Consider the following 72089-nt stretch of genomic DNA (forward strand, 5'->3'; position numbering starts at 1 on the left):
TCAAGAAGTGTCCTCATATACTCTAATAGGTCAAATATTGGCAGCTCTCTTGTATCTTTTGTTACAGCATTCAACGACTCTGCAATGTTTGATGTCATAGTCCAAGTTCTATTCACTATTGCATGTACTCTTGACCATCTATGATAGCCAATATCATAGAGGTATGATTTAACACGCGGGTCTATCTCATCAATCTTCGACATCCTTTAATTAAATTCATCCAGAGTGTATGACCGTGTTGTAGCAAAGTACAATTCATTTAATTGTAGATGACCCTTCTTGAACTCTGCCCTTATATTTGTCCAAATATGCCACATGCAAGAGTAGTGTGGCACGCCCGGATAGACAATTAATGTTGCCTTCAGGATACTCTCATTCCTATCTAAAATAATACACATTGAAGTTCTTTCACCATATGCTTGCTTAAATTGCTCAAAAAAATACTTCCACGATGCGTCGTTTTCCGAATCAACCACAGCATATGCCAAAGACAATATTTTACCTACATTATTAGTCAAAAAATAATTAACTGGTAGCTTTGAAAATGCATATAAAAACACAAATACATATAAACTATAATATATCTACAATGTATTTACAATTTATAAACTGCCTACAAAATAACTACAATTTTACCTGCTGCATCTATTGTGCTTGCTGTCAGCATAATCCCCCTGTAGGCTGACTTTAAGAATGTTCCATCAACTACTACTACTGGTGTACAATATTTCCAATTACTTATTGATGTACAAAGAGCAACAAATGCATATAAGAAGCATTCATCTGCTGTCTTCTTTAATTTAACAACTGAATCAGGATACGTCTTCTCAAGAATATAAAAATATTTTGGTAATTTGCTGTAGGAGTCAGCCGGATGACCTCTCAAAAACTGTAAAGCCTTTTCCTTTGCTCTCCATGCTTGCACGTAGCTTAGGTTCACTCCGTGTTGGGACAAAATGTCAGTTTGCATGTCCTTTGGTGTGTAAACTGTCTTAGGATCACAATACATTGGAATGATCATGCTACCAACTACAACTGCAATACATTTGCACTATATGAATGTATCGTCCATTAAGGTGCATATGTGTTGTCGGTTGAAACTCCTGACCTTGAACATTGCAGAATCATTAATTGATGTTTCCTTGAAGTGCCAATTACAGTTTTTTCCAATGCATATAAGCCAGTAGCTACAAAAAAATACATTTATAATACAGGTTATCAATGTAGATGTAACAAAAGGACTGTTTTAACATAAAGTAACACACTATACAATATAACTACTTTTCATCTACAATGTTTGAAAACACATATCACAAGGAAAATACTGTTTATAATGATCTTTTCACCATTAATATCTTCATACCTTTTGTGGCTAGATCTTTTAACCCTGAATTGGTACTTGTGCATGACAGAATAGTGTTTCATTGCGGTTGCAATTGGTTGCTTGTCTTGATACACTTGTCTTTCTTCGATAACACTTTGTGTACCTTCAGTTATTATTTCACTTTGATATTCCTCTATGACGGGAGAGGCTAGTAACTTTATTGTCCCAGACTAACCTGCATGAAAATAAAGATAAACAGTGTCATTACAATTTTGTAGAATCTTTATAGATAAATTGTAGATGAGAGAAAATTTTGTAGTCAATATTTTTTCCACATAGATTGTAGTATAAATGTAGTAATTATGTAGATACCCTTACAAATAATACTGCTTTATAAACTGATTTGTAGTATATTTGTAGAATTTTTGTAGAAAATTTGTAGACGAAGAGAAAAATTTTGTAGTCAACATTTTTTCAACATAGATTGTAGTTTAATTGTAGTAATTTTGTAGATAATCATGAAAACAATATTGCTTTATACATCCTAAACTGATGTGTAGTTTATTTGTGGATAAATGTAGGAATTTTATAGATATTACCGTAAAATCAGACTTCCATAGAATTTGAAACATAACAAACCTGCACTTGTGTTCTCATTGGTAATAGTCAATTCCATATTGAAATCTCGTACACTTATAAATAACGGATACGATCCTAAGTTTTTATTCTCCTTTTTTGTCTCCATATACACAGGAACTCCCATATCTTCCTAATCTCTATTGGAGGACAATTCTCATTCACAATGTATTTGATTTCTACAATATTTTCCGAAGTATCAATCATTAGTTGCTCTGCAATTGTAGAAATCAATATACTGTAACTTGCATCCTCATCGAGCACAATGCCATCAACTTGAAAATCTCTAAATCTGCCATAGCTATCCCAATTCCCATTTAATTGTAGCATGATTGGGATTTTGGACATGATTGCGTGTCGTTGCTGAGGTATAGTTCAATATTTTGTCGCTTTTTGATTTTTTGGATTAAGAAAAAAAGATGATGAACAGAGTATCGGCAGAATTGATTTCTACAATTTGACTTGAATTTGTTGAATATTTTGTCGCTTTTTTGATAAGTGAATTGAGGAAAAAAGTCGACGAACTGAGCTTTTGCAGAACTCTAGTATAAATATAATAATTTTGAACCGGTAATTGAAAAATAACCATGTTTTGGGATTTTGAGTGCTGGACTTCAAAAGTCCATGTTCAAGCTAAACCAGAGTTACATCGCGGAATTCTAAATGAGAAGTATCAGAACAAAGAATAGTTGCATACAATAGAGCTACCCGAGCAAAAGAGTAAACCGCTTTATTAGCATCCCGCCTTTTCCAAGTAAAGCTTATATATTAGAAACTTCATGGAAATTAATATTGCAATTTGTAATTTCTTGCTCAAGAAGCAGAATGAAGGCTAGAGTTTGTACGAGGGTCAAACCTTTTAGTTTTGTATATCATAATATAACCCTAAATCCTAATTAACCTTTTAAAGAAAATTGACATATATTTATGAATTTGAAAGTTTTTTAATCCAAACATCTTCATTTTTGGGTGATGTATAAGAAGTGGAGACCCTGCGTACGTAATATGAAGTCACATGTGATCCGTATAGGTACACAGTTAAACGTCAAACATAAAAGGGGGAAAAAACCAACCTACTCTATACTTTGGTAAATAATCTATACTCACATATTATATTTTTCGTCCAAATTGATCAAAATTGCCCCTAGCCCTAATGACTCTTCAGTGTGGCACCCGACCCTCAAAATTAGATATCTATGTGGAAATTTATTTGAGGGACTGGGTACCATGGTAGAGGTCCATTAGGACTGGGGCAGTTTTACTTGCTTTGCTATTGGTAGGAGTTATTTGGACAGAAGTATAACGAGGGATAAATATAAACTATTTATCAGAATACAGGAATAAATTCGGTTTTTTTTCCAGCATAAAATTAGACGAAGAGAGTAAAAAACAAAGAAACATATATATAACTACAAAAAGCGTGGTGTAATTGTTACCATCTTTAATTAGAAGTTTCAAATTCAAATCTTGATAATAAAAAAATTCATATTAGAAGCTTTCTCTTCGGTGAATCCTACACATTGCGAATCCAGATTAGTAATAACAAATTATAAATAAATATAAACCTATAATTTTAAAAATATAACGGATTTAAAGCTAAAAATATTAAAGATTTGAACTATAGGCGAGAGTGCACGTTCTTGCTTTTCGGCGCGCCAAGTCATATATTCGATTAGCATCAACGTTGTTGGACGTATCGCTATTTCCAACAGTACTATTTTTTTTTTCTGTTGTGGCTGAGATTTTTCCTTTACGTGGAAAGCCTAAAAAATATTTCTAAAAAAAATATTTTATTCCCACATGCAGTTGGTACCACTGCCCTCAGACTCAGTTTTCTACAGTCTTTGTCCCTTTACAAAATCATTTCCATTTCCGTCTTTTCTTCATTTTCAATATCTAAGCATATATAATTATTTGAGCAAAGATTGAAGTTCAATAATTTTGAAATGAGGTCTGAATATAGTTACGTATGAAGTGGCAGTATTAGGAGTTTACTTGCTGCTGTCTTTGGATCGATGGTCCCCATTTTTCTCAAATGAACACTTCTTCTGTCATTTTCAATGCCCGGCCCCCATTTAACGACGACCACAACAACATACCCATGCGTGGATTTATAGGATAGTGTATAGACCACATAAACACATGGTCTTTTTGCCAAACTAGTTTATGTATATATTTTCGAGAATTCATAGCTTGTTTGCCCATGCTTTTTTTTGACCCAAAAATATTTTTTGGCCAAAAGCACTTTTGGCCAAAACTTGAGGTGTTTGGCCAAGTTTTTGGAAGGAAAAAAGTGCTTTTGAGGAGAAACAGAAGCAGTTTTTGAAAAGTAGAAAAAAGTAGTTTCTCTCCAGAAGTACTTTTGAGAAAAATACACTTACAAGCAGTTTTCAAAAGCTTGGCCAAACACTAATTACTGCTCAAAAGTATTTTTTAAATTAATTAGCCAAACACAAACTATTTCTCACCAAAAATACTTTTTTTAAAAGTACTTTTGAGATAAGTGCTTCTCAAAATAAGCTAATTTTAGAAGCTTGGCCAACCAGACTCATATGTTGGCACCTATCACCCATTACCCCACAACTACTTAATGTTGCACTTGGTAGAATTCTGAGTTATTTAACTCAAAGAAACATAAATTAATTCTCACTTAATATATTTTTTTCCCTTTCTTTATTAGTGCACCCATATTTTAGAAATCCTAAGTTCGCCTATGAACATATCAAATATATTCTCACAGGTGTAAATTCATTGGACGACTCTTCCAAATAAATTCATTCGGTTACTACCAAAGGCACAACTTTGGGATAATAAAAATACAGGATACATACGATATTCATGCAACAATTAAGCTTCATTTGTATTTATTAAGATTAAGACGTTACACATATCTGAATATTTAAAAATGTGTATTAAGATTAAAATGTCTAAATTTACATCTGAACATTAAGATGTTATTAAGATCTGGATATACTAACTATTAAGATTATTTTCTCAACATCTGAATATGTAAAACTGTCTATATTTAAAACTAATAAATATAAAATTCAAATGCAAATACTAATTAGTTTGATACTGTATCACCAAAATATTTTTAAAATTTATATAGTGGTTGGTTGTGGTGCATGATTACTATAAGTGGTGGTTGTTGGTGTCGACTAGTGATGGTGCGCAGAGGTAGTATTGGCAGGGGCAAAGCTACTATATATTAAACCCAGTAGCTTAAGAAATTCATTAAATATATACAAATTATTAACTTTGGAACATGGACGGATCTATACTTATAAGTATGGTTCACACGACCCATGCTCTCTTCTCCAAAATATAAATTGTAGTGTGAATATGCTAAAAATCTGACTTAATGTCTACTTGGGAACCCATTAAAAGCGGTTTGGTGCACTTTGGTTAAAGAACAAAGTGATTGTTACATTCAAGATGGCCATTATGTGTTCACTAATCAATGTTCATTTTGTTTTAACTCTTTCTTTTCTTTCTTGGTTCTTTCAAATTTGATATTAATTCTTGTTCTTTTCTTTCTTTCATTTTTTCCCCTTGTTCCCCACCTATTATTCTTCTTTTTTTCTTTTCTTTTTGTCATTTTCTGAGTTACATATATTATTCCCTCTTATTTCTTTATTTTTTGGTTTTCTTTCATTTTTCAAATTTGCTATTTCCTATCATTATATATATATATATATATATATATATATATATATATATATATATATATATATATATATATATATATATTAAGTACAAAAACTTTTATCTATTATAATTTATCATTTATATTTTTTAGAGGTTGTAATTCAATCGCTTGTTATGCTACATGCAATTATCTGTAATTGACTTTTAAGCAGATAGAGAAAAATATTTTCACATTTGCTATATATTTAATCACTAAACTTGTTAAAAAAAATTGGTATCCTTCAATATCTCTTAGCAATTGCTGGAATTATATAATCAGCATCCTACATTCATGAGTTATCTTAAGCCACTTGTTGGTGGTGCACCCATCTTCTTGAAATCCTCGACCCGCCTCTGCTTTGGAACACTGTAAATTAAACGGACTATAACCTCGAACCCATAAATCTTAAATCTTGACTTCACCTTTAGTTAATGGGTGATGATGGTGGTTATAGTTAGTAGCTAGTAGCGATGGTGACATACAAATATGGGTTAATGGTGGTGGTTGATGGTTATAGTTGGTGTGGACGATTGATAATTATGGTGGATGCTAGTGAGCTATGATAATGGTGATTGTCAGTAGTAATTGATGGCAACTGTGATAACGGTAGTTGGTAGTGATGAATATATAAATGGTGGTTGGTAGTGGTGATGACTGAATGTGATGGCTGGCGATGGTGGATAATATGTGATGGTAGTTGATAATGGTGTATGGCAACAATGATATTTAGCGGTTAAAGGGGATGGAGAAGTAGTGAAAGGCTATGTTTGAAGAAATACATGAATGGAGCATCTTAATAATATTAAAGACTTCGGTATATGTTTTAATTATTTAGATATAATAAACATATAATAATATTTAGATAAACCTTACATGCTAATCTAGGTCAGGCTGCCACATAAAAGTAGAAGTTATAATCGATATCTACGCAAAACCCACATCTCGCCACTAGCGATAGGTTTAGCATAAGGTACACATGTACAAAGAGGATCATGGTCATCTGGCGTGACCACATCCCCATTTGACACATTCACCTTGCATATTAACCCGCGTTCCCACCCTTTATGAGAGGATGGCAGCTTGCTGCGCAGTCCTCTGAAAGAATGGGCACATCCTGCCCTACTTTCACATTCTCCCACACATCAGATGGTCCATTAACGAAGTATGACATGTCTCCTTTGTTGTGGGTACAAATCGAACGAGATCGGATCGGGACTCGATTTCAATACTGCAGCAAGTGAGGCAGGCCCAATCCGCGCAAAGCTTAGGCGTTGTTAAAAATGGAGCTGAACATGGCCGCCAAATCTAAAACCACCATTCCATCGACCATTCGACCACCATGAAGAACAAGTAACGCCACAACGCCGCCCCCTTTCGGCAACCCGCTGGATTGAGGTACATATTTCATTTTGGTTTACCCTCGGTTGTTGGTTTAAACAGGAACACAAGTTCCCTCATGGGTAAGCGAGCAAAGGAGCATTCCAACTAGAAACAATGGAAGGAAAACTACTACCAAATAATTGAAATGCCGCCCACCTCAAATACCTCAACTCCTGAAAAAGGACACCCCTCAAGTCGTACTCTCTTTCCCTCACTCGGGTTTCGCCCCAATCGGGTTCTCGGGGAAGTTTCTAATGGAGCAACGAAGGGGATGTCTCGAACTTCAAGTATGATTCATCACCCCGCCTGTTGATTACTTCCCTAGACCAGGCGATGAAGGGACTAGATACATGAAAACTTCTCCAATGTATGTATGAAACGAACATGTATATCATTCTCCAGTGTGCAGAATAGCAACATTTTATACTCCCTGTCATCGTATTCTCCAATGCAGGCAAAATTAAACAAATTGGGACTTACCTAGGAAACGCATCGTATTCTCCAATACAGGCAAAATAAACAAACTAGGACTTACCCAGGAAACACATCGTATTCTCCAATGCAAGCAAAACTAAGCAAACTGGGACTCAACCAGGAAACACAGAAGCTAAGCAAAACTGGGACTCCTCTAGGGAACACCCAAAATTCTCCAAGAAACAAAAAACAAAACCGAGTACGTTAGGATCCACTCCGACATATACACAGACAATACAGTGACCTGTGATTCCAAAATCTGACAATGACACAACGGGTTAATATTTCAACCTTAGCTCGAAATAACACCCCTACGGCCAAGGGCCATTGCCAAAAGAAGGAGTCGACCTCGCTCAAATCACAACGTGTTAATATTTCGACCTTAGCTCGAAATAACACCCATACAGCCAAGGGCCATCGCCAAAAGAAGAATTCGATCTCACTTGAATCACAATGGGTTAATATTTCAACCTTAGCTTGAAATAATACCCCTACAGCCAAGGGCCATCGCCAAAAGAAGAATTCGACCTCTCTCAAATCACAACGGGTTAATATTTCAGCCTTAGCTCGAAATAACACCCCCACGGCCAAGGGCCATCGCCAAAAGAAGAATTCGACCTCGCTCGAATCACAACGGGTTAATATTTCGACCTTAGCTCGAAATAACACCCCGACGGACAAGGGCCATTGCCAAAAGAAGAATTCGACCTCGCTCGAATAACAACGAGTTAATATTTCGACCTTAGATCGAGATAACACCCCTAGGGTCAAGGGCTATCACCAAAAGAAGAATTCGACCTTGCTCGAATCACAACGGGTTAATATTTCGACCTTAGCTCGAAATAACACCCCCACATCCAAAGGCTATCGCCAAAAGAAGAGCTCGACCTCGCTCGAATTACACGGATTAACATGTCGGTCTTACTCGACATAACGCCTTTGCGGCCATCGGCCATTGTCAAACAAACTTTTTTTGTGTTTCTCAAACTTGTCCAAATAAGTCAGAAATTGATTTCACTCCAAGTACCAAGGTCAACCTCGCTCGAATACATATGAAAAGGTCGACTTCGCCTAAATCAACAACTGAGTTTAATCCCCCTCGAATGATTCAAGTCGAAACTGACTTCGTCTGGAACGATGGATCCGAGTTTAACCTCGTTTGAATCAGAGATGATTCCGCCTAAAGCAACAAATCAAAAGTCAATCCCGCCTGAATATGCAAACTCGAAGAAACTCCATTCGGACTCACACGACGAGACCCAAATCAGTCTGGTTAAAATCGGATTCCCAAAATGAGAAATCAGGGATCCGCCATACCAAAATCCGAAGGTCTACACCAAAACAAAAAATGAAAAGCAAGGGGAAGGGAGAGAAATTCAAAGGATGTACAACGGCGAAACAACCCTTTTATTTATATACGTGCGCAACGGCCGCACCTTACACACGGCCAAAACAGGCCCAATACAATAAAAAAAAGAGAAAGAGGAAAAAAACAACATATACTAAGGCAAAAACTTTTCACTCGATGTCATCAACGCCGTTCTCCCCATCATCATATCCAAGAAATTGCTCCTCAGCATCAGCATCCTCTCCAGCCTCCGGTGTCGCAGGGTCGTAGCCGCAATTGACACGAGCCTCTCGTGCCTTTGTCCGGGCTCAGAAACATTATCCGCCTCCCACAAATCTTATATATGTCCCGTTGAGCTTCGACATGAACCCAAAGCTCGTGCAAATGGGGAGAAATAGCGGCAGAGGCAGATTCAACTTGGGACAACAATTGCGCCTTTTCAGCCTCAAGTACAACGACCCGATCTCCCAAGTTTGAAGCTTCCCAATCAATTTTGCCAACTCTTCAAGCCTTTCCTCCCTTAGCGTGGCTGTTGCCCTCTCGTATTCCTGCTCGGATTGAAGGACACAGATAGTGTCCTCCTCCGATGCCACTACCCTCGCTGAGGCTGAATCCCGAGCACTCTCGGCGCTCTCTAACTCAGATAGTTTCCTCTCCGGCTCGACTAACTTCCTCATCCATTCTGCACTCAAGGCCTCAACCCTGAAGACATTTTGATCTAGCTCGGACTACAACGACAACACCTTCGCCTGAAGATGCTCACACTCAGCAACGACCCCCTTTCCCAACTCAAGTTATTTGTCATTTGCACGAAGTAGCTCCTTGAGCTCACTATTCCTACGAATGGACTGCATTAGCTCTTGATCCCTTTTCTCCAGCTCTTCCCCAAGAGATTGGTTTCCAGCACTAGCCCTGAGCCACTCATGCATCTCACGGAATTTGTTGCGGTAGCGCCGATACTTTTCCAGCATCATCAGAAAAATCTTGGCCCGAGTGTCGGCCCTGCAAACACTTTCGATCTCCAGCATATAGGACTGAAAGCAAAAAAAAATGGGGGGGGGGGGGGTCGGTAGAAACCAAGGCTGCCAAAAACAAAAGGAACACAAAAAAGAACAAAGAGGAGAAACTTACCCTCAGGCCCATAACAACCACTTCACGCATTAATTCAACGTCACTGACGTCTCAGAGTGTCTCACACTCTGCGGCGGAGCATAGAAGGTCAAATTGTGGCCCTAAACCCTCCGTGTCCCGCAGGAGATTAAGCTCTGATGGAATCTCAAGTATACGGGAAGGACCTCTCGCTCTTACCACAGTACGGGTAAAGCCCTCCTCGAACATCCTGACATCATCAGGATCAAGGTCGGAGTCAGACTCGTAGTCATCGACCACGACACCCTTTCCCCTCTCTGCGGCTGAAGAAGAAGCTCGATTTTGAAACCCTTTCCCGATTGATCGTTCACAATGGTCGAAGCCTCTGCCATCGGGTCGGCCTCTACCACCTGGTTTACCTCTGCGGCCAAGTTAGCATCTCCACCAATTTCAGACACCACCAAAGGAAGGTCGCCCCCCGAAGATGCTTTGGCTAGAGGAGCCACTTCGGACTCCACTCGCCGTCTCTTCGACAGATCCTCTCCGCTATTAGCGCGGGAAGATTCACCCATGAGCGGACAACAGAAGCCGAAGTCTCGGGTTGAGGAATAATTTGCATGCACACGGCCTTAGCCATAGATACAGATTGAGTAGCTCTTGATGAAGGCCGGGCAGCAGACCTCGGTGCTGGCCAAACAGAAGGCGCCGATTGACGGAAAGCGAGTGGAGGAGCCCTCGCCATTCGCACTCTCCCTGATGACGGAGAAAAATTATCATGTAAACAACAAGATCAAATTACAAGGCAAATAATAAGGAAACAGTAACGAGTCGACTTACCAGTGAGAGGCTTACGCCCATATCTCTCAAAGAAGGACGCCCACTCACTGACCCCCGCCATATAGGGAAAATAGCATTGACCCGCTCACGGATGTCATCAACGGGCGGGGGAGGCAATCTATCAGCTGCGAACGCAGAATACAAATTAGCAATGCCACCTAGAGAGAAACGGTCGGCCACCGCCTCGAGAGGAGTCACAAACTAGACAAAGAAAAATTTATGGGCAAAGTTCCACTTCTCGGGAAGCCCTGCTGGCTCTGCCACAAGGTGCTCAGTCTGTACAAAGAAATAACTCTCCCAGAAACGACGATTAGCCTTGTCGTCCATCTTCACCACCAAACTCTTTGTCCCTCGGTGACGCATGTGGATCATTGAGCCTCGAATAAGTTGGGGGGGGGGGGAAATATTAAGCATGTACCTCTAAGTGACCTCTCGACCAGCGAGCTCTGCGTACTTGAGCAGCATGAGGAAGAGTTTGTACACGTACGGTGAAAGCTGAGGCGAACACACCTCGTAGAAGCGGCAGAAGTCTATCACTAGGGAGGGGAGAGGAAGCGTATACCCAACAACGAAAAGGTACGCGTAGAATGCGCAGTACCCCGGGCGGTGTAGATGCACAATGTCTGTTCCCGTCGCCGGTACCATTTCAATGTGATTTGGAATTCCCCGAGCGCCGCAATCGCCACTTCGTCCATGGTAGATGACGCAAGCTCCGGCTCTTCTCTGGCGGGGCTGTTAAAATCATTCTATATTTTCCCCGGATGGGGCAATATTTCAACCGCTGTTGGAACCCCCTCGTCTTCCGCCGCCTCCGCTCCTTCTTCGAGAATAGGTGCGTTATTTTTCGGTACCGGAGCTTCAACGGGCGTGTCAGTGTGGGAAGAAGTACCAGCCATTTGTCTCGATTAATCGAAGTAAATGAGTAAGAGAAAGGGAGAGAGAAGATGGAGGCATCAATTTCTGGCTAACGGGAGAATGAACTCAGAAGTTTGAAATATTAAAGAAGGTAAAGGTTTGCAAAGCTCTTCTGACAAGTCGAAAAGTGTAGCAATAGGATGGTGTTTCCTCTATTTATAGGAACATAAATGTCCTGAGCGGGAAATCGAAGAGGTGCCAATTAAAACTGATAGGGCACAAGAAACGATACGATTCCTGGGAAATGTGCGCCATAATGATAGTGGCTATTCATGATGCATCGAATCAATACAACGGTTCAACTCCGAACGGACGTAACGGTCCGATGGTATCATTGAAGCGTCACGCCGCCACCTCAACCTAAAGGCCTCGTTTAAGGTGTAAACATTCAGATTTCTCCTAACTTTCGAATCGACAGAGTCCGCCCGTCAAGCCCGCCAAGAGGCGACCTCGACGGGCGGAGGGACTAACTGTATGGGTCAAAATCTGACCATAGTGGTCGTCCTCAAGAGGAATAATAAAGGGTCGACCAAGCTGTAATCATGCCCATGGGCGAAATAGCGAAGAGCACCTCGACCATCGTCGGGGTCAAATCGTCAGAAAGCGTACATCATAAAACCAACGTTGTTTTCGAGAAAACAACGAAACGTACAGTCGTAAGAAAGTACATCGGTCAAAGATCATTGGATAAAAGGGAAAGGAACTGTATATATATGGGGACTTTGTGAAGAGACGCGGGGGGGGGGGGGAAGAGTGGGGGTTTGGAAGAGAGCAACCACAATAGAGGAATCTCTTGTTTATCAACAAGTTACCTCTCTTCCCTTTCTATGCTCCCATGATCATGATGCATCTCTGCTCTGAATGTAAGCTTATCTCTCATGTTTGATGTACGATTATCACATTAATAAATCTCATATGTTCCTATTCTTCTTTTATTTCACACTTTATATGCTTGGATCTGAAATTAATTATGTTTGGCTAAGATTTACCTTCTTTATTATCAATAATTAGTTCGACAAAGAGTTTAAAACTTTTTGCTCAAACACATATAATAAATGAAATATGAATGATTAAGATTCAAAAAATTTCATTAGTGCAAGCGAACGGGCCTTAGTCTTTCTTTCCTTTTCCTTTTCCTTTTCCGTTTCAGTCTTATCTTGAATATATCATTTTTTATTACCATTGCTTGACTTTCGTTGTTGTTCTTTTAATTTCGTTTAATACTAGTGCTCCTTGTTGTACGATAGAAATAGAAGAAGAGTGGAGCAAGTTTGCAATAAGCTCTCGCCATTATTAGATTCTCAAATTGGTGACAAATTAAATAGTCACAAGTGCCCATTCCATGCATGTGCCAACCCATTATTAAGTTAAATCATTGTTCTTGTGCAAAAGGAAACAAGAACAAAAGAGTACAAGAAGTTAGGAGGAAAATACTCGCATTATAGATGATTTTTTTCCCCATTATAGATGAATATTGAGTTCATCTTCATGCATCAAGTGCAAGAAACCATGTCGTCGAATTGAAGGGTTTAATTCTTAGCAATCCAAGAAATTAAAACCCGAAAAAATTAATTCCACCCCGCAGCTTGAAACTCATAAATTTAAGTTGGAGGTATTTTATTAATCCCTTGACGTTGTAATTCATTCAACACACTGTCGATTGAAGGAGGTTTGAGTCCGAGGGGTGGTGGTGGCAGACATGGCTTTGCTAAAACATCTCCAATGGCCGCATCTATGCTCTCCTTTGACTATCACAATATTCAAAAAAATATGTCAAGAAATAAAATCATCAAAATTTTTAAAGTTGTGTTAACTTATAGTTTTAGAAGAGAGCAAAGAACAAATTAAATGCATTATTTTTCCTCATTTATAACTTTTTTTTTTTGTAACGCCACAAATTATTTTCTGTAACAGTAAAATCACTAAATTATAAGTCACAAAATTAATATTCAAAAAAGAGAGAGCTTACAGGATGAAAATCAGAAGGAGGTTTAGGTAGATTTTGGCCTGCTCCGGTGGGGACAGCTTTGAGCATGGCAGGGGGTGGGATGCCCTGAACTGGAAATCTCTGCATGAAATTATAAGTCTGATTAAATAAGACAAAAATAAACTTATTGAATTTCGTATGCAATTTTTTTTTTTTTTGACATTAATTCTGTTTGAACAACCTAATGCACTAAGCTCCTATCTCACTATGTGCGTGGTTCAGAGAAAGGTCAAACTACAAAAATCTATTGTACGCAAGACTCTGTTTCCACAGCGAACCCTGACCTCCTAGTCATATTGCAGCAACTTTACCACCTACCAAACCTCCCTTTCTAAATATATCCAAAACCAAAAAGCATGCAACTGAAAAATAGACTTCATATAGCAAATAGTTGATTGATTGAATAGTTACCGTGGGCGCTATTGGTGAAGGAAAGCAAGGAGTGCCTGGTGCAAGAGAGTTTAGTACCTGCACCAAAAGAAAAGAGAATATTAGTTCACTCCCAAAATTATATGCACATTAATTCCAAAGATTCAAGTCATACTTGTTCATTCTCACTCAACAACTATAATATTTTCAAGTGAAAAAAATATACTACACCGCTAATGTTCTACTAGAAATATTCATGTTATCGCTTTAACTCAATGCATATAACTTAAACTCAGGGGTGAAGCTACACTCTTATAAGGGTGGTCAATTAACTATCCTCCGTCAAAAAAATTACACTGTATATATAGGTAAAATATTAGATTTTAGAGGTATATAATATATATGGAACACCATTTCTCGGGATTTTTTTTACTTTCTTCAAGTTTGAACAACTTTTGAGAAATTTCTGGCTTCGCCACTGCTTAAACTCATATATAATTGAGAGAAAAGCAATAGAGATTGAGATAAAAAAGACACTCACTCTTTGATGGTGTGAATGCCAAAAGGAAGGATCTATAGGTGGTGAAGAATGAGGAGGGACCGGTGCCCATCCTGGTGGAAGAGGCGTTATATGTTTCGGCCACATGTGCATCATAGATTGATCGGTGGGCGGATGGCCCCAGACGTGTAGAGGTCTAAAATGAGGCGGCACCATGGGTGGTGCCGTCATAGGTGGAAAACCCATGGTTGGTGATGCCGGCCATGGGTTTATGTCTCTCTTTCCGCCACCTCCAACCACGGCTGCACCGCCGTACATTTGTTTTCTTTGGCTCCAACTTGCCGCCTCTGCTTCTCTCGCAAGCAAATGTTTCCAATGGGCTCTATATTTCTGCACATATAACAATATCCCTTCTATCAGCTGGGTGTTATTTGTTGCAATATGTGTTCTGAAATAGTTAAAATATTGTCTTGCATTGAGGGTGTGACTTAGCCATTAATACATTAGGTTAAAACTTTGGAGATCAGGATTTAAATTACGACAAAGACAAAAAAATACGCTGTGAGATCTTTTTATTTACCTAAGCCTTGGTATCTGCATGCAACCTTTGATGAAAGGTAACACGTAGTTGATAGAATAATTGAGGTGCGCAAAAGTTAACCCCAACAATCCGTTATAAAAAAATATATTGTCTAATATATTTAATTAAACTAGTTGAACTAGAGTAAAACACAATATTGTAATCTAGCACAAAGGCAGACCTATTTATAGTGTTGAGGGGTCATCGAACTTCGTAATCTTTGGCAGAAATCTTGTATATGTATATGTGTATATCCTGAAAATGATTATATAAATAACTTGACATCCTCAACACTAAAAGCTTTTATGGGACACTGGTTGACTGAAACAGTAATGCCCGTTAAAATCCTGGGTCCGCCTTTGATCTAGCAAGTCTTAAACTCAGAGTTCTGCCTTTTATTAAAAGGTGGTCTGTAAGATAATTGAAGCCAAAAACAAGGGAATGCAGCCATAATAGCTCGTACAATTGATAGTGATCTAATCCTTTTACAAATTAATTTCCACTAAGCTCCTCTTGAGAAGGACTTTTAATTTTCCATTGATACTGGTACACTCAATCTACTGAAAAATGATTATATACTTTTTGTTCTTGAGCCGAGGAACCGGATTCATCTGAATTCGGTACTTTTAGTGGAATGCACAAATATTAGTGTAAAAAATATATTAAAATCACAAAAATACTAAATATAAACTCATAATCTTAAAAATATAATAAATTTAATACGAAAAAATCTTAAATATTAAATTGATAGAAGTTAAATCCTGAATCCATATAGGGAATAGAAGAATGCTTACTTGAAGATGGCTAGCAATGTTATGGCGAGTGAGACCTTCAACACCCATGAGTTCTAAAATCCTAGATGGGACTGCTTTATCTACACCTAATTGCTCTACTGCTTGTACAAATCTCCTGTGGAGCTCTGGCGTCCAATCCACCTTCACACAATTCAAGAAACTTTCCATTTTATCCAAAATAAAAAAACTCAAGCCGGAAAGAAAATAAATTAAAGGACAAACAAACAAAGAGAGAGAAAAACATTAACTTTTCTTGCCGTTGTTACTGTTGTTTTTGGCTTTTTTCATTACTGTATTTTTTTAATCACTGCTATGAATGTGTTTTGCTTGAGTCGAGAGTCTATTATAAACAATATCTCTACCTCGGCAAAGTAGGCTGTATACACACTATCCTCCTCAAATACCATTTGTGAGATTATACTGAATTTGTTGTTGTTGTTGTAGTCCTATATATAACAAGATACAATTAACCTATCTAGCATAGGTTTATGGAGTTATTTAAGTTATCTGCAATTATCTTTTCAATGATCTAATTGTGTAAATATTTTTATTATCATCGAACTTTAACTCCGAAAGAAAGGTTTTACTTCCTATGAATTACATGAAAACCCTAAAAATATACTACTAAAGTGAGGAGCATACTGAGAAGTTCATTCCTCATGTTATTTCATTGGAAAAAACTAAGACCAACAACAACAACAATTACAATAACAGACACATAATGTAATCCCATAAGTGATGTTTGGAAAGAGTAGTGTATACGCTACCTTATTCTTATTTTGTAAAGATAGAAAGGTTGTTTTTGATAGACTCTCGGCTAAAAAAAATAAATCTAAGACTAGAGACGATATTTTTTAATTATATTTTCCTCAAATCTTCTTCTTTTTTTTGGTTTACCTTCACTTTTCTCTTCCCTTCTGGATTTTTGGATTGCCCCGATGATTTCTTGCACTTATCATTTTCCTTTGACTTGGGTTTAGATTTTTCACTCTTCTGATTCAAATCTGATGGAACTTTTTCCACTTCTTCGTTTCTGGAAAAGTTGTGTTCTTCTACGTGGAGTGGTGGTGTAGTAGTATTATAACTATTCATACGATCAGATTCGTCGCCACTACTAACTGAGAATTCAGCAAGCATCTCTGAGTCCATCTCCAAATCTGGTAGCACATCATCGTCGACGTTGATCCCCAAGAAAATGTCATCAAAATCAATGCTTTCGAGCAAATTCCCATCACCAAACTCTGGAAAATCATCGACTCCTCCAATCGTGAAACTTTCCATGTGATTATCCCTGTCATTTTTGGTGGTTTTGTAGCTCAGAGGTGATACAGTTAGCATCCCTGTCAATTTTGTAATAATTAATGCCACGTGAAATGAATATAAGGATGCAGAAACTGGAAACACCAAAGGAGAAAGAATTTAAGTTTTGGAACTGAGGAGAGGACTGTTGTATAAGGGGAGAGGAGAGGGTGGAAAGATTTGATTTCCACCACAACATGTGTAGAACGTCTCTATTTTTTTCTCTTTGTTTTGGCTTGTTCTTGAATTAAAAATATATTATAGTATTTCCTTTTAATATTTAAAGGGTTTGTGGATGGCCTTTTTTCGAATATAGAAAAAATCTAGTATTACAAAAGCTCGTGAGCTGTTCTATTAGCTTTTGTTTCTTTTTACTATTTGATTGGGCAGTTCAGTACACAAGGTATTCCGTGTTTGTAGGATTTCCGGAAGGGCCATACCCAAGTGGTGATGTAGATAGCCTACTCTAGGAGTGGAGGCACAAGCCAGCCTACGGTTTCGATCGAGCCCAGTAATTTTTGTTCCAACAATGGATTTGATGATTTGAATTCATGAAAAATGTATAAATATTAAATCTAGAACCCTGTTATTAACACTTGCAGTTGTGATCCCAAATTTCAAAACCCATAAGGTTGAAATCCTGGCTCCACCTCTGGCCTACCCTAATGCAAGTATTTAGCATTAGCAATTGCTTCCACGACTCAAACACGTGAATGATAGATCACAACTTTCTACTATTTGATTGAGATGAGAAAAAACGGGGTGAAGTTCTCAAGTTGATCTCACAGCTGCCTCTAAGTTGTGATGGAATGATTTAGACTCCTTCAATATTCTTTAAAGATTTCGAGTTCGAGCCTTAGAAATAAAAACCTCACTAAAGAGTGGATTGATATGTACGAATTCATGTATATCCGTTTGAATAATGCAAAAAAAGAAAAGAAAAAGGAACATGATATATCATAGTTAATCCAAACATGCTTTGCTTATTTTCTCATGGTTGGTGTGTGGAATAGTGAACCTGTTTGCTTTAATTTCTAGCGAGAAAAATAATGATAGATTATTAGAGTGTATAATTTGTAGGTTGGAACTACATTCGATCGGGTTAAAATAGGTTGAATCAAAAAGAGAGTTGGGTTATCGGGCTAAATTGTGCGAGTTAATTTGAGTTAAATAATGGGTCATAATCAAACATTCTAACTAAAAAGTTTTTTTCTTTTTTTGTGTTTTGATAAATTCTTGTATGGATCAATTCTAGCTATATACATGCATTCAAAATTCCCAGACCAAGTCATCCAAATCTGAGCAGATTTAACATGATATATATATATATATATTGTATTGGGAAAAAACTGAATTTATATTAAAAATAATGTGGCATGACACGTGAATTAGCTGAATGGTCAAAGAACAGCAATTGACTAAGAGGCACGGTGAAAACACGGTGAAAACAGCCACGGGAAGAAGAATTTAAATAGGCACGAGACGATGTATAGATACGAGTCTCGTACCAATTTAAATTATTTACAGTCAACGGATTAGAAGGCATTAAAAGCAAGGATCAGATGACAGAAAGGAGTCCAAATTCATTATTAAATGTCTGATACGTTATAAAGTTGGTATTTAATAAGAATGATTGTATAACGGCTTATTTAATGTCATTTATTGCTCATGATTATGTCATTAAAACTGATGCTTTATTCCTTTACCTAGAATGATCTATAAAAGGAAGAAGTATCATCATTTGTGAGAACACGATATACTATTGAGAATACACTGAAATACTTATTTATTTACCCTCTACCATTGTTCTCAAAAGTATTTTATTTTTTGTCTCCTGATTATCAGTAACCCGAATTTTTCTTTTAGCTTTGACCAAGGACTCAGATTTTTGGTTAAACAAATTGGTTCCGTTACCGGGAATCTGATAATCTTTCCTTTTAAGCTATATCTTATCTATTATCGTCACCATGTCAAACAATAACGCCGACAACAACAGTAACAACACATTGGGAAACCATGAAAATCAAATACATCAAAATCAAGATACCGTGGTTCCCTCTCCTTTAAATTCACCACGTCAATCTCGTGAAGGCACTCCTGTTACTGAATCCCGTGCTGATCAACAAGAGCAATCTGAACATTTTGAAGGAGTTACAACTGAAGCTTTGCAAAAGCTAATCGATGCACAAGTCGGCAAAGCTCTTCAGGCACTTGTTAGTCGATTGCCTGCTGCGCCACCTACATCGACTCCTAATAATAATACATTGGAGAACCCCCGTTCTGGTCTTGATAATTCTGGAAACGGAGCAACCCCCAGTGAACCACAAGAAGGGGGACCAGGTAATTTAAATAATTCATATTTGCAAAATTTAGTACTAACCTTGCAGAAACAGCTGAAGGAACAAAATGAGCGAATAGAGCAAATCCCTGGAGTTCCACCTGTAATAAAAGGAGTAGACATGGACAAATACTCACAACAACCATGGAAGCCTAGTGCTGCTCCCCTTCCAATTCCGAAAAAATTCAAAATGCCTGACATCCCGAAATATGATGGTACTACAGACCCACGTGACCACGTGACTGCATTTACAACCGGCGTGAAAGGCAACGACTTGACCAAACAAGAAATTGAATTAGTATTGGTCAAGAAATTTGGAGAAACACTCACCAAGGGTGCATTAACCTGGTATTCTCTTTTATCTGAAAATTCTATTAATTCTTTTGCTGAGCATGCAGATTCTTTTATTAAAGCACATTCGGGAGCACAAAAAGTTGAGAAAAGGATGGAAGATATTTTCAAAATCAAACAAGGGGATTCAGAGTTGCTTAGAAACTTCGTTGATAGGTTCCAACGTGAAAGAATGACTCTACCTCGTGTGCATGACAATTAGGCTGCTATAGCTTTTGTAAGTAATTTAAATGACAAAAGTTCTGAAGCCACGAGACGACTCAAAGAAAGTCTTCGAGAATTTCCTGCAACCACATGGAATGATGTTTACAACAGGTATAACACGAAGCTGCGAATCGAAGAAGATACCATACCTAAGCTCCATCATGAAGAAAGGGGCGGTACCCGAAGGTCAGATTTCGAAAAAAGATCAGGTAAAAACAGGTACAATCCATATATGGGACCCGCAGGAAAGGACCCACGGTCGAAGCAAGATAACCAACAATATGATCAAAAGTCAAGGAACCGGGATTCTAGCTCTGCTTCAAAGTTCAGGAATGATCGGAATAGACAAGAATCACGTGATGATGACAGGAGTGTAAAGGCATGATTCGGTGGATATAATTTCAACGTCTCTACCTCCGAGCTCGTAGCTGTTTTAAGAAGCATGGGAGATAAGGTACGGTGGCCGAAAGAAATGCGGTCAAACCCAAGTAGACGCAATCCGGATCATTGGTGCTAATTTCACAATGATCACGGGCACAAAACTTCAGAATGCAGATTCCTGCAAAGTGAAGTAGATCATTTATTGAAGCAAGGATATCTCACTGAGTTATTTAGTGAGAAAGGAAAACAAGCTTATATGAAGAACAGACAAGAACCACCACAACCTCCTTCACCCAAGAGGACAGTGAATGTCATAAGCGGGGGAGAAGATATTCATGGCATAACTTACACAGCTTCAAACAAGGTTTCTAAGGTAACAATTACACACGGGAAACGGGTGCGGCAGGTCCTTGACAATGAAAGCATTTCGTTCGATGACGCAGATAACGAAGGAGTGACAACTCCACATAATGATGCACTGGTAATATCTTTACTTGTATATGATACTAATGTAAAGCGAGTTTTGATTGATCCAGGAAGTTCTGTAAATATTATATTACTAAGGGTACTGCGGGAAATGCAAGCTGAAGACATAATGTTACCCAAGGCGCACACCTTGTCAGGTTTCGACAACTCAAGTGTAGTAACAAAAGGTGAGGTAATACTAACAACTTTTGCTATGGGTGTTGTGAAGGAAACTAAATTTCAGGTAGTTGATATAGAAATGGCCTACAATATGATCATGGGAAGGCCATGGATACACGATATGGATGCTGTCCCATCAACCCTGCATCAAGTTATCAAATTCCCATCACCATGGGGAATTTGTCAAATTCGTGGGGATCAGCAGATGGCCAGAAATGTCAACGCTGTAACAAGTACGAGCGCCGTAAATAAAGCAAAATAGCAATTACAGGAAACAGTTGAAAGTAAAAAAGATCAAACTTCAACTGAACAAGAGAAAACAGATTTGGACTCAAGGCCTGACACAATTCAAGAACCTGAAGAGAATGAAAGTATCAAAACGACGATTGAAGAGCTTGATGCAGTGACGTTGTTTGATCAACAGCCTGAACGGAAGGTTTATATCGGGGCTAATTTAGACACGAACATGCGAGGTATGATAATCGAATTTTTAAAAGCTAACTTAGATTGCTTTGCTTGGTCCCACGCTGATATGACAGGGATACCTCCAAATGTGATGACTCACAAACTCAACGAGGACCCTTCTTTCACACCAGTAAAGCAAAAGAAACGGAAACAAGGTGCTTTCAAGAACCAGGTGATTCAGGATGAAGTCCAAAAACTATTAAAAATCGGATCAATCCGTGAGGTAAAATATCCAACTTGGTTAGCTAATACGGTGGTTGTACCCAAGAAAAATGGTAAGTGGCATGTTTGTGTAGATTATACTGATTTAAATAAAGCATGTCCAAAAGATTCCTTTCCCTTACCACATATAGATCAACTAATTGATGCGACCGCAGGTCATGAACTTTTAAGTTTTTTAGATGCATACTCAGGATATAATCAAATCAAAATGGATCCTGGTGATGAAGAAAAAACTTCTTTCATCACAGACAGGGGGACTTATTGTTATAAAGTAATGCCCTTTGGTCTCAAAAATGCTGGGGCAACCTATCAAAGGTTGGTCACCAAAATGTTCCAAGAACATTTAGGGAAAACAATGGAGGTATATATAGACGATATGCTCGTCAAAACCCAGCAATCTCATGATCATATTTCTCATCTATCTATTATTTTTGAAATTTTGCGAAAATTTAATATGAAACTCAACCCAGAAAAATGTGCATTTGGAGTTGCATCAGGTAAGTTTTTGGGTTTTCTTGTTTCTAACCGTGGTATTGAGGTGAATCCTTCTCAGATCAAAGCAATAGAAGAAATCCCGGATATCCTTACTAATAAAAAGGAAGTACAACGATTAACGGGAAGAATTGCAGCTTTGGGGAGATTTATTTCCAAATCCTCAGAAAGGTGTTTTAAGTTTTTCTCTGCACTTAAAAAGCAAGATCATTTTGAATGGAATGAAGATTGTCAGCAAGCCCTTAGAAATTTGAAAACTTATTTGTCAAAACCACCGTTGTTGGCAAAACCGAAGGTAGGGGAAAAACTTCTTATTTATCTGGCCGTATCTGAAGTCGCGGTAAGTGCTGTTTTAGTCCGCGAGGACCAAGGTAAACAATCTCTTATTTATTACGTAAGTAAGTCCTTATTGGAAGCTGAGACATGATACCCACAGCTAGAAAAATTAGCATTAGCTTTGGTCATGGCATCTAGAAAGGTAAGACCTTATTTTCAATGTCATCCCATTGTTGTAGTTACTGCTTTTCCGCTTCGAAATATTTTGCATAAACATGAACTTTCAGGAAGATTAGCAAAATGGGCTATAGAACTAAGTGAATATGAAGTTATTTATCAACCCAGGACCGCTATAAAGTCTCAAGTACTAGCTGATTTCGTGGCTGATTTTAGCCAGGGGATGCATTTAGAAGCAGAAAAAGAATTATTAGTTTTTAATGGTGCGAACCCGGGGACTTGGGTTTTATACACTGACGGTTCATCTAATGTAAAAGGGGCAGGCTTAGGAATAGTCCTCGTACCACCTGTGGGTGAGACCATTAGACAGACTATAAAATGTCATTCTATAACTAACAATGAAGCAGAATATGAAGCTGTAATTGCAGGTTTAGAATTGGCACGAGAACTCGGCATAACACAGATTATAATCAAGAGTGATTCTCAACTCGTGGTTAATCAGATGCTGGGGACTTACACAGCCAGAGAGTCACGAATGCAAGAATACCTCGCAAAGGTACGGGAGTTAGTAAAGCAATTCCAAACTTGGAAAGTAGTGCAAGTCCCAAGAGATGAGAATGCAGAGGCAGATGCTTTAGCAAACCTTGCATCCGCAGCAGACGTAGCAAACAATACAGATGCTTCAGTCATACATCTATTTCATTCCGTTCTCGAACCTGACAAAAACGAGGTAAATTTTAATCATCTAACATGGGATTGGAGAAATAAAATTGTTGCCTTTTTACAGCACGGAACCGTGCCTAATGACAAAGGAAAGGCTTTCGCGCTTCGCAAAAGAGCTGCACGATATTGTTTATATCAAGGTAATCTTTATTGAAAGATGTTCGGCGGACCACTAGCAAGGTGTCTCGGCCCTTCTCAAACCGAATATGTCATGAGAGAAGTACATGAAGGACATTGTGGGAATCACGCAGGAGGACGGTCACTGGTAAGAACGTTAATTCGCACAGGATATTATTGGCCTAAGATGGAAGAAGAGGCAACCATTTTCGTGTCCAAATGTGATAAATGTCAAAGGTACGGCAATAATATGCACAGACCAGCTGAGTTACTACATACTGTTTTAGCCCCTTGGCCCTTTATAAAATGGGGAATGGATATCGTAGGTCCACTTCCACAAGCGAAAGGTCAGGTAAAATTTCTACTCGTACTTACAGATTATTTCACTAAATGCGTAGAAGCAGGGGCATTTAAACAGGTACGAGAAAAAGAAGTTAAAGACTTCATATGGCGCAATATAATATGCCGCTTTGGAGTACCAAAGGAGATCGTATGTGACAATGGACCACAATTCATTGGAGCACAAGTTACAGAATTTTTTCAAAGTTGGCAGATCAAAAGAATAACATCTACGCCATACCATCCAGTGGGGAATGGACAAGCGGAATCAACTAACAAAGTTATTATCAATAACTTGAAAAAGAGGTTACAAGATTCAAAAGGTAATTGGCCTGAGGTGTTACCCGGAGTACTATGGGCTTATCGTACAACGACCAAAACAGGCACTGGAGAAACACCATTTTCGATGGTTTATGGTACGGAAGCCTTAATACCAGTTGAAATAGGTGAGCCAAGCATACAGTACGATCAGGAAACGGAGGAATCTAATAATGAAGAGATGCGGGTTAGCCTAGATTTACTTGAAGGAAGAAGAGAGGCTGCTTTGATAAGGATGGCAGCGCAAAAGCAAGTAATAGAACGATATTACAACAGGAAAGCACGCCTCAGATTTTTCAAAATTGGGGACTTCGTGCTTAAAAAGGTTTTCCAATCTACAAAAGCTGTTAACTCAGGAAAGCTAAGTCCAACATGGGAAGGACCATACAAAGTTCGTGGCATTGCGGGAAAAGGAGCATACCAGTTGGAAACAATGGATGGTAAAGTTTTACCCTCACATTGGAATGCTGTCCACTTAAAAAGATATTACTTTTAAGAAAGTACCTACGGTCAGGTATCATCATGTAAAAATTCTTCTCTTGATTTTTTAATATTTTACTAACGATTTTAGATGCTAGGCTAAATATCCTAACTCGTGCCAAATGATGAGTCACAACCTGCAAGGCAAAATGGAGTATGCATAAATTCCTAGCCCAGGGTTACAATTAATCTGATGGAAATACACACGAGTTAGGCAGTCTTCATCTATAATCACATAGTCGAGTCCCGTATATCTTTCTGTTTCAGGAAAAGGGCCAAAGTAAAAAGAAATAAACAAGTGTTCGAGGCTTCATACTTCACCGCTCAAACACTTGGGGGACTACATATTATACACAGATAGGTGCAAAGAAACAGATACGAGTATCGAATAAAAGTCGGCCAAACTGAAGCAAGTGTTGAGAAGAAGTTACGAAGTCTTCAGCATTCATGAGAACAACAGAGTCATCTCTCAAACTCATAAACAAAGTCACCTCTCAAACCCTTCTTAACATGTAAAGATAAGGTCATGACTATGTACTGAAACAGGTTATAAAAAAAACCTTGTTTAGTTTATGTTATTTACAAATCTGTTACAAGAAAAACAGTTACGAGAAAAGTTGTAGATGTATTGTAATACATGTAACAGTCAAACACTTGTTAAAAGTTTATGAATGAAAACTTGCCAAAGTTGTTTCATACAAAACGTGTGTTTTCCTATTACTTTCATCGTATTTTAACACCATTATGAAGTTGAGACGTCTTCTTCATTAAGTGTCGATAAAATAAAAGGGCCCTCTTTTATAAGCCTCATGTCAATAAGTCATGGGAGAATCATAAAGCATTTTCAAAGGATAAAAATGCTAAACTATTCTATAAGTCCTAAATAAGTAAAGAAAAGGCAAGAGTAGAACACATTGAAGTATTAACAAACTTCTTGATCTAATTAAAAAAACTAAGTAGAAACTTAGTCAATAAAAGTTTATACAATTGCCCCATTATGATAACTGGGGACTTTCACCAAAAAATCCTTTAAAAAAACTAAGGGATCAAACCATCATTCAGTTAAGGGGATTGTCACGGAAGCTTCAACTTCCATAGACTGGGTTGTAGAAGTTTCACCCTCTGAAGCTGGAATAGCAACATTTTCAGGAACTTCAAGGGCAGGAGAAGGAGTATCAGTAGACTGTTGGCTTTTCTCGATGGTATCTATGACTTTAGCCAGTTCAGACTGCAAGTCAAAACCCTCTTGAGCAGCTTCCGTCAAAGCATCACGACGAGAATTCAGAAAAGCCCAACTCACTTCTATGTTAAAATTTTCCTCTAGAAGTCCATATTCCTTTTCCCACATAGCAAGATCGTTTTTTAAAATTTGATTTTCAGCTAAATGGGAATCAAGGGAAGCTTCAAGAGAAGCATGAGAACTCTTCAAGGCTTGAATCTCGACAGAAGAAGTCTGTAAGTCAGCCTGAGCTTGAGTCAAGTTTTGCACTAACTCTCCTGCATATTCTTCCTTTTTAGCCAAAAGTGCCTTCAGCTCTCTAACTTCTTCACTAGCTCTGGATAATTGTTCTGATAAAGAGCATTCCAAAAGCTCTTTGTCTCTTTTCAATTGGCTTGAAGAAGCTTTGACTGTTGCCAGCTCAGAAGTTAAACCACGGTTTTGCTGCTCTAGGAGGTTTTTATTTTCTTGCAACTCTTCTATAGTCCCTTGAGCATTTTCGAACTGCTCCTTCCAGTTGGTTGCTTCAAGTTGGGCTCCCCTAGCAATTTCCTCAGCCTCGTGGACAGACTTTTCAGACTCACGAGCTTTTCTTTCCAGTGAGGAAATTCTTCTCATTAATTCCGTACTAATAAGGTTAGCCTACAGAGGTAAGTCATGGAAATGAGAAATTGAAGATAATTTTAAAAAAAAAAGAGAAGAGAAAAAAAAAACTTGTTGGTTGAAATACCTTCAAAGTAGAATGAACTACGTCGTTCATCAAAGTTAAGCAGCTATGGCTCTCCATCTTCTTCTTCTCGATATCTCCAATAAGAGGTTCGAGCCAAACATCGGCTCTGCCGATTTTCCTCAGGAGGCTATGATTGGCAGGAACCTCCAAAGTAACACTTCTCATTGTCATATTTTCGCTGCTAGAACCTGTCTTTGTATGATGAACAGAGAGAAGAGGAGCAGCGGAAGGAATGGAGGGAAAAGATGTAGAAACCAACACCGGAGCAGAAGCAGGTGCGTTTGAAGCAGCCAAGGGAACAGATATAGGAGCAGTAGAAATTGGCAAACAAACGGAAGTTGTTAAAGCTGGTAAAGAAACACTTACGGCTGGCAGAGGAATGGAGGGAATAGGAACAAATGAGGAAAGAGGAGCTTCATCAAAAACAGGTCCGAGCTCGCCACTCCCGAAGCCACTGTCAAAAAGGTGCTGAATTGATTCATTGTTATATCTTGGTTCGGCATCCTCATCAGATTGAATCAAAACAGGCTCGGTGGCGGAGGTACGAGCATGAGTGTTTTCAATTTCATCATCAATGATTATTCGTCTCCTGGCCCTTGGCCTGGTAATTAGGGAGGTACCCTCCTCTTCTTCTTCAGAACCTTCCTTTGTAGCTTTTCTTTTAGGCAGCAAGGCTCGAGCCTTATCTAAATCCAGAGCAGCATTCGCAGACATGCGAATGGCCATAGCTACTTCAGGTGTCATTCCTCTAATGCCAAATCCTGATTAAAGAATGGATATACATGATTAAAGTTGAGGAAAAAGTTCTTAACATGTAAAACAAAAATTTTAAAAGGGTGGATACCATGTGTTTTGACTTTCCAGCCATGTAAAGAAGAAATTGATTTCCAAGTTCTCTTCTCCCTAGTAGCAATCTTCAAAAGTGAGTCTACCCAGCCACGAAAGTTGGGAATAAGTTCCACATCTCCCATGGTTGCTACAAAAAACCAAGAAGGGACGAGGTTAAAAACAACATTCTTTTGAAATTCTCAAAAATAGGTACGGTAAATAAGAGGAAACTTACGTTAAAAATTCCACTTCTCAGGAAAGGGAATATTTGTTTCACCAATCAAATCCACTGTACGGACAGCAACGTAACGAATATACCATCCACGATCTCTGTCATCCTCGGGGTTTACCAAAACTTTTTTGCTCCTTGCAGTTAAGGTGAAAACCCCATGGCGTATTAAGTTGGGATGGTATAGATGAATGAGATGAGAAAAGGTGAAATTGACATTGGCCTTGGATGATAAATATCTCAAACAAGCCACTGTTCTCCACACCAATGGACCAATTTGGGCCAAACAAATGGTAAAGAAACGACAAAAATTGAGAATAACTAGGTCAATTGGAGGATTAAAACCTAAAGTGAAGGGGTAAGTGTAAACAGAAGAATACCCATTTCTAAAAGAGGAAATTCTTTGATTCGGGGAAGGAATTGACATTCGAAGACTATCCTTCCAATTACAATCTTTTCTTATGGTGGGGATTGTAAGCTCAGTTACTAATGTTGGGTAAGTATCGGCTCTTTCTAAATTTTTAATTTATTTTTGAAGAGACGTTTGGTCACTTTCAAAAGACAAATCGCCGGGAACTATATCATCAACTAAGGGTTCTTGAGAAGTATCAAGAATTTCCCTACTTTTAGAAGAAGGAGCTTTTGGGATAAAACTCCTTGAAGAAGAACCAGATGAACCGCCTCGTGTAGATTCTAACCCTGTTCGAGGCCTACTTCCTCCGCCTCTTCTGTGTCTAACAGGGGTGTTGGGGAACTGATCTAGAATTGGAACTTTTTTACGGTTAGGGTTTGAAGAAGACATTGTTAAGAAGAAAGTATGTGCTGAAAATTTGTGAAGAAGACAAAGGAAGACAAAGTATGTGTAAAATGGGAACCGTCAAATTTTAAAGTATAATGATGAAAAGCCTATAATAAAGGCAGCTGTCACTTCGTAAATAGTGAGATTGAAGAAGTCTCGAAGAAGGGCATGAATAGCAGAATCAATTATAAAATGACACATGGACAGAACATTAAATGGAAAAGACTGCTGAGACGTTATTACTGTCATGAGCATTAATTGTGACAAAAGTTCTTTTTACATGAAGATCCACTTCCCAATTATTTAATTGATAAAAAAATGGAAAGTGGGAGACTATCTGTATTGGGAAAAAACTGAATTTATATTAAAAATGATGTGGCATGACACGTGAATTAGTTGAATGGTCAAAGAACAACAATTGACTAAGAGGCACGGTGAAAACACGGTGAAAACAGCCACGGGAAGAAGAATTTAAATAGGCACGAGACGATGTATAGATACGAGTCTCGTACCAATTTAAATTATTTACAGTCAACGGATTAGAAGGCATCAAAAGCAAGGATCAGATGACAGAAAGGAGTCCAAATTCATTATTAAATGTCTGATACGTTATAAAGTTGGTATTTAATAGGAATGATTGTATAACGGCTTATTTAATGTCATTTATTGCTCATGATTATGTCATTAAAACTGATGCTTTATTCCTTTACCTAGAATGATCTATAAAAGGAAGAAGTATCATCATTTGTAAGGACACGATATACTATTGAGAATACACTGAAATACTTATTTATTTACCCTCTACCATTGTTCTCAAAAGTATTTTATTTTTTGTCTCCTGATTATCAGTAACCCGAATTTTTCTTTTAGCTTTGACCAAGGACTCAGATTTTTGGTTAAACAAATTGGTTCCGTTACCGGGAATCTGATAATCTTTCATTTTAAGCTATATCTTATCTATTATCGTTACCATGTCAAACAATAACGCCGACAACAACAGTAACAACACATTGGGAAACCATGAAAATCAAACATCAAAATCAAGATACCGTGGTTCCCTCTCCTTTAAATTCACCACGTCAATCTCGTGAAGGCACTCCTGTTGCTGAATCCCGTGCTGATCAACAAGAGCAATCTGAACATTTTGAAGGAGTTACAACTGATAGAGCGGTCTGATTGTATCACGAAATTCAAAAAATTTACCTAATCGAGTATGCAAAATTTAGTACAGAGCAAAGATTTAGCTCCTGTTTGGTCATAGATTTTGGCTTCATTTTTAAAAAAATTTTGAAAATATTATTTGTTTATGAATATATGATCATGTTTAGGGGAAAATTTTTCAAAAATTTTTAAGTTCCCAAATACTGATTTAGGATAGTTTTTGAGTGAAATTTTTTCTTTCACTCGCAAAACTTCAACTTTTCTTCAAATAAAATGCATGTCCAAACACAACTTTAATTTTTAAAAATTATTTTTTAACGCAACTTCAAAAACTCTTTTTTCAAGTTTCAGTCAAATCCATGTACAAACGCTAGACTGCGGACTAGGACCACCTCGTAAGCGGCTCTAGGTTGAAAAAAATTATACTTAACAACCCAAAAACATATGAAAATTGAAATGGCCAAAAGTTTTTATTTAATATTTTACTTCTTAGTGACAGAGTTTGAAGTATAATCAAATTTTAAAGTTTAATATACACACTTGACACAAATAATACTACTAATTTTTAATCTTTACTGTTAAAAATATTGAAAAAATTCAGAGAAAATCATATGTTTGCCGCTATTCAAGCAGCAAATATTGAAGTGTCTTAAAGTTTGAAATGATTTTTTTTTCTTTTTTCCATTAGATTTAGGCTTTCTTATAGCCTTTGGGTACATATTGTGAGTAGTGTTCGTGTTTTTTATCTGAGAAACTTTTCATTTTTTTATGCAAACATTAATGAGTTTAGTTTAAAAATATTTCCAAAAAAGAAGCAACCATTTCCATTATCACATTGCAGTAAATAAGGGTTGTGGTGGTTGTTAGGTTTTAGTTTTAATGATGAAAAATAATATAACTGCTTTTGGTATAGGGACTCAAGGAAAGCATCTGTGACGACCCGACCAGTCGTCTCATGAGTTACCTCTCCGTTTTCCCCTATTTTAGCTTCTTTACGCTTCGTTATCCGTGTTTTATGTGATCGGGTTAATTAGTTCGAGTTCGGAGAGGATTTGGTAAGAAATGAGATGCTTAGACTCTTTTAAGAAGGCTTAAGTTGGAAAAGTCAACCGGATGTTGACTTATGTGTTAGAAGGTTCGGAAGTGAGCTCTGATGGTTCAGTTAGCTTCGGGAGGTGATTTGTGACTTAGGAGCGCAATCGGAATGGGTGTTGGAGTTGTAGAGAAGATTTAGGCTTAAATTGGCGAAGTTGATATTTTGGTGGTTCCGGTTGATAGGCGAGATTTTGATATAAGGGTCGGAATGGAATTCCGAGAGTGACAGTAGCTTCGTTGTGTCATTTGGGATGTGTGTGCAAAATTTTAGGTCATTCGGACGAGATTTGATAGACTTTTTGATCGAAAGCATAATTTAAGAGTTCTTGGAGTTCTTAGGCTTGAATCCCCTGTTAAATTAGTGATTTGATGTTGTTGTGAGCGTCCCGAGGTTTTGAACAAGTTTGAACGATGTCATGGGATGTGTTGGTGCAATTGGTTGGGAATTCCAGGAGTTTCGGATAGGTTCCGGGATGTTTTAGGCCAAAACCATAGCTATAGCAGGTACAGAAGGGTTGCAGGCCTCGGAACCCACCCGCACGGACCGCACAAAAGGAAGTACGGCCGCGGTATGTGCTGTGCGGACCGCACAAAATGAAGTGCGGCCGCGGTGGTTTTGTGCGGACCACAGTGCTTTTGCGCGGACCGCGGTGGTTCTGTGCAGACCGCGGAGGCTGAGATCTGAGGGGTATTCTATAAATACGAGGTTTTGGGTTTTATTTAATATTTTGGCCTACAGAGCTCGAATTTTGGAGATTTTTCGAAGGTTTTTCAAGAAATTCATCGGGGTAAGTGATTCTAACTCAGATTTGGCTAGAGTACATGAATCTATCATTGAATTCATCATTTAATTCGTGATTTGGAATGGAATTTGGGAAGAAAATTGTGAAATCTTTCAAAAATATAAAATGATGATTTGAAGTACCAAATGGTATCGGAATTGGATAATTTTCATATGGTTAGACTCGTGAGAGTATAAGGATTCGAGTTTTTTGAATTTTGTCAAATTCGAGATGCGGGCCCGGAGGTCGGGTTTGACCAAATTCTAGAATTTTGTGGTAATTTGATTGTTTTCGCTTGGGTTTTGTTCCCTTAGTCTATTGTGATGTATTCGTTCTGATTTTGATAGATTCGACGCGCGTGGACGCCGATTCGAGGGGCAAAGGCGTCGCGAGATAGAGATTTAACCGGTTCGAGGTGAGTAATGAATGTAAATGATGTCCTGAGGGTTTGAAACCCCAGATTTGCACATCGTAGTACTATATTGAGGTGAGACACGCGCTTGATGATGAGCGTGGGGTCGTTTACAATTAGGGATTGTGACTTGGTCCGTCCCGAGTGATGTTTTTACCGTGTATTTTGGCTGAAACTTATTTGTTCTCATCAATGTTTGAACTGACTTCCATATTTGGGCTTCGTGCCAATTATATGAATCCTCCGGGGAGTTTTATCACTATTTTGACTTACTACTTGAACTCAGTCGTACCGTTTTCCACTGTTTTACAACTCAGTCACTTTTTACTCGGTTTTGAAACTAAAATGATATATTAAATGATGTTTTGGGCTAAGAACTACTGTTTTACTAATGCTCGAGGGGTTTATAAGATTTCTGGACTGAGTACGGCCAAGGGCCAGATGTGAGGATACTATGGGATCGGGCTGCGTGCCGCAGCAGTGTTATACTGATATTGATATGAGGCCGAAGGCCTAGATTTGATGCCACGAGATGGCTTGATATTGCGCTTGGGCCGTAAGGGGCCCCTCCTGGAGTCTGCACACCCCTAGTGAGCGCCGTCGACGATAAATGTATGGATCGGGCTGCACGCCGCAGCGGATACTATAGGGTACCATTCTATGTGTTGATTTTCTTTATATGTCTGTCACTTAACTGCTTATTTGTTGTAGCATTTCCATATTTCGTTTCCATTGGTTTATTGCTTTCATATTACTTGTTTAAAATGCCACATTATAGATTACTCTGTGTTTCTCCGTGATTTCTTATTCTTAGTCATTATTTATGCTTATTACTCACTAGGTCGGAGTACTCACATTACTCCCTGCACCTTGCGTGCAGATCCAGGTGCATCTGAGGCTGAGTGAGGATTTTCAGTTGAGCAGCGCATATTCGGGAGCATCGATGTAGCTGCATGGCGTCCGCAGCCCTGATCTCTCCTTTCTATCCTTTTGTTTTATCTGCATTCCCTAGATTGATATGTATTAGAGTGATAAACTAGTATTAGAGGCTCAGACTTGTGACACCGGATCTATATGGGCTATGTAGTAGTAGTTTTATCATTTGAAACTCCGCCTATTTAACTCTGGTTTCAGACTTTTAATATGGTGTTTTGGTAATTTAACTGTGTTAGCTAATAATGAACTATATAAGAAATGGGTTGAGGTTGTTAATTGGTCAGGCTTGCCTAGCAGTGTGTTGAGTGCCATCACTACTGGGGTTGGGGTCGTGACAAGTTGATATCAGAGCCTAGGTTACATAGGTCTCGCAAGTCATGAGCCGGTTTAGTAGAGTCTCGCGGATCGGTACAGAGACGTCTGTATTTATCCTCGAGAGGCTACAGAACCTTTAGGAAAAACTTCATATTCTAGATATTCTGGTCGTGCGATTTTGTTGATCCGAGAACTAAACATCTGTTATTCCATTCTCTCACAGATGGTGAGGACGCGAGCTACCAGATGAGGTGGACGACTATCAGTGCCACCCACTGAGGCCACTAGAGGCCGGGGACGCGGTCGTAGACGTGGCAGAGGCTGAGCAGCGAGGGCAACACCTGTTGATCCCCAGCTGCCCCGGCTCCAGATCAAGATCCAACAGCACCAGTTCAGGCACCAGTTGTGCCCATCGTGATTCCGGGTCTTTAGGAGGCCTTGGCACAGATCTTATCAGTTTGCACTAGCCTGGCTCAGGCAGTTTTAGCCACTACCGCAGTAGCTACTTCACAGGCCGGGGGAGGCAATCAGACCCCCGCTGCTCGCACACCTGAGCAGGTAGTGCAGGGACTACAGACGTTGGGGGCACCTTCAGCTTAGCTGGTTGCACCAGTTCAGGAGTTCATGGTACCAGTTATGCCAGATGATGAGTAGCATCGTTTTGAGAGGTTTGGTAGACTCCAACCTCCGTCATTTAGTGGTGCTGAGGGCGAGGATGCCCAGGATTTTCTTGACAAGTCTCAGCGGATGCTCCGTACAACAGGGATCCTTGAGTCTAGTGGTGTGGCATTTACCACCTTTCAGTTCTCGGGGGCTTCCTTTTCTTGGTGGGAGGATTTTGAGAGGCGTAGGCCTGTCGGTGCAGCACCCCTTTCTTGGCAGCAGTTCTCCGCTCTCTTCTTGGAGAAGTATGTATCGCAGTCCTGCAGAGAGGAGCTACGTAGGCAGTTTGAGTGGTTGACGCAGGGGGATATGATTGTGACCCAGTATGAGATGAGGTTTTCTGAGTTGGCTCGTCATGCCATTTGGATGATTCCAACAGATCGTGAGAGGATCAGGAGATTTGTGGATGGCCTTAACTACCATCTCCATATTTTGATGACTAGAGAGAGAGTATTGGGTGCTACGTTCGAGGAGGTGGTTGATATCGCTCTTGAGATTAAGACAGTTCGCCATAGGGAACGAGAGGAGAGGGAGGCCAAGAGGCCTCGAGGATCGGGCAGTTACAGTGGAGCTCCGTCGAGGGGCCAGTCCCAGCATGGTAGAGGTCGTTCTTTCAAGCCTGCTCAGTCGGCCCGTCCAGAGTATCGTGGGGCATCTTCAGGTCGTGGTCATCAGGGGTCCCAGTAGGGCCAACCTTCATTCAGCACCCTCCCAGCTCAGAGTTCATCTCATGCCCCATCAGCTCAGGGTTCTTCTGCGCCGAGTGCATCTGCTAGTCACTCTGGTGCGAGGGGTTCACTTCAGTCCCTATCTCCAGCACCGTGTAGTTGTTATGAGTGCGAAGAGTTTGGACATATGAGGAGGCAGTGCCCTAGACTTCATGATGGTCAGTTTCAGCAAAGGGGTCAGCCTTCGACTTCTGCTCCAGTTACTTCACCACTCGCCCAGCTAGCTAGGGGTGGAGGTCAGGCAGCTAGAGGTCGCCTTAGAGGGGGAAGTCGATCAGGCGGTGGCCAGGCTCATTTATATGCTATTCCAGGCAAGCCAAATGTTATTGCTTTAGATGATGTCATTACAGGTATTGTTTCAGTCTGCCACAGAGATGCCTCTGTATTATTTGATCCCGGTTCCACCTTTTCTTATGTGTCATAATACTTTGCTCATTATTTGGGTATGCCCCATGAGTTTCTTGATTTACCTGTTAATGTATCTACCCCGGTGGACGATACTGTTATTGTAGACCGTGTGTACCGGTCATGTGTGGTGACTATTGGGGGTTTGGAGACCCGAGTAAATCTATTGCTATTGAGCATGGTGGATTTTGATGTCATTTTGGGCATAGATTGGCTATCTCTGTGTCGTGCTATTCTAGACTATCATGCTAAGACAGTCACTTTGGCTATGTCGGGTGTACTGCGGATCGAGTGGCGTGGTGTGACTAATTATGTTCCTAGTAGAGTGATATCTTTCTTGAAGGCCCAGCATACGGTTGGGAAGAGTTGTCTTTCATATTTAGCGTTTGTGAGGGATTTTCCCAATGTGTGAGGGATTTTCCCGATGTGTTTCCTGCAGTCCTGCCGGGCATGCCACCAGACAGGGATATTGATTTTGGTATTGACCTGGTGCCGGGCACTCAGCTCATTTCTATTACGCCATATCGTATGACACTAGCAGAGTTGAAGGAATTGAAAGAACAACTTCAGGAACTCCTAGATAAGGGGTTCATTCGGCCTAGTGTGTCACCTTGGGGTGCACCGGTTTTGTTTGTGAAGAAGAAGGATGTCACGATGAGAATGTGCATTGATTATAGGCAATTGAACAAAGTAACAATTAGGAACAAGTATCCTTTGCCTCACATTGATGATTTATTTGATCAGCTTCAGGGAGCGAGAGTGTTCTCCAGGATTGATCTCCGTTCTGGTTATCACCAGTTGAAGATCATGGATTCAAATATTCTTAAGACTACCTTCAGGACCAGATATGGTCATTATGAGTTCCTTGTGATGTCTTTTGGGCTAACCAATGCCCCAGCAGCATTCATGCATTTGATGAACAGCGTGTTCCGGCCTTATCTGGATTCATTCATTATTGTATTCATTGATGATATTCTGGTGTACTCACGTAATCAGGAGGAGCACGCGAAGCATTTGAGAGTTGTATTGCAGAGATTGAGGGAGAAGAAGATTTATGCAAAATTTTCCAAGTGTGAGTTTTGGCTCAGTGCAGTGGCTTTCTTGGGACACGTGGTTTCCAGCGAGGGTATTCAATTTGATCCAAAGAAGATAGAGGCAGTTCAGAGTTGTCCTAGACCGTCCTCAACCATAGAGATTCGTAGCTTTCTTGGGTTGGCAGGCTATTATCGTCGGTTTGTTCAGGGATTCTCATCTATCGCATTGCCCTTGACCAAGTTGACTCAGAAGGGTGTTTCATTTGTATGGTCGGACGAGTGTGAAGAGAGCTTTCAGAAGCTCAAGACAGCTTTGACCACAGCTCTAGTGTTGGTTTTGCCATCAGCTTCAGGTTCATATACCGTGTATTGTGATGCTTCGAGAGTTGGGATTGGTTGTGTATTGATGCAGGAGGGTAGAGTTATTACTTATGCTTCTCGTCAATTGAAGCCCTATGAGAAGAACTACCCTGTTCATGATTTGGAGTTGGCTGCCATAGTTCATGCATTGAAGATTTGGAGGCATTATTTGTATGGTGTATCTTGTGAAATATTCACCGATCATCGTAGTCTTCAACATTTGTTCAAGCAAAAGGATCTTAATTTGAGGCAGCGGAGATTGTTGGAGTTGATTAAGGATTATGATATCACCATATTGTATCATCCGGGAAAGGCCAATGTAGTGGCCAATGCGTTGAGCCGAAAGGCAGTGAGTATGGGGAGTTTGGCATATATTCCAGTTGGGGAGAGACCTCTTGAAGTTGATGTTCAGGCCTTGTCCAATCGGTTCGTGAGGTTGAATATTTCGGAGTCCAGTCGGGTGTTGGCATGTGTAGTTTCTTGTTCTTCCTTAAATGATCGCATCAGAGAGTGCTAGTATGATGATGCGCATTTGCTTGTCCTTAAGGACAAGGTTCAGCATGATGATATTAGAGATGTGACCATCGGTGATGATGGTGTGTTGAAGATGCAGGTCTGGATTTGTGTGCCCAATGTGGATGGGCTTAGAGAGTTGATTCTGGAGAAGGCCCATAGCTCGTGGTATTCTATCCATCCGGGTGCCGCAAAGATGTACCAGGATTTGGGTAAGCACTATTGGTAGAGAAGAATGAAGAAAGATATTGTGGGATTTGTAGCTCGATGCCTCAACTGTCAGCAGGTAAAATATGAGCATCGGAGACCGGGTGGCTTGCTTCAGCAAATGGTTATTCCCGAGTGGAAGTGGGAGAGGATCACTATGGACTTTGTGGTTGGACTTCCTCAGACTTTGAAGAAGTTTGATGCTATTTGGGTGATTGTGGATCGGCTAAGCAAGTCCGCGCACTTCATCCTTGTGTGTACTACCTATTCTTCAGAGCGGTTGGCAGGGATTTATATCCGGGAGATTGTTTGGTTGCATAGTGTTCCGGTTTCCATCATCTCAGATAGAGGTACTCAGTTTACTTCCCAGTTTTGAAAATCTGTTCAGCGAGAGTTGGGTACTCAGGTGGAGTTGAGCACAGCTTTTCATCCTCAGACGGACGGACAGTCCGAGCGTACGATTCAGATATTGGAGAACATATTGCGTGCTTGTGTTATTGACTTTGGAGGTTCATGGGATGAGTTTCTACCACTTGCAGAGTTTGCTTACAACAACAGCTACCATTCGAGTATTCAGATGGCTCCGTATGAGGCTTTGTACAAGAGGCGTTGTAGATCTCCAGTTGGTTGGTTCGAGCCCGGTGAGGCTAGACTATTGGGAACAGATTTAGTTCAGGATGCCTTAGAGAAGGTGAAGGTGATTTAGGAGAGGCTTCGTACAGCGCAGTCGCATCAGAAGAGTTATGCGGACCGGAAGGTTCGAGATGTGTCCTACATGGTCGGTGAGAAGGTATTGCTGAAGGTTTCGCCCGTGAAGGGTGTTATGAGGTTTGGGAAGAAAGGGAAATTGAGTCCGCGGTTCATTGGGCCTTTTGAGGTGCTTTGGAGGATTGGGGAGGTGGCTTATGAGCTTGCTTTGCCACCCAGCTTGTCGAGCGTGCATCCGATATTTCATGTTTCTATGCTCCGGAAGTATATTGGGGATCTGTCTCATGTTTTGGACTTCAGCACGGTTCAGTTGGATGATGATTTGACCTATGATGTGGAGCCAGTAGCAATTTTGGGTCGTCAGGTTCGAAAGTTGAGGTCAAAGGATATAACTTCAGTGAAAATGCAGTGGAGAGGTCGGCCCGTGGAGGAGGCTACCTGGCAGACCGAGCGGGAGATGCGGAGCAGATATCCTCACTTGTTTGAGGCTTCAGGTATGTTTCTTGACTCGTTCGAGGACAAACGTTTGTTTAAGTTGGGGAGGATGTGACGACCCGGCCAGTCGTCTCATGAGTTACCGTTCTGTTTTCCATTATTTTAGCTTCTTTACGCTTCTTTATCCGTGTTTTATGTGATCGGGTTGATTAGTTCAAGTTCGGAGAGGATTTGGTAAGAAATGAGACACTTAGACTCTTTTAAGAAGGCTTAAGTTGGAAAAGTCAACCGAATGTTGACTTATGTGTTAGAAGGTTCGTAAGTGAGCTCTGATGATTCGGTTAGCTTCGGGAGGTGATTTGTGACTTAGGAGCGCGATCGGAATGGGTGTTGGAGTTGTAGAGAAGATTTATGCTTAAATTGGCAAAGTTGATATTTTGGCGGTTCCGGTTGATAGGCGAGATTTTGATATAGGGGTCAGAATGGAATTCCGAGAGTGACAGTAGCTTCGCTGTGTCATTTGGAATGTGTGCGCAAAATTTTAGGTCATTCGGACCAGATTTGATAGACTTTTTGATCGAAAGAATTTTAAGAGTTCTTGGAGTTTTTAGGATTGAATCCCCTGTTAAATTAGTGATTTGATGTTGTTGTGAGCGCCTTGAGGTTTTGAACAAGTTTGAACGATTTCAAGGGATGTGTTGGTGCAATTGGTTTGGAATTCCAGGAGTTTCGGGTAGGTACCGGGATGTTTTAGGCCAAAATCATAGGTGTAGCAGGTCCAGAAGGGTTGCAGGCCTTGGAACCCACCCGCGCGGACCACACAAAAGGAAGTGCGGCTGCGGTATATGCTATGCGGACCGCACAAAATGAAGTGCGCCCGCGGTGGTTTTGTGCGGGCCGCGGTAGTTTTGTGTGGGCCGCAGTGGTTTTGTGCGGACCGAGATGCTTTTGCGCGAACCGCAGAGGCTGAGATCTGAGGGGTACTCTATAAATACGAGATTTTGGGTTTTATTTGATATTTTGACCTACAGAGCTCGAATTTTGGCGATTTGTTGAAGGCTTTTAAAGAAATTCATCGGGGTAAGTGATTCTAACTCAGATTTGGCTAGAGTACATGAATCTATCATTGAATTCATCATTTAATTCGTGATTTGGGATGGAATTTGGGAAGAAAATTGTGAAATCTTTCAAAAATGTAAAATGATGATTTGAAGGACCAAATGGTATCGGAATTGGATAATTTTCATATGTCTAGACTCGTGATAGTATAAGGATTCGAGTTTTATAAATTTTGTCAAATTCCGAGATGCGGGCTCGAGGGTCGGGTTTGACCAAATTCTAGATTTTATGTTAATTCGATTGTTTTCGCTTGGGCTTTGTTCCCTTAGCCGATTGTGATGTATTCGTTCTGATTTTGGATATTTTCGACGCGCATGGAGGCCGATTTTTGGGGCAAAGGCATCGCGAGATAGAGATTTAGCCGGTTTGAGGAGAGCAATGAATGTAAATGATATTCTGAGAGTTTGAGACCCCGGATTTGCACATCGTAGTGCTATATTGAGGTGAGACACGCGCTTGATGATGAACGTAGGGTCGTTTACTATTGGGTATTGTGACTTGGTCCGTCCCGAGTGATGCTTTTACCGCGTATTTTGGTTGAAACTTATTTGTTCTCATCAATGTTTGAACTGACTGCCATATTTGGGCGTCGTGCTAATTATTTGAACCCTCTGGGAAGTTTTATCACTATTTCCTCACTGTTTTGACTTACTACTTGAACTCAGTCGTACCGTTTTCCACTGTTTTACAACTCAACCACTTTTTTCTCGGTTTTGAAACTAAAATGATATATTAAATGATGTTTTGGGCTGAGAACTACTGTTTTACTAATGTCCGAGGGGTTTATATGATTTCTGGACTGAGTACGGCCAATGGCCAGATGTGAGGAAACTATGGGATCGGTCTGCACGCCGCAGCAGTGTTATACTGATATTGATATGAGGCCGAGGGCCTATATTTGATGCCACGAGATGGCTTGATATTGCGCTTGGGCCATAAGGGGCCCCTCCCGGAGTCTGCACACCCCCAGTGAGCGCCGTCGACGATAAATGTATAGATCGGGTTGCACGCCGCAGCGGGTACTATAGGGTACCGTTCTATGTGTTGATTTTCTTTATATGTATGTCATTTAACTGCTTATTTTTTGCAGCATTTCCATATTTCGTTTCCATTGGTTTATTGCTTTCATATTACTTGTTTAAAATGCCGCAATATAGATTACTCTGTGTTTCTCCGTGATTTCTTATTCTCAGTCATTATTTATGCTTATTACTCACTGGGTCGGAGTACTCACATTACTCCCTACACCTTGCATGCAGATCCAGGTGCATCTGAGGCTGAGTGAGGATTTTCAGTTGAGCAGCGCATATCCGGGAGCATCGAGGTAGCTGCATGGCGTCCGCTGCCCTGATCTCTCATTTATATCCTTTTGTTTTATCCGCATTCGCTAGATTGATATGTATTAGGGTGATAAACTGGTATTAGAGGCTCAAACTTGTGACACTGGATCTATATGGGCTATGTAGTAGTAGTTTTATCATTTAAAACTCCGCCTATTTAACTCTGGTTTCAGACTTTTAATATGGTGTTTTGGTAATTTAACCGTTTTAGCTAATAATGAACTATATAAGATATGGGTTGAGGTTGTTAATTGGTCAGGCTTGCCTAGCAGTATGTTTGGCGCCATCACGACCATGGTTGGGGTCGTGACAACATCCAAGATCGAAGAAATCAAAAGGAAGGAATCAATCAACTAGCTAGAGATCAGGCAAGGGAATCAATCAGAGATTGATTGAAGCGAAAAAGAAGCATCGAAGATCTTGCAAGATGATCAATCAAGCTGCTAATTCTGGAAGGACCAAAAATCAAGGAGTAAACCCGGCGTTATCAAGATCTGTAGAAGGAAATCTATTAAAGTCCTCTCATCAAGGAAGAGCAACGGTAAATAACCTTATTCTTGGAAAGAATCAATTCCTTTCCAAGGATCAAATCTCTTGGTTGTCAAATTTCTTCAGCAAACGGCCTCCTACAAAGTATTTATACACATCATTAAGCCTTAGACAAATATACTTTGATCGAACCAAATACCCTCTCTTTGTTCTACTACAAACAAACATTGTAGCTCTACTATATCTGTTGTGTAACAAGTTAGAGAAGAAAGAGAGAAAAATACTAGTGAGGCATTGTATAAAAAAGAAAAGAGTGACATAGGAACTGAGCCATTGGTGTAAACCACACCATTCACGTTGTACTCGAGAAACTCATTCACTGAAAGAGAACTCCCATACAACCCAAGGGAACTGGATTAGGATTCACATTGAATCCGAACCACTATAAAAAATTTGGTGTCTTTAATTCTTGCACTTTATTTCTGCATCTTAAATTCTGCTCTTACTATTATCTCGTTATTACATCTAGTAAACTAATTAGAAAACTAGTCAACTTGTAGCGATTAAAATATAAAAATAAATAATTCACCCCCTCTTGTACTTTCAATTGGTATCAGAGCAAGGCTCACATTTTTCTTTTGCTTAACAGCTTGTGAGAAAAGATCATGGCAAATCAAGTTATTATCGGAGCACTCTTTCAAGAAATAACATCGCAAGTGAGGTCACCGTATTTTAATGGACAATATTTCTTGCAGTGAAAAGTGCGTATGAAAATATACGTAAAGGCCTATGACGTCAAAGTCTGGAGAGTTATGAAAAAGGGGAACTACCCTCTGCCGTCCGCCGCTCAACCACTTGTTGATCCTGAAGATATAGATTCATTTACAGATGAGAAAATGACAGTTGTGCAAGTTAACAATAAGGCAAGGAATTTGCTTTATAATGTTATAACTGGTGAGGATTATGAGAAAATCTCTAGTTGCGATACATCCAAAGAGATGTGGGATAAACTTGAAGTTACGTATGAAGGAACCAGTAAGGTAAAGGAAACTCATATCAACATGTTGATTCATGACTATGAACTCTTTCAGATGAAAGAAGGAGAATCTATTGAAGAGATGTTTGCCAGATTTAGCAAAATCATTAGCGATCTAAAAGCTTTTGGCAAACCATACTCAAGTGGTGATCAAGTTAGGAAGATTTTTAGAAGTCTACCCACTACTTGGCAGACAAAAGTGGTTACACTTTAATCACAAGATCTGAACAAGCTATCATACGATGAACTTCGAGGAGAACTTGTAGCTTTCGAGAAAACTCATCTTGAGAAAACAAACCAGGAAGAAAAGAAGAAAACAGTTGCATTCAAGGCCACAACTGAAAAAGCAGAAAATGATATCGATGATAACCCCGAAGATCTTCAAGAAAACATTGCCATGGTGTTAAGGAACATGGATGGTTTAATGAGGAGATACAGGAATGCGAGAAGAGGAAGGATGCTACCCATGCGAAGCAGGCAATATAATGAACAAGACAAAAATAATGGCAAATGCTATGAGTGTGGAAGATTTGAGCATGTTCAAGCTCAATGTCCTGACCTAAAAAGAAAAATTTCTAGAGGTTTCAACAAGAACAAATTATTTGAAAGCTGGAGTGATGAAGACAATTCAGAACACAAAGAGATAACAAATCTTTGCTTCATGACAATTCTGGAAAATGACATGAACAAACTCTCAGGGTGCTGGACAGATGAGGACACTTTAGATGATGAATGCAAAGATGACAATGAGAACTATTTCATGGCACGAGGTGAAACAAGAGAGGTAAGATCTTATAATTGTGAAAGGTGTAATGAATTGTAGGATATTCTTGACCTTACTTTGAAAAAGTCTCAAAAATGATGAATGAAATAAAGAGACTCAATAAAGAAGTAAAAGACTGGAAACTCAAGCATGAAGTATGTGAAATTGAAAAAGAAGTACTTCAAGAAGAGTTTGAGGAATTGCAAATGCAACTCAATGGCATGCGCAAATCCACCAGTCATAGTTCTGTCAGGTCAAACCAGACGACTTACAAGTCAACTGGAGAAGGACCAGCCAGAAAAGAGTCCACTTTTACTAACACTAATGAAAGGTCCAAAAATGGATCAGGAGTTACATATCACTACTGTAACAAAAGTGGACATAAATATTCCTTTTGTCGATTTTGTAAATCAAATGTTTCAGGATGGATTTGGAAACCCAAAAACAATCCTGAGTCGAGTAATATTAACCAACCAGGACCCAAGCAAGCTTGGATACCTAAAAAAAAGTAATCACTATGTTTTGTAGGAACACCACAAGAGGAGTCGCAAGGGAAAATGGTACTTAGATAGTGCGTGTTCCAGCCACATGACACATGACAAAAACCTATTTAAGGAAGTTACAAAAATAGATGAAGGAAATGACAAGTTTGGTGATGACTCAAAAGGAAAAATAGTCCGTACCGGAATAGTCCCTTTCAATAATAATTGTGATATCACTGAGGTTTATCTTGTTGACGGACTAAAGTACAATCTTCTGAGTATAAGTCAGCTATGTGACTCAGGGTATAAAGTAAAGTTCAAGAAAAGAGGTTGTGTTATTGAATATGAGACAGGTAAAATAATCCTCCCAAGTAAAAGATATGGAAATATTTATATTCTTGATGGCTTTGAAAATATAAATGGTCATATTTGTTTAACATCTATATCTGATGATCCATGGTTATGGCATAAGAAACTTGGCCATGCAAACATGCATTTGATAGAAAACCTTTCCAAGCGTGATTTAGTTATTGGTTTACCTAAACTAAATTTCTCTAAAAATCATATATGTGATGCTTGTCAAATTGGAAAACAAACTAGAAACTCTTTAAAAAACAAGGATATTGTATCTACTTCTAAACCTTTACAATTACTTCATATGGACTTATTTGGACTATTAGAACTGCTAGCATAAGAGGAAAACGATATGCTTTTGTTATTGTTGTTGATTAATAACATTTGTTTTACTTGGGTAATTTTCTTATCTCATAAAGATGAAGCTTTGAAATTTTTTGAGATTTTCTGTAAGAAGGTTGAAAGAGAAAAGGGGTATCTGATTACAACAATTCAAAGAGATCATGGAGGAGAATTTGAAAGCAGAGCATTTGAAGATTTCTGCAATGATCAAGGATACACCCACAACTTCTCTGCCCAAGATCACCCCAATAGAATGGAGTAGTTGAGCTAAAAAAATAGGACCTTGCAAGATATGGCAAGAACTATGATACTAGATTATTCATTGCCAAATCACTTCTGGGCAGAAGGAGTAAGTACTGCATGTCACATTTTCAACCGATGTCTCATAAGTCCTATCTTGAAGAAAACACCTTATAAATTATGGAAAGATAAATGACCCAATATTAGTTACTTTCATCCGTTTGGAAGCAGTGTTTAATTCATAATAATGGTAAGGACAATCTTAGAAAATTCGATCCAAAAAGTGACGAAGGTATTTTTTGGGTTATTCATTAAATAGTAGATCCTTTAGAGTTTATAATAAACACACACTTTGTGTGGAAGAATCAGTACATGTTATATTTGATGAGAATAACACTTCGGTCGAGAAAGGAATTATTGTAGGTGATGAAGATCAAACTCAAGAAATTCAGGAGCCGAGCAAATCTCAAAAGTCGACTAATAAATCTGATTGTCTGATACAATCAACTAATGAGATCAGCAATAGTCAATCAGAATCTCCGAATGAGCCAACTACTCATATAGTTCATCCAAATGAATGGAGAAGTGAACCTGAATATCCTCAAAAATTCATCATAGAAGATCCAAGCGAAGGAATAAAAACCAGGGGTGCCCTCAAGAAGAAAGAGAACATAGCATTGATTTTTGAGAATGAGCCAAAGAAAATAGAGGAAGCTCTAAAAGACTCAAGCTGGTTGCAAGTAATGCAGGAAGAGCTAGACCAATTTGACAAAAATCAAGTACGGAAACTGATGCCCAGGCCTAAAAATGCTCCGGTAATTGGAACAAAATGGGTTTTCAGAAATAAGATGAATGAGGATGAAAAAGTTGTGAGAAATAAAGCCAGGTTAGTTGTTCAAGGATGCTCACAACAAGAAGGAGTCGACTATGACAAAACCTTTGCCCCAGTAGCTCGACTGGAATCTATACGAATTCTTCTTGAATATGCATCCTTTAAAAGATTCAGGCTATTACAGATGGACGTTAAAAGTGCCTTTTTGAATGGATTCATTGAAGAGGAAGTATACATGAAACAACCTCCTAGATTTGTAGATTCAAAGTTTCCCTACCATGTGTATAAACTGACCAAAGTGCTATATGGACTGAAACAAGCTCCACGAGCATGGTACGAAAGACTCAGCTCATTTCTTATTGATCACGGATTTACAAGAGGTAAAGTAGACACTATCCTGTTTATAAAAAATCATCAGAAAGTAATCTCATTATTCAAATTTATGTTGATGATATTATTTTTGGTAGTGCTAACCCTCTTCTGTGCAAGGAATTTTCAAATCTTATGCAAAGTGAATTCAAAATGAGTATGATGGGAGAGCTAACATTCTTTCTTAGACATCAAATTCAACAATCTGAAGAAGGAACGTTCATATGTCAGACAAAATTTACAAAGGAGTTGATTCAAAAGTTTGGTATGAGCAATGCTAAAGCTATTAGCACACCAATGAGTCCTTCAACAAGTCTCGACAAAGATGAGCAGGGAATTCCTGTTGATGAAACTAAGTATCGTGGAATGGTTAGCTCACTTCTTTATCTAACTGCTAGTCGACCGGATATTATGTTTAGTGTTTGTAAATGTGCCAGGTTTCAGTCAGCTCCTACGGAATCACATCTGACTGCAGTAAAGAGAATTATTCGATATCTCATTGGAACTGTGTCTCACGGATTATGGTATCCACGATCTAAAAAATTTAAATTAGAAGGTTTTTCAGATGCTGATCTTGCAGGTGATAAGGAAGACAAAAAAAGCACCAGTGGAACATGCCAATTACTTGGAAAGGCACTGATATCTTGAAACAGTAAAAAGCAAAGATCAGTTGCATTATCCACAACTGAGGCTGAGTATATCACCATTGGACAATGTTGTACACAATTATTGTGGATGTCTCATCAATTGGGTGACTATGAATTATTCCTTAAACCTATTCCAATTTTCTGTGATAACTCTAGTGCTATATGTCTCTCTAAAAATTTTGTGCATCATTCTAGGGCAAAGCATATAGATATCAAGCATCATTTTATTAGAGATCATGTTCTTAAGGAAAATATAGAATTATCTTTTGTTGGAATTACTGGTCAATTAGCAGATATCTTTACTAAGCCATTATTAGAGGACATATTTTGCTTTTTAAGAGAATTACTTGGTATTGTTTGCATTAATCATTAATATTAGGACCTATGTGTTACTATTACTTTTTGTATGCCTAACGTTCAAACTTTGTTGTTTTTTTGTGATCATTAATTGTTCCTCCGAATTCCCTCTCTTTTCCTCTCTTTTCACATCAGTTATAGAGTTCAAAGAAGGAAAGCCAATCACCGCGTCTATTCAACTGACACCCTTCCTTTTTTGTATTCAACCATCAGAAACCCTTATTTTAATACCTGAAAACCCTTTTCAGTCTCCATCGTCCCCATCGCCTAGAAACCCTCTCCAAAACTTTCTCTCACCAAAAGCTCTTCCATGGCCAAACACTCAAAAAATTCTTCTGCTTCTACCAGGAAGAGTACTCGTTCTAGAACAAACCCCCATCTGGTCCGATCATTCGGAAGGTTTTGCCTCCTCTCAGGCGGACCTCTCAGATCATTCTCATACTTTAGGAGAAACAATCATGGGAAAAAGGCCTATGGAATAACCCCCTGAATCTTTTACTCCAAAGAAGTCGAAAATAGATATATCTAGTTCTTTAGAGTCTGACCTAAATTTCTGGGATTCTCCAAATAGGGATTTTTTTCATTGCCTTGAAATACAAGCCAATTGCTCATGGGAGGGTAGTCGACCTTGATGACATGGAAGCCCTAAATTGTAAGGTCAAAGATCTGTTTGTTCATTAGGGCTGGTCTAAATTCTTTTCTGTTCCCCCTCCTAAAGTCTAGGAACCCCTAGTGAAAATGTTTTATGCAAATCTTCACTCCAGTAAGTCTAATAAGTTGGAATCCTTAGTGTTAGGCAAGCGCATTGTTCTTGATTGTGCCATGTTTGATTAAATTTTCCAGTATAAGTGTTTTGGTTTTCCCATGCTTTTCAAAAATTCTTGGCCTGATGATTTTGAAATCACTTTTGATCAAGCAAAATGGTGTATTGTTGAGTGTCTATCTGAATCTCTCTCAAACCAGATAGGTCCTAGTGATGTTAGCATTGAAACTCATGTTCTAGCCCACATTGTTGCAACTACTCTGCTTCCTCGTACTAGCTCATTCTCTACCTTCTCTCAAAGAGATAACCTTTTTGTCTATTACCTTGTGACAAAACTCAAGATCAAATTGTCCTCCTGGTTCATCAATTTTATGATTGAGAGTGCTGATGATCCCACCAGTCTGCCTTATGGCATGGCCATCACTCACATTCTGGCAGCTCATAACATTTCAATCTCTGAATATCCCTTCATCTTTGTTTCAAAATCTTACAATTCCAGAACATTTGCAAGTATAGGGTATATGTGTGTGAAGGGCTCATGGGATAAGAAACAAGAAGGTGAGGTTAAACATGCTCAACCTGATCTAAAACCCAAACCCTCTATTTCTCATCATAGTTCCAACGTCCCTGACCTTGCTGAGAAACTAGTTGCCATTGACAATCAGCTATCCGCCATCAAAGATCTCCTTACTGCTACTCAATCCACTGTTGGAAATATCCATGCAATTTCAAAAGAGACAGGGTCTGATGTTTCAAAGATAAAAGTTGCAGTTCTCAAAGTTAGGGAAAACGCAGTCAAGGCATTCATGGAGGTACACGACAGGCTTGATGGAGTGACTGTCTCAGCCAATGCCAGCTTTGATCAACTGAAAAAGGCGATTTGTAACACACTTACTTATTTCTTGCGTCGTTAATGTAGAAGTTTAAGACAATATTTTTTGTTGTGCTATTTTGGACTGGATAACCAGTCATTGGATGATTATGTTTGCTTGTGTATTGTTTAGACAATATGTTTTGTTTAGCCATAACTCTGTAAGCATATCATACTATAAATCGTATTTTAGTATATAGTGTGTTGTTATCTTATCCCCTATTTGGTGATGCCAAAAAGGGGGAGAAAGGATATGTATATTCGTGCAGGTAGTGCAGGTACATCCATTAAAGGGGAAATCGACTATAGATACTACATGAGAAGCTGACTAGAAGAAGTCCCAAAGGCACCTCTTGAGGGGGAGTCAGAGATCCTGTAGAAGCAGTCAACTAAAGGAAGTACTTATTAAGGGGGAGCCAACTCCACTCATTTAGGGGGAGTAAAATACAGGGAAGTCAACTGATGTTTACATATTTTATTTTGTCATCACCAAAAAAAGGGAGATTGTTTGGTTTTAGTTTTAATGATGAAAAATAATATAACTTCTTTTGGTATAGGGACTCAAGGAAAGCATCCAAGATCTAAGAAATCAAAAGGAAGGAATCAATCAACCAACTAGAGATCCGACAAGGGAATCAATCAGAGATTGATTAAAGCGGAAAAGAAGCGTTGAAGATCTTGTAAGATGATCAATCAAGCTGCTAATTCTAGAAGGACCAAAAATCAAGGAGTAAACCCGGCATTATCAAGATCTGTAGAAGGAAAGTTATTAAAGTCCTCTCATCAAGGAAGAGCAGTGGCAAATAACCTTATTCTTGGAGAGAATCAATTTCTTTCCAAGGATCAAATCTCTTGGGTTGTCAAATCTCTTCAGCATACGGCCTCCTACAAAGTATTTATACACATCCTTAAGCCTTAGACAAATATACTTTGATCGAACCAAATACCCTCTCTTTGTTCTACTGCAAACAAACATTGTAGCTCTATTAGATCTGTTGTGCAACAAGTTAGAGAAGAAAGAGATAAAAATACTGGTGAGCCATTGTATCAAAAAGAAATGAGTGACATAGGAACTGAGCCATTGGTGTAAACCACACCATTCACGTTGTACTCGAGAAACTCATTCACTGAAAGAGAACTCCCTTGCAACCCAAGGGTACTGGACTAGGATTCACATTGAATCTGAACCAGTATAAAAATTCCGGTGTCTTTAGTTCCTGTATTTAATTTCTGCATCTTAAATTTTGCTCTTACTATTGTCTCATTATTACATCTAATCGACTAATTAGAAAACTAGCCAACTTGTAGTGATTAAAATATTAAAAATAAATAATTCACCTCCCCCCCAGTACTTTCAGTGGTGTGGTAAGTATTCCTTCATCCTTAAATAGAGGTCTTGAATTCGAGTCAAGGGTATAAAGTCGCATTTATTAGGGAGCGCTTTACCTCTCAATTTGGGACTTTTCGAGTCGAATCCGAAACTAGTCGCCCCAATACAGGTACCAAACATTGGGTGGAAAACCAAAAGAACGCGACAGAGATGGTGATGTAGTTTTTATCCAAACACTTAGGGGTGGTTTGGTAGGATGTATAAGAATAATGCGGAATAAGGTGTATTAGTAATGCATGGATTAGTAATGCATGTGTTAGTAATGCAAGCATTAGTTGTGCATATATTATTTCTTATGTACTGTTTGGTGTGGTGTATTAAAATTATAATGCATTGCATAATTTTTAAGAAAAATAGTTGTTTACAAAAATGCCCTCCATATTCTCTAGCTTTAAAGGACTTTAAGGACAATTTTGTCTTTAGACATACTAATGCATGCATTAATAGCCTTGGTATTACTAATGCCATGGTTTTCTATGCATTACTAATGCATAGGATAATACCAAGTATGATGTATAACTAATACAAGTATTAGTTATACGCATGTTGAAAAAATGTACCAAGCAAGGTATTAGTAATGCATAGAGCTAATGCTTGCATTATTTTTTCTAATACCTCCTACCAAACGACCCCTTAATGATATTAGGACTACACCGTTATTATATTTAAGATGCAAAAAATAATAACTGAACAGTCTCCATCAATTTACGATAGATGTAGAGATATCACTTTTTGTTGTGTCATTTTCTTTGCATTAAATTACCCTTCTTCCCTTTAAATTGGATTAGCTATAAATCTTTTCAAGTCATCCGTCTGAATTTAAGCTAAGTTTTAATCATCAAGTAGTTCACAATTTTTTGTTTACTTCTTTCCCTTAACTTGTAGTTAAGCAATTTAAGTACTAAGCTAAACCTTAAATAATATAGGAATCTTTACCTAAATAGCCGATTGAATTCACTGTTTACTTTTCCTAAATGGTATATAAATTATATACTGATTACACACTATTATATACATATTATATATGAATTATACCCACTAGTTATCGCTGGTCAGCTATACAACGATTAATTCGCTCCTGGGCTTTGTACACACCGCCGGCCAGTCACACTATGGAAGTTGACCATGCCGGAAGTCGTCATCTTAACCGCAAGGAGGATGGTGCTGAAGACATGACTAGTGACTATAGTGAAGCCGTAACAAGATAGCCGAATTAGAAGGTGCAATGATTACCTCTTTTTCGGGGAGACCTAATGCGACTGGATCCTTCTTTAAATGGTTGAGTAGACGACTATATAGGTTAATTATTCAAGTAAATATTATATTAATTGGATGGCTTTAATGGGGAAAATGTTCATTCAATGAAAACTTAATAAGGTTAGAAATGTTAATAATAATTACTCGAGTCTTGACAAACTATGATACTATACATATTGACTTACACCGACACCCTATATTGAATAGAGTATTCCAATTCAAGAATTTTATATGTATAGTCTTTTGGGGTTTTTTTTCCTCTCTATATAAAAAGAATTATAATAAATTTTGTTCTTACAAGCAGCATATTAACGCCTATAAAATTCAATCATACGTACAATTGTACAATAACTTGACATAAAAATGTGACGTCCTTGCACTAAAACCCAAAGTTAGTAAATGAGTGGCCTTAATTAGAGATATTTACACTCGAATCCTAACAAATTTGTCTTTTCATTCGCAGCTTGTTTTCAAAATGGAAACTAAAGTCCAAGCTTGTACATAATATGATATGTAATTCATGGGGCTACCTTCTGAAGATGATTTCCAATGTTGAAATAATAATAATAATAATAATAATAATAATAATAATAATAATAATAATAATAATAATAATAATAATAATAATAATAATAATAATAATAATAATAATAATAATAATCATAATAATAATAATAATGCCCATGAATTGCAATACGGCTTTGATTTTGAATAGATTTTCAAGGAATGATGTATCAATATGGGTCAGAATTTAAAGAAATTAGTGTTTAAACATAAACATCACTAAAGTCGTAAAATAGTTCATTTGTAAGAATATATCTAAAGTTTTAAAACATTTAGACACTTTTTTATTGGTTAAATTTAACACATTAAAATCGATTGAACATCTTATTTGCTACTAAACATGTTAAGGATGTCATCATATTCAAAAAATAAAATAGTTCAAAGACAAACGGGACAGATTGTAAAAAGCTAGGGTGGTTTGTTTGTTTTAGAGATTTTGACATAATATTCGTTTTTGTAAAAAATATTTATACAAGTAATCACTTAAATTTACTGTTTATTTTTCATAATTGGTATACATAAATTATTTATTAATTTTATATATTTATACATTACTATATATTTATTAATTATTTTTAATTTAAACGGTTGATTGACAGCTATTTAGGTTAATTCTTTTTTAATAAAGGCCCAAACTCTTCTTGTTTGTTCCATTTATATCTGTTAATGTAATGGAAGAAAAATACAAAGAGAAAACATACATTACACAAAGAAGAACCACAAGAGTGAGATATATTATATAGGACAAGTTTCACCCACACAATAAAAGATTTTCTCGAATAAGACACCCAAATCCATTTTTAGATATTTGTTTTTCTCCTAGTAAGATGCCAACAAAATACAAAATTACAAATGGTGCAATAAAAAAATTTGATTTCCTTTACTATACGTGGTCTGCGTAAACCTCAAAAGTTCGAAATCATTATAGCAAGCAACTTGACTTTCTAAAAGATAACTTTTTGATTGTCTTTTTTTGTTCCCCACCTCCACTATCTGCATTTGGCACGATTAAATTCTAATTTGTGTCCGGAGTAAAATCTCACATTGAAGGTAAACGCCGTCTAACAAGGGCAATTCCGCGCTCAAAGCTCGAACTCGAGACTTTTGATTAAGAAAGAAAGAATACTTATCATTCTACCACAACCCTTATTGGTAACTCTTTGATTGTAGTGAGTTATGACAATACAATAATATTAGCAACGGCGTACATAATAGCTAAATGTAAAAATTTTCTTGACCAAATTTTAGCTACAATGGTTAAGAATTGATATTTATTGCTACGAGAATTTTTTAATGTAGTTGTAAAGATAAAAAATAAATCCACAAAGAAGGAAATTCAATTGAATCTCCTATGTTGTAAAATTCTGGGCAAATAGGGTTAAAATAATTTATTTTTGTGTATATATAAATTTTCTTTAAAGAAGGAAAGATTCCAATATTAGTAAACGCGGTTTAAAAGTTAATTTAGGCTGGAGGTTCGAATTGCTCGTATGTGATTCTTGACATATACATGTATGAAGTCACTATTAACAAAGGCACATTCAGGATATAAATTTTATTCGTACAAATTCAAAATTCTATTACATCCCATCGAATTACGAATATAATGAATTCAAATTATATAATTTATATATATTTAATAATTTTTTAAATAAATACAAGGTATGAGCCGAAGTTATGGGTTCAGTCCTAAATAGGCCCGGACTATTAAGGACTCGATTAATTACTTTCCCGAGGGTAAAGACTTTTAAATTAGTGATTTTGTCCAAGTAAATATTGGATCTTAATTTGATGAGGGGACCATACAGTGTTATTTAAGAGGTCATACTCCGTTACATGCATTTCCTGGTCTATTACCAACATCAATAAAGATGTCTTTGTCACTTTTTCTAAATGTTTCCTCCCATATAATTGTTCTTATTATATTTGGTAAAAGAACAGTTCGGTGTATAAAGTATTACGTATTCGTGCAGCGTTCAGGAAGGACCACACCTTAAAGGGTGTGAAGTAGACAATCAAACCTAATGCAACAAGCATTAGTGACTGCTTCCACGACTTGAGCTCGTGACCTATAGATCATACCAAAACAACTATATTGTGGCTCCAAGACTCTCTTTCTTATTCTTACTATATATGTTTATGTATAGGATTTGGGAGGCCCAAAGCTTATTTGGGTCTTATTTGAAAAAAGGTCCCCTCTATAATTTTTTCTTTTTTTTTTCTCCTCTAAAAAATTCAAAATGCTAGTTGGTCCACCAGCCACTTCAATAATTCAAACGAAGTTTGGGGTGGATCTCAATCATTTTCTAATCATATAGCGGCAGAGCTAAAAGGTTAGGATTCGTTGAATTCAATAGTCTTAGTTCAAATTTGTATTAAGAAATTTATTATATATGTAAAAACCCAATTACCAACACCTTATGTCGCTATCCTAGAATTTAGAACCTATAAAGTTCAAATCCTAACTCTGTCTCTGATTGTGACATCCTCCTTTCATCCTAATACTATTAAATTCAACGAATCCTAACCTTCTAGCTCTGCCCCTGCTTGACAGAGAATGCACATGCCAAATTCTTTGGATGTGCACCGAGTAACGTTATTATTGTATGATTATACTGGTCTTATTTATTTGGATTTGAACCATATATATATATATATGTATGTATGTATGTATGTTTGACCAAAAAAAGTATGGGACCTATTTTGTTAAACTAATTAAATAAGAGGATGAAGGGTAAATCCTAGTTAAGGATAATTAATTCTAGATCCGAAATGAATAATATGAATAGAAAAACATGTCGAGTATAAATGCTAGCAATGATTATGATCAGATTTAATAGCATAAAGAGAGATGCATTAAGTAACATTAAATGACAATAAAATATAAATAAAGGAAAAAAGTCACCCAATCTTAAGTGAGGCGGATCCTCTTTTATTTGATAAAGATGAATGATAGACAAATATAAGAATCTTAGGACCCTTTTTGGATCTCATGAAGGTCTGGGATCACAGATCCTCTAATCTCTTTAAAGAGGTGTGTTTACCTATTTTTTAGAGAGAGGGAGAGAGCCCCCTTTTGGGAAGTCCTCTCTTCCTATTTATAAGGGGTATCCATAGAAAATCCTAAAAAAGTACAATGAGAGTAAATATTCAATAGAATATTCCCTTTGAGGATTCCAAAGTAAATTAGTTATTTAATCACTGCCCGACCTCGGCCTTATTGATAACTGCCCGACCTCGGCCTTATTGATAACTGTCTGACCTCGGCTTGATTGATGATTGTCCGACCTCGGCCTGATTGATGAATGCCCGACCTCGGCCTATTGTCTCCGCGTGCCGAATTTCTCTGATTTGATTTTGACCCATACAGTTAGTGCCTCCGCTTATCGAGGTCGTCTTTTGGTCGAACTTGGTGAGCGAACTTTATTAATCGTAGTTCGAGAAATTCGGATGGGGAGGTCGACTAGTGTGGATCACGGTTGAAGGTGCCAATCTTTAAGTCAAAGTGGTATCCTCGCGGGCTGAACTCGAGCAGAGTTTGATCAGGGCTAGTGAATCGAGTGATGAGTTGATCGAGAAGACGATAGAGTTGGAGAAGGCCGTTGAGGCCAGGATGGCGGCTTTGGCAAGAATGGTGGCATCAGAGGAGGTCATTCACGTCCTCGGATCTGGACGAGCGAGGAGGCCAAATGTGAATTCGGACAAGGTCATTGAATGGGAATTCGGGCGACGTTGCCGAATGTTGATTCAGGCGAGGTCGACGAATGTGAATTCGGGTGAGGTAGCCGAAGGAAAATTTGGGTGAGGAGACTGAATGTGAATTCAGACGAGGTCACTAAATGTGAATTCGGGCGAGGTCACCGAATGTAAATTCGGGCGAGGTCACCGAATGTAAATTCGAACGAGGAGACCGAATGTGAATTCGGATGATGCCACCGAATGTGAATTCGGGTGAGGTCGCCGAATGTTGATTCGGGCAAGGTCACCGAATGTGAATTCGGACGAAGTCGCCTAATGTGAATTCGGACGAGGCTGTCTACCGTGAATTCGGGCGAGGTCGCCAAATGTGAATTCGGGCGAGGTTGTCGAATGTTGATTTGGACGAGGTCGAATGTTGATTTGGACGAGGCCGAAGGTTGTAATTCGAGCGAGGTTGAATTCTTCTTTTTGGCGATGGCCTTTGGCCGTAGGGGATGTTATTTCGAGCTGGTCGAAATGTTAACCCGTCGTGATTAACTCTTATTTTTTGGCGATGTCCCTTGGCCGTCGGGGTGTTATTTCAAACTGGTCGAAATGTTAACCCATTGTGGTTCGAACGAGGTTGAACTCTTCTTTTTTGGCGATGGCCCTTGGTCGTAGGAGTGTTATTTTGAGATGGTCAAAATGTTAACCCACCGTGGTTCGAACAAGGTCGGACTCATTTTTTTGGCGATGACCCTTGGCCATAGGGGTGTTATTCGAGCTGGTCAAAATGTTAATCCCTCGTGGTTCGAACGAGGTCGAACTCTTCTTTTTTGGCGATGGCCTTTGGCCGTCGGGGTGTTATTTCGAGCTGGTCGAGATATTAACCCGTCGTGGTTCGAACGAAGTTGAACTCTTCTTTTTTGGCGATGGCCCTTGGCCATAGGAGTGTTGTTTCGAGCTGGCCTAAATGTTAACCCGTCGTGGTTCGAACGAGGTTGGACTTTTCTTTTTTAGCAATGGCCCTTGGCCATAGGAGTGTTATTTCGAGTTGGTCGAAATGTTAACCCATCGTGGTTCGAACGAGGTCGAACTCTTCTTTTTTGTCGATGGCCCTGGGCCATAGGGTTGTTATTTCGAGCTGGTCAAAATGTTAACCCGTCGTGGTTTGAACGAGGCCGAACTCTTCTTTTTTGGCGATGGCCCTTGGCCATAGGGGTGTTATTTCGAGCCGGTCAAAATGTTAACCCGTCGTGGTTTGAACAAGGTCGAACTCTTCTTTTTTGGCGATGGCCCTTGGCCATCGGGGTATTATTTCGAGCTGGTCGAAATGTTAACCCGTCGTGTTTTGAACGAGGTCGAACTTTTTTTTTGGCGATGGCCTTTGGTCGTCGGGGTGTTATTTCGAGCTGGTCGAAATGTTAACCCGTCGTGGTTCGAACGGGGTCGAACTCTTCTTTTGTGGCGATGGCCCTTGGCCATATGGGTGTTATTTGAGCTGGTTGAAATGTTAACCCATCGTGGTTCGAACGAGGTCGAACTCTTCTTTTGTGGCGATGGCCCTTGGCCATTGGGGTGTTATTTTGAGCTAGTCGAAATGTTAACCCATCGTGAGTCCTAGTTTTTGGAGAGTTTCCGGTGTCCTCTGGGTGAGTCCTAGTTTTGATTAGCTTCTGCATTTCTGGGTGAGTCTCAGTTTGCTTTTGTGTGTTTCCTAGGTGAGTCCCAGTTTTCTTAATTTTGCTTGCATTGGAGAATATGAGGCGTTTCCTGTTCGCACATTTGGGAGAATGCTCTTGCTTCTATCACGCTTAGAAAAATAGTTAGTCAAACCAAATAAAATCTTTTGTTACCTCGATTTGATCTAGCGCAAAGAAATGCTAGGAGGGCAAGCGTAATTAGCAAGAAGCGGTGACGCTGAAGTAGAGTCAAACGGCTCCCAAATTCATCACCTCGTGAATGTTGTCTTTTTAATGATGATGAAGTTGAAAATGCAGTCTGCGTTTATGACCTCATATGAGGTGAAGATATATTAACTTCAAGAACCATAGCTTATGTACTGAATCTTTTGCAACCAGATACAATTCCTGTATAATGAAAGCGAAAGAGAGAAAGGATATCTTTCATCCGATGGGAGCAAATGGGGTTGAAGAAATTTCCTTTTCGTAGCAAAATCAATTACTAGTCACGTTTGTTTTAAGGAATTTTGGGTAATTGTGAGAGATCTATTTAGTCTATGAGTGGGAGGGATCATTGTAATAATGATAAATCTGTACATAGTCAAATAAGAATGAGATCACTGTAATCGCCGGAATTTTTCCTTTTTTGGCTAGATCTAGATCTGGATAGATTTTGATCCTCTTTTTGTGCAGCAATCCCAAACAACGACGCTCCTCTACGAACTTGCTAGAATCGAATTGTAGATCTAAAGGAAACTAAAATTTTAACTAGAAAATCTCCCTAGACGGCGCCAAATTGTTTGACCAAAAAAAGTATGAGATCTTTTTTGTTATAATAATTAAATAATAGGATGGAGGATAAATCCTAGTTAAGGATAATTAATTCTATATCCGAAATGAATAATATGAATAGAAAAACATAAATATGGCCAAATTTAATAGCATAAGAGATGCATTAAGTAACATTAAATGACAATAAAATATAAATAAAGGAAAAGAGTCACCCAATCTTGAGTGAGGCGGATCCTCTTTTATTTGATAAAGATGAACGATAAACAAATATAAGAACCTTAGGACCCTTTTTGGATCTCATGAAGGTCTGGGATCACAGATCCTCTAATCTCTTTAAAGAGGTGTGTTTACCTATTTTTTAGAGAAAGGGAGAGAGCCCCCTTTTGGGAAGTCCTCTCTTTCTATTTATAAGGGGTATCCATAGAAAATTCTAAAAAGTACAATTAGAGGGAATATTCAATAGAATATTCCCCTTGAGGATTCCAAAGCAAACTAGCTATTTCATTACTGCTCGACATCGACCTTATTGATGACTGTCCGACCTCGGCTTGATTGATGACTGTCCGACCTTGGCCTTATTGATGACCGTCCAACCTCGGCATGATTGATGAATGTCCGACCTCGACTTATTATCTCCGCGTGCCGAATTTCTCTGATCTGATTTTGATCCATACAATATATAGGATTAAGGTTTGAAGGTAGAATTATCAATTGAACTTCAAATGTTTCTGTAAGTTTGCTTCTCTTCGTGGTGGCTTGGGTTCAATAATTTAATTGAGATGTTTTCTTCTTAGTCTTTTTTTTTTTTTTGGTAACTATTATAAAGTATATGTTAATTTGAGATAAAGGTAATGTGTAAAACCATCATAATGTCAGGCTCAAATTCACAAGTTGCATGTGATTGATAATAAACGATATCGTTTGCCCAAATTTTTGAAACCCAACCTTCACTGTTGACATTAATTCCAAATAAAGTTAGACACCGATAATACAGTAATTGTACGCTTTTCTTTGAAAAATAAGGTGATAATAGATGATTTAGATACTAATAATTGAAAGATGAGTGTGTCAAGCACAAATCAGTCATTTGTTTTATGTCATTAATTAACATCACATCCTCTCAACTCTTTGTGTTAATTAAGGTTTGTCTCTCTTTGGAAACAGAAAAGACATTGATGTTTCATTTTAAGTATTTTTAACCAATGGATTGTCACGACTCTAGATCCGGACCCGGTCGTGATGTCGCCTCTCGTGAAGATAAGGTCAGTTGACACATTCCCATTTCAATCTTAAGCAATAAAATAATAAATATTAAGTCGTAAACATGATAAAATCTCAAAAATAAGCAGTTAACAGTATAAATTTGCGGAAAAACAAACCCAACACAGCCCGATACCGGGGTGTCACCAGTCATGAGCATATACTAAGGTCTGAATACAACTAGAGTAAAAAATGTACTAAATACAGTGTAATGAAATCGAGAGGGAGAAAAGCAGTGCTGCGAACGTCGGACAGCTACCTTGCTAAACTCTGATGACTCTACCTCTGAGCAACCAATACCCGCTACCGAGTTCAGAAATACCTGAATCTGCATACAAGGTGCAGGGAGTAAAATGATGATTTGAAGGACTTCCCACCTCGGCTTGATTGATGACTGTCCGATCTTGGCCTTATTGATGACCGTCCAACCTCGGCCTGATTGATGAATGTCCGACCTCGACTTATTATCTCCGCGTGCCGAATTTCTCTGATCTGATTTTGATCCATACAATATATAGGATTAAGGTTTGAAGGTAGAATTATCAATTGAACTTCAAATGTTCTGTAAGTTTTCTTCTCTTCGTGGTGGCTTGGGTTCAATAATTTAATTGAGATGTTTTCTTCTTAGTCTTTTTTTTTTTTTTGGTAACTATTATAAAGTATATGTTAATTTGAGATAAAGGTAATGTGTAAAACCATCATAATGTCAGGCTCAAATTCACAAGTTGCATGTGATTGATAATAAAACGATATCGTTTGCCCAAATTTTTTGAAACCCAACCTTCACTGTTGACATTAATTCCAAATAAAGTTAGACACCGATAATACAGTAATTGTACGCTTTTCTTTGAAAAATAAGGTGATAATAGATGATTTAGATACTAATAATTGAAAGATGAGTGTGCCAAGCACAAATCAGTCATTTGTTTTATGTCATTAATTAACATCACATCCTCTCAACTCTTTGTGTTAATTAAGGTTTGTCTCTCTTTGGAAACAGAAAAGACATTGATGTTTCATTTTAAAGTATTTTTAACCAATGGATTGTCACGACTCTAGATCCGGACCCGGTCGTGATGTCGCCTCTCGTGAAGATAAGGTCAGTTGACACATTCCCATTTCAATCTTAAGCAATAAAATAATAAATATTAAGTCGTAAACATGATAAAATCTCAAAAATAAGCAGTTAACAGTATAAATTTGCGGAAAAACAAACCCAACACAGCCCGATACCGGGGTGTCACCAGTCATGAGCATATACTAAGGTCTGAATACAACTAGAGTAAAAAATGTACTAAATACAGTCTAATGAAATCGAGAGGGAGAAAAGCAGTGCTGCGAACGTCGGACAGCTACCTTGCTAAACTCTGATGACTCTACCTCTGAGCAACCAATACCCGCTACCGAGTTCAGAAATACATGAATCTGCATACAAGGTGCAGGGAGTAAAGTGAGTACTTCCAACTCAGTGAGTAATAAAATAAATAAAGACTGAGTGATAGAAAATCACGAAGAGTACATCAACATGTTGTATAGAAGCAGTACAAAACCAGTAAGAAAGTAATGAAGCTGTAAAATCTCTTAAGCACCTTAGCTCAGTTTAAACTTCCTCAAAATGGCTTTTCAACAGTTAAGCAATTGAATGCAAGCAATTAGAACATATAAGCATAGAAGATCCACCCCTCGGGCACAATTACACAATTAAACAGGTACATGACAGGTAAATAAGAAAGATAAGGACATAAAGGTTCGCCCCTCGGGCACAATGTCAACAAATCCGCCCCTTGGGCAATATCTCAGAACAATACCAGTCCCTCGGGCTATATCTCACATCACAATGGGTACCCGCACTCACTGGGGGTGTGCAGACTCCTAGAGAGGCCCCTTACGGTCCAAGCGCAATAAGTCATCTCGTGGCATCATAAACAAGCTCTCGGCCTCATATCAATATCAAGCCACCTCGTGACGCACAATCTCAGGCCCTCGACCTCATTATTATAATCAGTATATCACTGCTGCAGCGTGCAGCTCGACCCAAAAGTATTCTCACAATACAGGCCCTCGGCCTTACTCAGTCAGAATCTTATAAGCCCCGCGGGCATCAGTAATATATGAAGCTCAGCTTAAATATCTTTGAAAATATCAATTAATGTGTTTAAAACAAAATAACATAGCTGAGTTTTTAAAATAGTGAAAATATAACATGACTGAGCACAAGTATGAAATCAAACAGTGAGGAAAATATCATTAACAATCCCCGAAAGGGTTCAAACAGTTGGTCCGAAGCCCAAATATGGCATTTAGCCTAAAGTATAATAATATCAAACAATTAGTTGCCCATTATACAGAAAAATAGTCATTTGGGATGGACTAAGTCACAATTCCCAATGGTGCATGACCCCACGCTTGTCATCTAGCGTGTGTTTCACCTCAATATAGCACGACGCTGTGCAAAATCCAGGGTTTCATACCCTCAAAACAACATTTAAAATCATTACTCACCTCGAACTAGCCCGAAAAGCTACTCTGCAACACGCTTGCCTCTCGACCTAACTTCCGAGTGCTCCAAATCTACCAAGTTCAGATTTTTATCATCAATTTATGCTAAACGAATGAATTCCTATTGAAAAATATCGATTTTAAGCACAAAATCCAAAATCAGTCAAAACCCGACCCCCGGGATTGTGTCTCGGAACTGGACAAACTTTATACCAAAATGTTCTTAATCATCTCACGAGTCCGTACATATAAAGAACTCGAAAATCGGAGTTCGTTTGACCCCTCAAATCATCCCTAGAAGGTCTCATAATCTCAAACTCTAACTCTATCTTTTTCTACTGATTTTCATGTCTAAATCCATGTAAGATCACATATTTAACTCAAAAATAGGAAGAAATCACTTACTTAGTGTTGCTTGATGAAAATCCCTCCTTGAGCTCTCCAAAATCGTCCAAGCCAAATGAAAGAAATGGGCTAAAACTCGTGTTTAAAACAATCTGCCCAGGCTTCATTGAGTTGTACCTTGCGTTGTATAGGTTGTACATCCTCTTACCATTTTCTCCTGTTGTACACCTTCTGTTAAAACGCCCATATCTCTTTGTGGAAATATCCAAATAACAAACGGTTTGAAGATTTAAAAATTAGACTCGAAGATCTTTCATTTTATAGGTTGTACACCATATAACTCTTTATATATTTCGAGATATGATCTTCTAAAGTCTGCTTCATGCATCAGAAAATTCTGTCGAAACTGTTCCACCAGTCATCTTCAATCGATCATAACTTTCTGATACAATGTCCAAATTATAAATGGTTTAACTTTATGGAAACTAGAATATAAGGGATACAACTTTCATGTTTTGTAATTGTTTAGATTCTTTATAGATTGCAAGATATGAGCTTTCAAACTCGACCCCTCGTATCAGAAATTTTCTGGTGAACAGCTGAAGCTAAAAAGTCTGCAACTTTTCCAAAGCATGAAATAGTACGTTGAACCACCCGAAACTCACCCGAGGCCACCGGGACCTCAACCAAACATGCCAATATATCCTATAACATCATTCAAACTTGTTCCAACCTTCGGAACGCTCAAAACAACATCACAACACCAAATTCGCATCGGATTCAAGCTTAAGAATTTCAAAATCTTCTAAATTACGCTTTTGAAAAAAAACCCAACCAAACCACGTCCGAATGACATGAAATTTTGCACACACGTCCCAAATGACACGACGAAACTATTGCAACTCTCGAACTTCCATTCCGACCCCTATATCAAAATCTCACCTATCAACCGGAAAACGCCAAAAAACTCAATTTCGCCAATTCAGGCCTAAATCTACTTCGGACCTCCAAACCACATTCTGATCACGCTCCTAAGTCCCAAATCACCTAACGAAGCTAACCAAATCATAAAAATTCCAATCCAAGATCATATACTAACAAGTCAAATCTTGGTCAAACTTTTCAAATTTCAAGCTTCAAACTGAGAACTGTTCTTCCAAATTCATTCTAATCACCCTGAAAACCAAAATCAACGATATACATAAGTCATAATACACTACACGGGGCAAGTCATGCCCGAGAACTGACGAGCAAAGTACAAAAGTTCAAAACGACCGGTCGGGTTGTTACATGGATTCTGTAATATTCATCTACCTCAGATGTTACATTTAATTAAATAATTAATTTAAGAATCAATAATTAAGATTGAAAGTACATATCACAAGTGTTAAAAAGTATATATGTAAAATATGTCTTATATTTATTGGCTTGGTATAAATACCCGATATAAATAAATTTTTACTAGAGGATCATACTGGTCTTATATGTCACTGAGAGTAGTAAAAATTGCATGGGGCGCCATATTTGGTCGCTCTCATTTAACCTATATCCATTTTTTAAAAAACTTTTAACTTGTACTCACTTTTTAAATAACTTCAGCCCCCTTTCTCCTCCTCCTTCTCCTCCTTCGTTTTTTTTTTCTTCTTCTTCTTCTTTCTTTTGCTGTTGTTGGTGCTGCAATGGAACTTTAGTTCTCAGATTATTTAAAAACAAATTATAAATAATTACGTAAGTTAGTAGACAATAATTTATAAATATTTTCACGTACGTAAATTAGTAGACAATGCAATTAATTATGGAGAACTGACTTCTGACTTTCAGCATTTTCCTACTGTTATGACCAGATCAACATCAACTTTGAAATAATATTCAAATATTGCTTCAAGCAAAGCAACTTCATTTAATGAATTGCATCCTTTCTCTTCTTAAAGGTCAACAGAACAGTGTCGTCGCAATCGGGGTTTCAGATATGATGTTGGCTGAACTCTGGATTGTTATTTTTGTAACTTCAGCTCTAGAGCTGAAGTTTGCCAGTTACAAAACAAAAATTTCGCCAGTTATAAAAACAAAAACTTCAGCTCTAGAGCTGAACTTCAGGCCTGACTACTAGAATGCTGAAGTTATGCAAAAAAGGGTACGCTTGTAATTTTTTTTGCAAGACGGGCACAAGTTAAAACGTGACACAAAAAGCGGGTATAGATAAAAGTACATATCAGACGTGTTAAAAAGTGTATATGTAAAATATGTCTTATATTTATTGGCTTGGTATAAATACCCGATATAAATAAATTTTTACTATAAGATCATACTGGCCTTATATGTCACTGAGAATAGCTACATAGATGTCTTGATTCATCCAACACACTATGATAGAGTTTCATTTTTTAATTCTTGATTCATCCAGCACACTATCATGAATTTCAAAATTTGACTTTTAATTTTGTGGCTATTTTTCTAATACATGTCCGAAAAGGTGTCTAATTTTTAACTTTAGTTCCTTAGATCCAAGATTTTAGTTGGCGATTTGCGGCCGTATCCTATATTTTTGCCACCTTTTAACCTATATCCTATTTTTAAAAACTACTGATTTCGTAACCAACTAACAAAAAATTCTTAATAATATGACCATTATACCCCTTCCAAAACATATAAAAGATGCATCAAGCATACCCAGATTCAAATTTCAGATCTCCTCCGTATCTCCTCCATCACTTCGTCTCTCCTCAGATCGCCTCTCGCAAACCAGATTTGAACCAGATTCAAATTCCACATTCAAAATACATTGTAAGTATTCAAATTCATCTTCAGAATTCAAAATAGTTTTTGAATTATGTTTTCTGATTGATTGATTGAAGTTGTTTGACAAACTTTACTGATATGCTGAATTTGCTTTCTAAATCTATTTGACGTTGAATTCTAACATTCTAATCCGACAAATATGCTGAAGTTTTACATTGCATAATATGCTGAAATTTTTGATTTATTTGCTAAACAAGCTGAAGTTATTTAGTTCATATTTACAAAATTCAGCAAAACGAGCTCGCAAATAACACAACATTATATTAAAACATTATATGAGTGTTATCATTGTTTATTTGCTAAACAAGCTGAAGTTATTTACTTAATCTTTAAAAATTTCAGCTCGTACATTGGCAAAAAAAATAAAACATAAATCAAAATTACATATTGCACAAAAAACTTCAGCATAGGTGCTGAAGTTTTTTAGTTAAATATTTAAAAACTTCAGCAGGAAGAGCTGAAGTTTTCCTCCTACACTTGGTAAAAAAAATAAAACATAAATTAAAATTACATATTGCACAAAAAACTTCAACATAGGTGTTAAAGTTTTTTAGTTAAAAATTTAAAAACTTCAGCAGGAAGAGCAGAAGTTTTCCTCCTACACTTGGTAAAAAAAATAAAACATAATTAAAATTACATGTTGCACAAAAACTTCAGCATAGGTGCTGAAGTTTTTCAGTTAATCTGTAAAAACTTCAGCAAATGGAGCTGAAGTTTTACTCATACACTATGTATTTTATTATTATTTTTTTGGAAAAATTTCATACCAAAAAATACTTATGTTTTCACGAATATGTAAACATTTTTCATATACTTTTGTATGTTGAAGTTTTTTTAGCTCATCTGCTAAAAATGCTTAATATTTTGTCGTGCAATATATAATTTTCGGATAAGTTTTTGTTAATAGCTCTATTATTTTCTAAGTTTAAAAAGAATTTTTAGTTCATGCTTGAAAACTCAGCAAAGGGAGCTGAACTTTTCATCAAGCACTGTGTATTTTATTGTGATTTTTTTGGAAAAACTTCATACCAAAAAATGCTTAATTTTCGGATTAGTTTTTGTTAATTCCTGCCGAAGTTATTTAGTTCATTTCCTCTGTTATTTTTCGAGTTTGAATAGAATTAATATTTTAAAAAATGCACAAAAAACTTAAAACAAAACTGAATATTTTATTAAACATTAAAAAACATAAATTAAATTACATAAATAACAAAATAACATTATAATCCTTTAACTAAAAGGATTATAGAAAAAAAAAAAGAAAAACTAATCGTCCATGCCATCATCATCATCATCGTCGTCACTACCAGATGGACGAGCATCTTCATCAGCAAGATTATCAAATCTTGCAAACATCACAAGCGTATCAAGCTTGTTGTTGATTTCTTGCAGCTCCCTATCGTACTTTTCTATGACCTCATCAAGCTTCAACTCAAAATGCCCCAATAATGTCTTGCTTAATTTTGTCCACTATTTGCCTGATGACAGCATCCATTTTTCTCTTTTTTGTATTTTATGTCTGCTAAAATATATGTGTTTGAGTGAATAAACTCACAAGGTATAGCATCCTTATATAGGCGAAAAAAACTTCTGCATAGTATATGAAAAGGTAAATAGGAATTTTAAACGTTGTCTAATGAAAAACGTGCATGAATATGATAGAAAAATAATTATTACACTAGCACATACCCCCCAACGCAATATAATTACTACTTTAATTATGTTTGTTATGTTTACTCTTGTAACCTATGCAATTAATGCTGAAACATGCTCAAGTTTGTTGAATTCATTTGCTAAAACTTCAGCGCAATGTGCTGAAGTTATTTAGTTCATTTCTAAAGCTTCAACACTTAATAAGCTGAAGTTGTTTTCCCTGGATTCATGAATCCCTGTCATACAACTTTTTCATAAAAACTTCACCTGATATGCTGAAGTTATTTAGTTTATTTCTAAAAATTTCAGCACTTAAAAAGCTGAAGTTTTCTGTGCAGGATTCATTAATTATGTCATACATCTTTTTTCAAAAAATTTCAGCAGAAGATGCTTAAGTGATTTAGTTCATTTGTAAAAACTTCAGCACAAATAACCTAAAAATTCTTCTGTTCACTTTCCTAATACTTGCCACTAAACATGAATCTACAGGATGAGTTCGATTTGTGTTGTTATAACTTTCAATGGGAGGTGGACTCCTGATTTCAAATACTTGGATCATGATACAAAACTTGTTCTACTTAATAAGCACATATCATTCAATACTTTCCTGAAGAAAATTAGTGAAGTTGCAAATATTGATTCAACCAGATATTCACTAAAAGTATGGTTTGATATCAAACTAAATACAAGCAAAGGAATGCTTGTAACTTCAGATGAAGAACTCAGTACCTGTATACATTTGCTTACAACTGATTCAGCCTACAAGAATTGCCATTTCGTCATCGAAATATACAACCTTCCGAATCTGCAGCATTCAAACAATCTCTTGCATATGTGATAGATTCAGAATCTTTTTCTGATTATCAACATGAAGTAGGACAGCCAATAATGGAAGTAGACAATGAGCAACAACCTTCTAACATTACAGTTACTTCAGAATATATAATGCTGCAACAATTACCCGCTCCTCCAATAAATTCATACCAGTTTGTCGATGACCAAGAAGAAGAAGGACAGCTAATAATGCAAATTGACAACTAACACACAATCCAACAAAGTTTTTTGTTACCTTCTTCAATGAAAAGCAACAACGAAGATGAAGTAAACATGGAGCTTATACCGATAACATCAGATACAATTGAAGAAATTGCTAAAACTTTTATTGCTTCTCAGAAATCAAGAAAAAGAGTGAGGAGAAAGCTGAAAGAATCTCCACCATGTAAAATACTTAGGCATGATGTGTTGCCTGAGGAAGTAAGAGTCGGATCAATTTTTGAGAACAAACAAAACATGACTAAATTTTTCTACAACTTGGAGATAAACCAGACAGTTGAATTCACTGCTGTTAGATCATGTTCAAAGAGATACAAGCTGAAATACATCGTGGGCAAATGTGGTTGGAATGTACGTGCTACCAGAATAAAAAAATTCCACACTATTTAGGGTGATAAAATATCATAACAACCATGAATGATCGGTTGATGCAATAAAATCAGATCAGAAGCATGCTACATCAAATTTTATAAGTGAACAAATTATGGAACATGTTCGAGACAAAACGATAGAGGTTACACCAGCCTTTGTAGAAAACGAATGAAAAAGAAATTTGGGATTGACATTGGTTATCACAAGGCTTGACACGCTATTCAAAAAGTTGTTGCTTGCATAAGGGGAACACCTGAAGAGAATTACCAGATTCTTCCTTCATACCTGCACATGATGGTGCGCAAAAATCCAAGAACGTACACGAGCATAAAAAGAGATGGGCAAAATAGGTAAGCAAAACAATACTCACCATCAGCCTGAAGTTTCAAATGTTCCTACTTGAAAAATTCACACCTTATGATTTGTTTTTTTGTGTTTCACTGTACAGATTTGCTTACATATTCTTTGCTCCTGCGGTATCAGTAGTTGGTTGGTCCTATTGTAGATCTGTTATTGCAGTAGATGCAACGTTTTTAAAGTGAAGATATCGTGGTGTTCTATTTGTTGCTGTATCAAAGGATGCAAACAATCAAATCTTTCCTCTATGTTTTGGTGTAGCAGATTCAGAAAACAACGAGGCATACATTTGGTTCTTTGGGAAAACGAGAAAAGAAATTCAAGTCCGTTGTGAACTGATTTTCTTGTCAGATAGAAACCAATCGATCACAAATGGGATTAGAAAAGTTTTTCCTGAATCTCACCATGGTATCTGCCTCTATCACTTTGAGAAAAATTTAAAGCAAAGACATGCAAAAGCCACAGTAATAAATCTATTTCAAAGTGCTACAAACGTGAAGATTTTAATTAGTTAATGTCCCAACTCAAAAGTGTTGACAAGAAAATATACAATTACATAATAGAAGAGCCTCCACATAGATGGGCTCGATCGTGGTTCCCACAGAGACGTTATGATATGCTAACAACAAACATGGTAGAATCAATGAATTTTGTTTTACTAAAAAGGAGAGAAATGCCTATTTTAAGAATGTTAGATTTCATCCAAGAAAAATTGGGAAAGTGGTTTTACGAACGGAGAAAAAAGGCAAATGAAACTTTTCACAGAGTATCAATATGGGCAGAAAAAGAGATGACTAAGAAGATGGACTTGGCTTGCAAAATATTTGTGAGTATATTTATTAACTTCAGCTTTTTATATCTGTTGCAATGATTTACTGCTTACATCGAAAAAACTTCATACTTTTTCTTTTTTAAGCAACAATACACTAATATAGTTTATCTTAATTTGTTATTCCTTGTTAGGTATTTAACCTTGATTCAATGTTGTTTAGAATAAATAGTGAAGGAATCGAATTCATTGTGGACTTAAAGAAGAGAACTTGTGACTGCCTGGAATTTCAACTTGATGAATTGCCCTGTCCACATGCAATCGCTGCTATTAATAAGAGATATTTGCAGAAATCTGATTACTGCTCAAATTGGTATTCAAAGGAAACATGGTTGAAAATATATGAAGGACATGTGAATACCGTGAGAGATCAAAAATCATGGGATATACCACAAAATGTACAATATGAGATCACAAAACCTCCCGATGTAGAGATTTTACAAGGAAGAAGACAAAAGAAGAGGCATATCCCTGCGACTGAATCAGTACCATTGAAGTCTACCAAATGCAGTCGATGTAAACAAGTTGGGTATAACAGAACAACTTGCTTGTCTTCTCCAGCACCTCATCCATATTCTAAGAAACACACTGAAAAATACTCCAACCTTCAATAATCCTTGGTCTGAATTTAGACTTTCATTATTGTATGACATATTTGAAATGTGATTTTTTTCATAGGAATAAAAAAATAAGCTCTTGGACTATTTTATATACTGCTAAAGTACAAATCACTCATTTTTGTTGTGCAGACTTACAGGTTTGGTTGCATTTTGAAAAAGTACGCAATGACTTCAGCGAGAAAAAACTTCAGGTTACAGTATGTGAAATACATATCCTTAACAAACACACACACGCATACGCGTACAACACACAAAAGAAATGCATGTACAAACAAAAGCTTCAGCATCTCAAGGCTGAAGTTATAGAAAATGAACTTAATAACTTCAGCATATTCTCTAATGAATATGCTGAAGTAAACAAAAAAGCACATCATAAAAATATAAAAAAGGATTACAAAAACTAAACATAAATATCAACTAATTGTATTAACTCAGAACTGACTAGAAGTACAAATCAAATACCAACAATAACAAGGATAATGCAACAGAAAGCTAATAAGAAAGATGATGAGAATTACATTGATACAGAAAGAGATGAGGACAACACACAAAGTACAAACAAAAACTTCAGCGCCTCTGAGCTGAAGTTGTAGAAAATGAACTTAATAATTTTAGCATATTCTCTAATAATTTGCTGAAGTAAACAAAAAAGCACAACATTAAAATATATAAAAAAAGGATTACAAACACTAAGCATCATCACCACCATCATCATCATCATCATCATCACAGTACTCCTCGGTTTCTCTAAATATCTCATCATCATCAGTATCGGAGATAACTATAGGGTACTCAGGCAAAAGACCACAGAGTCCAACGGGATCATTCTTCAACTTGTTGAATTCATCACACAGCTGACTTTGTTCAACGATTACTCTGTCCATAAGAGAAAGAAGAGTCTTCAGGTTGTTTTGCAGCTTGGAATAGTCGTCCCCGATGGGAAACTTAAAACTATCAAACTGCTGCACAACCTTGTCAAATGAGGTTGAATAACCTCCACAACTACGTTCCATGTTAAGCCTGTTCTGGAATGATTCATTGGCAAAAACTTGTGGTTTGATTCTCTCCCAATCAGCCTTTATTTGATCCCACAAAAGCATAAGATTAGATATCATCTTGTTATTGTACCACTCACACTTCAAAGTCTCCCACTTTTGCATAATTTCAACAATATTAGGCTTCCTACTTCCACTTGCACCAGACATTATTTCTTTAACAAAAGCTAAAAGACTAAGGATAAATATAAATTTAAAGAAATATGATGGAAGTCTATGAATGACTATAAAATTTTCAAGTGAAGAGATTGTTAATATAGACAAAGAGTTCACCTAATTAATTTAATATCTATAAATGTAAAAGTAACTTTTCAAGTATTTTTACTGTTTTATATTCAGAGAAATTGAATGAAACAAGATAAGTAGGTGGTAAAACAAGTATGTGGTAAAAGCAAAAAGAAATGTAACTTTAGCCCTAATAAGCCCACAGTTTTTATATAGTAAAAAAATAACTTCAGCCTGAAAATTTTTCACATAATCAATGTAAGTGTAAAAGTAATTTTTTCAGATCATTTACTATATGGTCAAACAAAACTAAATAAAAGATGAAGTAGGTGACAAAAGACAAAAAGTAACTAGTCAATGCTACTTTACTAGCTACCAAAACATGTTGAAGTTGTTGTCCTAAGCTTTTTTAAAAGCTTCAGCCCAATCTGCTGAAGTTATTTAGTTCATTTCTAAAAACTTCAGTACCTTCAGAGCTGAAGTTTTCGTCATGGATTCAGTAGTTTTGTCGTAAAGCCTTTTCAAAAACATCAGCCCAAGGTGCTGAAGTTATTTAGTTCATTTCTAGAAACTTCAGCACCTTAAGAGCTGAAGTTTGTCGTTGTGGATTCAGTAGTTTTGTCGTAAAGGTTTGTCGACACTTTTGTTATGACTTTTAACCAAAACTTAAGCTTAAAAAGCAGAAGTTATTTACTTCATCCTGAAGTTTAGCATGCTGAATTTCAACAAAAATATACTTAAAATTCATGAAAAAAGACACAAAATATAATTGATTCAATACAACTAAACTAAAAAACAAATTAATGCGAATAGACAAAAAATTTAAAAGACTTCACATAATTCACACAAAATAACGTCTATTCACAAAATCCAATTTTGTTTTCACTTACATCCTTGAAAAAAAGAAAAAATTAGTTTTTTGTTTAAAAATTATTCTTTATTCAAAAAATTCACAGAGTGTCTTCATATTCTCCATAGTCATGTCCTAGTTGCTCTTCTTGGGTTTCTTAACCACGTTTCATTAGTCCAAAGATTTGCAGTCAATTCTCTATTGAATACCAATGCATGCCTTTGGTTATAGAACTCTAAAATTCGCTTCCAACTGAACTTTACTACTATGATTTTTTTAGGAACTCACTTCTTCTTTCATAACAACTTTACTACTATGATTCCATGCTTACAGATGGGACCTAGACACTAGCAAATCTCAGTGTCAACCTTAAGAGATATTCTCGTGCTGAAGAGCTCCTGGAATAATAACTTTGTACCATAGACACATCAACATTCACTTGTCTTCGACTGATTCACAGAAGCGGCAATACGGGCCCCTTACTTTACCACCTTGTACG

General features: G+C 37.8%; 3 protein-coding genes across 3 annotated transcripts in view; 1 reads left to right on the forward strand and 2 right to left on the reverse strand.

The window, feature by feature from the left end:
- Positions 1–203, reverse strand: part of LOC142164765 (uncharacterized) — a 1667-nt gene extending 1464 nt beyond the window's left edge. The window contains exon 1 of the mRNA XM_075223304.1: positions 1–203. This exon is cut by the window's left edge and continues 127 nt beyond it. Within this exon, the coding sequence (XP_075079405.1) occupies positions 1–203 (203 nt within the window).
- A 12831-nt stretch (positions 204–13034) lies between these two features.
- On the reverse strand, positions 13035–17463 carry LOC107799021 (transcription activator GLK2). Its single transcript, XM_016622081.2, has 6 exons — positions 16818–17463; positions 15921–16061; positions 14589–14936; positions 14090–14146; positions 13661–13759; positions 13035–13439 (listed from the first exon to the last, which is right to left on the reverse strand). Exons 1-6 carry the CDS (start codon positions 17256–17258, stop codon positions 13293–13295), a joined length of 1233 nt encoding a protein of 410 aa, XP_016477567.2. The 5' UTR covers positions 17259–17463; the 3' UTR covers positions 13035–13292.
- A 24603-nt stretch (positions 17464–42066) lies between these two features.
- Positions 42067–44229, forward strand: LOC142164766 (uncharacterized). The gene is made up of 4 exons (XM_075223305.1): positions 42067–42294; positions 42346–42444; positions 42523–43074; positions 43582–44229. The coding sequence occupies exons 1-4, from the start codon at positions 42067–42069 to the stop codon at positions 44227–44229; spliced, it is 1527 nt and encodes a 508-aa protein (XP_075079406.1).
- The last annotated feature ends 27860 nt before the right edge of the window (positions 44230–72089 follow it).

This window comes from Nicotiana tabacum, chromosome 1 (genome assembly GCF_000715075.1).
Source record: "Nicotiana tabacum cultivar K326 chromosome 1, ASM71507v2, whole genome shotgun sequence".
Classification (NCBI taxonomy): domain Eukaryota; kingdom Viridiplantae; phylum Streptophyta; class Magnoliopsida; order Solanales; family Solanaceae; genus Nicotiana; species Nicotiana tabacum.

Coding starts and splice junctions, on each gene's coding strand:
- LOC107799021 (XM_016622081.2), bottom strand. CDS start 17,258: ATGCTAACTGTATCACCTCTGAGCTACAAAACCACCAAAAATGACAGG. Junction 14,147..14,588: donor GGCATTCACACCATCAAAGA/GTGAGTGTCTTT, acceptor CTTTTGGTGCAG/GTACTAAACTCTCTTGCACC. Junction 13,760..14,089: donor CTTCACCAATAGCGCCCACG/GTAACTATTCAA, acceptor AATTTCATGCAG/AGATTTCCAGTTCAGGGCAT.
- LOC142164766 (XM_075223305.1), top strand. CDS start 42,067: ATGAAAAAGGGGAACTACCCTCTGCCGTCCGCCGCTCAACCACTTGTT. Junction 42,445..42,522: donor CATACTCAAGTGGTGATCAA/GTTAGGAAGATT, acceptor GATCTGAACAAG/CTATCATACGATGAACTTCG. Junction 43,075..43,581: donor CACGAGGTGAAACAAGAGAG/GTAAGATCTTAT, acceptor TATGTTTTGTAG/GAACACCACAAGAGGAGTCG.